This window comes from Dipodomys spectabilis, unplaced genomic scaffold (assembly GCF_019054845.1).
Source record: "Dipodomys spectabilis isolate Male_0828 unplaced genomic scaffold, ASM1905484v1 ptg000643l, whole genome shotgun sequence".
NCBI classification, from domain to species: domain Eukaryota; kingdom Metazoa; phylum Chordata; class Mammalia; order Rodentia; family Heteromyidae; genus Dipodomys; species Dipodomys spectabilis.
The window spans coordinates 220,880-292,968 of NW_024871320.1; positions in this window are offsets into that span (position 1 = coordinate 220,880).

The following is a 72,089-nucleotide window of genomic DNA, read 5'->3' on the forward strand; positions in this document are numbered from 1 at the left end:
GAAAAGGAATGGTCAAATTCGACTGAGAATGCACTGATCAGACAGAAGCACACTCAGTGGAAGTTAACACGAGGGTGAAGGTACCCCCCTCCCCCGACACGGGTGCCACTGAGAGTCCTAAGCCCCCACCTTATGCCTCTGAAATTGGGGAAGGGACAAGCCCTACGGAGGGACCTGTGAGACCGGGATCCCTATGACCTAACTTCCACAGAGGGGCCGAGGGCAAGGAAAGTAACCTATGTGGAGGCCTACCCTGTAAAGGAAGGGCCACTGGGGAGGCTGGATCCTGAGCCAGAGGATTTGCTTCCCAAAGAGTATTTGGTCAATCTGGTTCCAGGAGCTAACAGACTCTTGGAATTGTAATCCATGGGAAGCTAAGTATCTTAAAGAGCTCCACAAGGCAATGGTGGAGGATGCCCTGAACTCTCCTTGGGCCCAGACCCTATTACAGGACATTGCTTATCCCACATGTGTCCCTAAGGACTGGCTGGATGTGGCCAAATCTGTCCTCACCAGTTCTCAGTTTATCAAGTAGTGTGCCTTCTTTAAGGCAGAAAATAATCGGCAAGCTCAACCTGAAATACCTATTACTTACACCATGTTAACAGGAACAGGGGAAGGTACTCCACTGGTGTCCAAAAGGCTGCAGTACCTGGCATGTACTGTGACCAGGTGAGGCAGGCAGGACTTGCCACATGGTACAAACTAGATGAAGGGCCCACTGAATCCCCTTAGCAGGAGTGGGACAAATGCAGGGTGAGCCTCCATGTCATTTTATAGACCATGTCCAACAGAGTGTTCATCATAAGCTGCCAGCAAGGCACCTCCGGAATCAATTTGTAAAGCTAATGGTTTGGGAAGGGATGAATGCAGACCACAGCATGGCCTGCGATGGATTGAGAGAGAGTTCCCTGAGCAGATTGGAGGTGGCCTCACAAGATGTGGGAATGCAACAGTACCAGTCCCAATCACTAGCTTTAGTTTTACAGGCTCAGATATCTGTAATGACTGAGGCTATCACCGAGGTGCTGGCAGCCCAGGGCCAAGGAACCCAAAGACAATTGGGGAGAGGGACTTGTTTTAAATGTGGGCAAGAGGGGCACTTTAAGAGGGACTGTTCACAGCCATCCCCCGCCAACCAGCCCAGGGTTTCCAAACTGCCCCCTACACCCTGCCCCAGGTGCAGGAAGGGGTACCATGGGAAAAGGATTGTCGATCCAAATTTGATTTAGATGGGAAGCCTTTACACTAGAGGAGGGGCATCCTCCAGTCCCGTTAATTCAAAGAGGAACCCCTTCTGCTATAAGGCCCAGGCAGCCTCATGGCAACACAGCCTAGGCCCATTGGACTGTCCCCCTGGTAAAAAGACTCAGCCCTAAAATGAGTATTTTTATAGGCAAGAAGCGGTTTCACCTCCTAATTGACTTGGGGGTCAGACAGAACCATACTCAGGGAGGAGGAAGTGCCCTTAGACTGGAAGCTTGCACCCGGCTCCCAATATTGGGGGTAGGGGACAACTTCCAGTCCAAAGAGATGGTCGCCCTTATGAAATGGACTAGCCCAGATAGAGAGCAGGGAAAGATATACCCTTTAGTGGCAAAAAAACTCACCGCCAATTTACTAGGGCAAGTCATGCTAGGACAAATGGATGCTATGGTCACTACAGACCATCGAGCATTCTATGATGATATCCTGAATGGAGAAGAAGCACAAAATCTTAAATGGGATCTAGAGGGACTTAAGGAAAAAGATTTTTTAACTTTCATAATTATAGAGAGGAACATATGGTACCCACTCGGGAGCACCCCCAATCCTAAAGGCCACTGCCCCCCCCCAAGTACCTCCCATCAGGTGGAAGCCAGGAATCCCTATTTGGGTGGAGCAGTGGCCATTGACAAAACCTAAACTTGTGGTCCTCCACCTTTTGGTGGAGGAACAGATAAACCTTGGGCACATACACCCTTCTATGGGTCTTTGGAATACCCGTATTTGTTATCCAAAAAGAATCCAGGGCCTGGCACATGCTCCAAGATCTATGTAAGGTAAATGAAAAGATCGAACTTGTAAGAACGTCCCTATGAGCTATGCCCTGGACTCCTGCTATACCTTCAGAATATGTCTTGGTTGTGATTGATATTAAAGATTGTTTTTTTTTTCTATCCCACGGCAACTGGATGACTGCAAGAAGTTTGCCTTCTTCATCCCTTCTCTTAATTTTTCACAACCTGATTGGAGGTTCAAATGGATGGTGTTGCAACAGGGAATGGCCAATAGCCCGGCCTTTTGCCAACAATACTTGGCCACACTTTTAGGGCTTGTGCTGGGTTCAGATACATCCCTTGCCTATGCCTACATGGATGATATAATTCTGGGGCACCAAGTCCTTGGCTACCTGGAGGGCCTTCTGGCCCAGGCTCTTGTCATATTAAAACAAGGGAGGTTTTACTATAGCCCTCAATAAAATTCAAAAGTACCTCCTTTTAAAGTGCTCAGATGCCACCTTACCTTGTCTCAGGTAAGCCCCCATAAATCTTTGCTGGATATTCCAGCCTCTCTGACCGTAGCCCAACTTCAAAGTCTTTTAGGGGAAATCAATTAGCTGTTGCCATGGGTTCCCATCCCTAAAGATTGTCTTGTGTGCTTATTTGCCTTACTAAAACACATGACACCCCAAGAAGTTGTTACAATTACAAGCAGCTATTGGGCAATGTTTTTACAGTTCCAAAAAGCCCTGGATGAAGTTTCTCTGAAGAGATATTTTATTCTTGAGCCCATTTCTCTCTGGTTGTTTGTGGGTGAAACATTGATTTCTGCAGTTTTAACTCAAAGGGGGGAGCCATTAGAGTGGGTTCACACTCCCCTGGGGGGCACACTTCGGGTGTACTCTCAGGCAGAACAAATTGTCGATGCTATCATCAAGGGAAGGCCCCAAGCCCAAAAGAAATATAGCCTCGACCCTCACTCCATTGTTTTTCTTTTACGGATGGCAGACGTTTAGTGTCTCACTCAATGCTCATCTTGCTCTTTCCCTAGAGGGCTTTCTAAGCCATATTGACTGCCATTTCGGGCCATCCAAATGGACCGTCATGTTATGGTGACTTCCCCTCAAAATGCCTTCTCTATTTTCTCCTACACCTATTCCTGGCTCCCTCCATGTTTTTACTGACAGAAGTAAAGCAAGCTCTGCCTATGCAGCCTTTGATGAGCAACAAAAGACCCCGAGCCAACAAAGATTTCAACCTTGTCAAGGGTCGGCACAATATAAAGAAATGTTCACTGTAATAATGGTCCTTCAGGACATTCAAAAACCATTTAGTTTGTATTCTGATGGCGTATATGTAATAACTTTCTCCCTCATATTCCCTAGGTTACCTTTAAGGGCCTATTAGAAGGACAGGGAGACCCTATTCATACTCAACATTGAGAGGGCATGCAAAACTTCCTGGATTTTTATCCATGGGCAATAATTAGGTGGACCAGTTACCTACTGGCCCACAAGCATTAACTTTACAAGAGGCCATCCATTTACATGATAATCCACATCAGTGGGAGAGGTCTTCAACATAAATTCCCTCAGTTTCCTGTAAAGGACTTCAAATGATGGGACATACTTGCAAAACATGCCAGCCCTTCTTAAAAGTACTCCCTTTACAACCACCAGGGTTAAATCCCAGAGGTCTCAAACCCAACATCCTCTGGCAAACTGATGTTACTCATTTCCCAGCCTTTGGTAAGCTTAAATATATTTTTGTTTCAATAAATACCTATTCATGAACATGTTGGGCCACAGCACATAGAGGAGAAAAAAACTAGACATTCACAAACACATTTTCTTCAATGTTTTGCCACCTTGGGTCTACTACCACAAGTTTAAACCGATAATGAATCCTGTTTTGTTCGTATAGCAATGTCAGTTTTTTGACAGATGGCATATTAACCATACTACAGGAATTCCCTATAATCCCCAGACCAAGCAATTATAGAAAGAAATCACCAATGTCTTAAGGAACAATTATTAAAACAAAAAGGGAGAGTTAACCCCCATATACAGTTACACATAGCTTTATTTACCATTAACATTTTTAAATTTTTCAAAGATGCAACTGAATCCGGATTTCAGAAGCACTGGGGACAATTAAACCCTAAGCCCCAAGTGAAAGTCAGGTGGAAGGACCCTCTGATACAACAATGAAGAGGACCTGACCCCCTAGTTACCATGGGCAAGGGATTTGGATGCATTTTTCCCATAGAGGAGACAGCCCCCATTTGGATCTGGCCAGGAACCTTAAGTTTTTACCCATTACCTCTATACACGAGGATGCCCAAGGATAAACTAAACAGCAAGGAAAGAAAACGGCTCTGGTGGCCGTGGCTTGGGTTTAAAACAGGGAAAACTGAAAAGATAACTACTAACCATCCCTAAGGGCAGCCCTGGAGAAACTCTTATGCGCCCTAACAATTGCAGATGGTGACACTTCAGCTGTTGGCTGTCCTGACACTCCCAGTCCCCGCAATGGCCCTACGGAATCCACATCAACTTAAACAGGTAACCTGGGCAGTGATGAGCAATGGCAATGGAGAAATCATCAATAGCACCACGCATGTTAGGGTGACCTCTACAATGATTGGTTGGTTCCTTTTCCTCCCCTTCCATGCCGCATGTTTTTTTTTGCTTGCTGTGTGGTAATAAACAAGTTCCTACTTGATTTGACTCCCTGCTGTGTCTGTCTCCTAGGCTAAGGGAGGCTGGGGAACGGGCGAGCAGTGCACTTACCTTTCCTCGCAACCCGTCCGTCTTCTGCAGGATAGATGAAGACCCAACACTTTTACTTCTCTTGGAGGAGTATTCAACTTACATGCTACCTTTGAGATTCTGTTTCCATATGCAGTCACTTTCTAAGACAATGGGTTTTTGTTCTTTAGCATGATTTCAGTGGGACAGTAACCAACACATAATGTATTACTTAATGGATAGAAGAAAATCTCATAGGAAATTGTTTTGGACATGGAAGTTATGGTTATACTTTTAAAAAATAGCAAAAGAGGTAAAGGTTTCATTAGAGCTTGTAAAATGAGTACGAAGTCTTGACCTTAGATATGCCAAATTCTTACCCTGGCACACATTTAAATTCCTAGCGGTACTGGAGAATTGAACCCAAAACCCTGTACTTGTGAAAAAGCACCCCTACTACTACCAAACTTGCAGATTATAATTGGATTGATTATTTTGAGGTAGTATCACTATGCCTTGGCCTTCTTGAACTGTGGTCCTCCTAACACAAGCATAAAACATTGCACCCAGCAAATGGTTAGAGTTTCTGAAACTTCTTTTTGTGTCTGGGCTTGCCTGGAACTGGAATTCTCTAATCTCTGTTTTCCAAGTAGATATTATAGCTTTGAGCCACTTTATTCAGTAAAAGTATGAAATTTCAAAATATCTTGATATTACCTATATCTGTGCTTAACATATATAGCTAACCATAATTTTCTCCCTCTTTTGTTTAGTACTCTGAGTTGAAAATGTTGGCTTCCTTGATATACACGGTTTTGTTTTGGATGGAAACCCATCACAATCAAAAAAATCTCCCAAACATTTATGTCAAAAATCATGGAAGGCTTCAGGTTGGAAAAATAAACACTGATCCCTAAGTTATAAATGCAGTATATTAGCATATTTATAGAGTTAATCAATGCTTTCTTAAGTATGAGGAAGAAGGCAGAAATGTGTAAGATGTCAGGTCTCTGTAGAAATTCTGTAGTTGTCACTTCACGTTAGTTTCCGTCCTTCAGGCTTGCTTTTTTAAAACCCTCTGGGTGAATATTGATTGGACTGATTGATAATCTTCTCCTGGAAATGAAGGTGATTTTAGAAGGCTGATGGTGTGTGAAATAAAGGAATGATGAGAATGAGCACAGATATTGTCACAGAATGAGCCGACTACGTTAATTGCTGAACAACAAAACAAAGCAAATTTCAAGTCTGATGATCTACATTGGTACATACATAGATAGATACATATACATATACAGATAAATATACATATACATATACATACATACATGAAAAATTAAATCCACAGTAGAATATCGAAAAACGGCGTGACAAATATTAAAGTAAATCAAACTGTTTTTAGGAAAAGTACAGTAAAACCTCAATAGTTTAACATAGATTTTTGTAAAGGATGAAAATTCTTCCTTCATTATATACTTTACAAATATCCTTAGTATGTTTTAAGGTTTTTTTGTTAAAATACTGTACAGAGGGGGTACAATTACATGGATAAGGTAATGAGTACATTTCTTATCAAGCATTGTTACCTCCTCTTTTTTTCCACTTACTATCCTTTCCCATCTCTCCCTCCTCACCCTCCCCCCCACCGTGAGCCAAATTTGTAAATTTTGTTTTTCTACTTAACATCTTGTATATCCCATTGTTGCAATGGGTCCACCTGTCCTAGCTGCTGCAAATAGAATGATTAGGTATGTTTTGTCAAAAGGTTCATATTTGTGGAAACAAATATCAGCAGTGGTAACTTATTTTCCAGTCCTTGAACTCTGGTTCAGGGCCCTGAACCTGGTTATGCTGGTATCTTTAATGTGAGTTAGTTTTTTATTTACTGGATTACTGCCCATGAGGGTAATTACTGGGTGTTAGGGGAGATATATGTTTAGAATATTTAGGAATCTGCATACTGCATTCCAGAGGGGTTGAACATGTATAATTTCCCACTAACAGTGTAATAGAGTTCCCATTTGGCTACATCCACATCAGCATTTGCTATTGCTAATTTTCTTGATAATGGCCATTTAACTGGGACGAGATAGAATCTGTCTTGTTTACTTGTAGATGTATAGGCACCTTTGAGCTACCATAAATGAATGAATCTATGAAACCTATAACCTATATTGCTCTGAGTGTGCATTCCTTTCTCTTAGTATAATTTTCCCAAGCCTTTCATTGTCCTTAAGAATGGTGAAAATTCATCCTTTCTGATGGGTGAATAGAATTCCATTGTGTGTGTGTGTGTGTGTGTGTGTGTGTGTGTGTGTGTGTGTGTGTGTGTGTGTGTAACATGACTATATGCCCATGAGTTCATTTCTAAGCCTTCTGTTTCAAATGAAATTTTGTAATTCCATATTAAATTTGGATTACTTTCTCTACTGCATTGAAGAATATTGTTGGGATTTTGATAGGTATTGCATTGCCAATTGTTTGGGGGCAGTATTGCAGTTTTCACAATGTTAATTCTTCCAACCAAGAGCATTGAAATATTTTCCATTTCTTTGAATCTCCCTCAATTTTTCATTTTTATATTTTTAAAGTTTTCACAGTAGAGGTCCTTCAAATTTTTTAGTTAAATTAATTAATTCCTAGATTTGTTGTTGTTTTGTTTTGCTTAAATTTGATTTGATTTTGAGGCTAATACATATGTGGTTGTTTTTTGGATTTCAGCCTGGATCTTCCCATTGTTGGTAAAACAGAAAAACTACTGATTCTTGTGGATTTTATATCCTGCTTCATTGCTGAAGGTTAGCATCACCTTTACATACTTAACTGAGGAAGCTACAGGGTCCTTTAAATACAGGATCATTTCATCTGTGAAAAGGGATAGGTTTACTTCTTCCCTATTTGGATCCCCTTTTTGTTTTTCTCTTGCCTATTGCCCTTGCTAGAAAGTCCACTACTATATTGAAGAGTAGCAGTGACAATGGACATCTTTTTCTCATTCCTGATTTTAATGTCTTCATGCCTCCACTGTTAGGTACGTCCTTATTATCTCTTAGTCATATATATATATATATACTCTATTATACTGAGGAAAGTTCCACGTGTTCCTAGCTTCTCAGACCTTTTAATCATAAAGGGGTATTGGATCTTTTTAAAAGCTATTTCTACATCCATATAGAGGATCATGTCGTTCTTTTCCCTGCTTCTGCTGATGGTGTCTGCTATGTTTATTGAAAAGTATATTGAATTCAATTGTATCCTAGGATGTATACTGCTTGATCATGGCATACGATTTTTTTGTTAGTTGCTGAAATTGGTTGGTGAGAATTTTATTGAGAAGTTCTCTATCAATGTTTATGAAAGAGGGGTTCATAGTTCTCTTTCTTTGATGAGTCCCTATCTGATTTGGGGAAGAGTCTAATTCCAGCTTCATAGAATATGTTTGATAATTCCATTTCCCTTTCTATCCCATTGAAGAGATAGATCTGAGAATTGTAAGTTCTTTGCAGACATTAATTTCATGGTAAATCCATTGAGTCCTACATTTTTCTGTTATGGGAAATTGTTTATTGAAATTTCATTTTCATTACTTCTTATGTATCACTTCTTGGTTTAGTTAGAGTATAGGAAAGCATAAATTTCTCCAGGATTCTCCAACTGATTGGCATATGGTTTTCAACTACTCTCATAAAACAGTCTCAATTTTGCTAATTTATGTTGTGGTCTCATTTTTTTCTCTAATTTTATCTATTTGGGTGAGTCCTCTTAGGAGCTCTTAGGAGCTGTGAATCATCTACTCAATATATTTACCTTGTTCTCTAGTAGGGAACCTGTCATTTTAACCAGTTCCTGTTCTTGATCTTTTCTGTGGAGGATATCTTTGATTAACTTCCATCCTGCTGATTTGGTGGAGATACATTGTTTCAAGTTTTCTTTGTCATGAAATATTTTTATATATCCTTTAATTATAAAGGAATATTTGGCTTGGGACCATATTCATGGTTCGTAGTAATTTGCCCTTAATATTTGCTATATATCATGCTGGCCTCTTTTTTTTTTTTTACCGTATCAGCTAAGAAATCTGTAGTTATTCTGACTGTATATCCTTTATAAATAATCAATCTTTTCTCTATGGCAGCTTTAAGAATCCTTTCCTTGATTTTTAATGATCCTCTAATGGATTATGGTGTGGTGGTGGGTTGTTCTTTTCTAGAATTCTCTCCTTGGTGTTCTAAAGGCTTCACTTCTCTGAATGAACGTATCTCTTTGGATGTTTGGAATGTTCTTTGCTAGAATTATGTAATATGTTTCATGTTTCCCATCCATTTAGTGTCCTGCTCTTCTCCTTGATACCGAACTTCCCCATGTTTGATCTTCTCAGTCTTGAAGTTCTAGCAAGATCATTTCTTATTCTTTGGATTTGTTCTAAATGTTTGCTTCCTCTTTCCTATTATACCTATTTGGTCTTTGCCCCCTGAGATTATCTTCTATGTCATCTATTTGCTGTGGAAGCATTCTACTTTGTTTTTGATTTCCTTGTCTTCTAATTGGTCATTTTTATGGCTTCTATGTCTTTATTAAAGCTTTGTTTTAGGTCTGGTATGGACTTTCCTTACATATTTTCTTTGGGTGGTGAGGGGCAGTTGGAAGTTATTTTTTAGCTGTGTCTTCTTTCACATCTTTTAACTAGGCATCCATTTTTTCCTTGGACTCCCTTGCCTTTTCAGAATTTATTTCTCTGTTTGTAGTCTCCATGAGTTATTTTGCTAATCTATAGTTGGTCTTATCTTGTTCACAAATTTCCATGGAGAGGTTTTGTATCTCTTCATTAATCACATTTTTCAGCAGTATTTGTAATGAATTTTGAAAACTATCTTCTACGTCCTTAATTGTTTGTTCTAATGCGTGGTTATTTACTATTTGGTTATTATACGACTTTGACATCACTTTTCTTGTATTTTTCTGATTTGTTCTGTTCACTTGGGGGATTTCTTTTGGGACATCTATGATCTTAATAGGTGACTCTTTATGTTCTTGGTTGAATTGCCAGGTGTTGGTTTGATCTTCTGTTTTGATTTGATTTTCTGGAATTAGGTTTTTGTCTAGACCATTAAGTGTAGGAGTAGAAATCAATTATGGGAAGATGTTAAGACTTGTGGTTCCAGTGGCAGTTCGGGCTGTACAGTGGTATCTTGAATTGTCTCTGTGTATGTTTTTGGCTGTCTCCGCTGTACACTTCTGATCCTGCTTTTTCACCATGTGGACCTTTTATTTCCATACTGCAGCTGTACTTTTGAATATGTTGGCCACCACCTTCACAGCAGACACCTTCCTGGCTGAGCACCTTTTCAAAGATTTCTGTTTGCTTGGAAGTCATAAAATCTTCTTTTGAATTGTATATCTATATGTAATTATAGCTGACTTGGTGTGACCCACTAGAAGAGGAGTACCATCTAGGACTCTAAATATTTGTTTCATTAGAGAGAGTTGGGTAACTTTCTGTTGTTATTGTGCCATTGGTTTTCCACTTCCTCAGATTTATTTTATTTATTGTTGATTTTTTTCACATAATTTAGGATTTGTGATGGTGGTATCAGGTTATTTTTGTTTTTTGTTTATGTTAATTTGACATAGTGATTTCAGGGTTGTATGAAGAGACAGTAATAATATTAAATGTATGTTATTACATTGAAAAAAAGCAGACATTTTAACCTATTTAAGACAAGTAAATTAATATTAAGCAAAGCTAATTAAAATAATTACTTCTTTACTTTTCAGAGGATGAATATAGTACTTTTGGATATCTTGGAGGAAAAGACTTTAGACTCATTACAACTGATGACTTACATTGATATTACTGGCTAAACTTTCTTCTTCCAAAAGGCAAAAGCTCATTTCTTTCATATTAATATTATAAAATCATAATATCTGCATGTTGAATTGTTTTTCTCTGCTATTTTCAATTCCATTCTTCATCCATTAAGTTTCTAGGGCTTTGAATGACCAATTCCTTAAAATAACTATACTGCTTATGATGTGATATAAATCTCAGTAATATTTTTTACTTATAGATTGTTTTATTGTGAAAATACCATTTCCCTTATTGCAATAACTAGTATAGGTGTGAATCAAGCAGAAAAGTAATATTAATATGAATTTTCCTCTGAGTCTCATCTTAAGCTACATTCATATGAAATTTATGCAGTCTCAAACAAGAAACCTGACAATTTTACTCTTTTCTGTTTTAATCAATAAATCCATTCTCTTTAGAAATATGTTCTTATCTTTTATATTGCTCCAGTAAACATCATGTATTTCTAGGACTTTTACTGAAATAAATATAAAATATGGAACATGAAGACAAGCCCCCCCTTATCACTTTAAAGCAAATCCTTGGGGACTATTTTATATATAAAAATAAAACAGTGCAATGCACATGTTTATACATGAATCATCTAATGGTTGAGTCAATTAGAAACAAGAACTACCTTATCATATCAAGTCTCAATTTACTTAAAGGCACCAAAATATTAGTGTTCATGAATATCACTGATTTTTAAAAAATGACTAGTCATAACAAAGTTTATATTATATTTCAAATTTAAAAAGTGAAAATAACCACCAGATTTGCTGTCAATATCCTGTTTCCAGGAATACATTTATTCAGTAAAGAAACAAAAAATAACGGTTTGTTACATAGAAAGACAGATGTAGAAACAGACTGTTTTTCCTTAAGATGATAAATATTTGCAAGTCATATGATTTATTCGAAGATATTATAGCAATTCATAAGAGAATTTGTGATCAGACGTGACAGTTAAGCAAAGCAACTGGAAAACTGTATATGTAGATTGAAATTTCACTATAAGATCACAAGTTTACAATAAATGAGTCTACAGAAGATGATTTTGTATCTCTAACACACATCCAGTGTTCTACATTTTCCCACATACTCCTGTTCTCTTACCTCAGTTCCTGATCAATATTCTTATACTTTTATGATGTCAGTTCTTAATAATATAAATAGGTGGGTATATTTTGGTTTCTAGATCCAATACATTTTAGTATTTTGGAATAGTAGTATGAATTCATGGAGTTTGCCTTGAATGTCAAGTTTGAGGGTACTGTATTCAGAATACTGTTAATTGGCCTGAAGCAGCCAGGAACATACTATGAATATTTAGACACAGTATACTAAGAGCAAGGGACTTGATTTCAGAGAAACGTGTAGGTCCAGGCAAGATCTTCAAGAAAAGAAAAAGCAATGGAGCAAACATCAATCAACTATCATTACAAAGGAACTGAACTGATCTCTGATGTGTCTGGGTGGCAGCTGTGTGTGTGTGTGTGTGTGTGTGTGTGTGTGTGTCTGTGTGTGTCTGTGTGTGTGTGTCTGTGTCTGTGTCTGTGTGTGTGTGTCTGTGTCTGTGTGTGTCTGTTTCTGTGTCTTTGTCTGTGTGTGTAGAGAGAGAAAATTTTAGTGTGGCTTCCATATTTACAGCCCCTAGAGCATTACTTTTTAAGGAGAAGGTGCTCATATCAGAGCTCTGATACCACTCATCATTTTTACTGAGAAAAACACTTGCTTAATCTGTACTTAAAAAGAGAAAAATAAACTAACATCTTAAATGACTGTTTTGAGAATTAATTGTTATATTGAAAGCCAAAGGGAGGAATTGGAAATCAATAACTGTGATTTCAGGAGTCTCCTGCTATGTATTTACAGCTGAATTACTAATATGCTTAATAATATGAAATATATGATGGAGACTTAGATAAGCCAGCAAATATAAAGAACTAGTGAGGAGACCGAAATTTTGAGCAGGGTTGTCACATCTTTTAGGAATGTAATTCCTTCATATGAACTTCAAATTTTGTGGATTACCCTGTGTGACTAAAAGGTTAGAAGGTACTGTAGAAATGAGAATTCTTGTTAGCCAAGTAGAAAGAGCTCATGATCCCATCCTCACGTTAAAATTTCCCATTTTATAAAAAATCTCTTTTAGAATGCTTTTATTTAATATACTTCAACACCTCACCCTTCCCTTTTGGAGACAGGAAAAGATAATTTTTGAATATTATCTTACATAAGTTAGTGTGTACAGGCATGATTTGTATGCTTACAGAAGTTAGTATTAAGTGTAATTAGGAATCATGTCACAACTAAAAATATAATTAAAATCACGTAACAAGACTAGAAGTCACAAGATTTTGTTCATGAAAACATACATTAGATTAGTTGCAGAATTTCTATTGAGATAAATTTTATATTAAAGTATAATGCACTTTACCAAAGGATTAAACATTTTATTAAAAATATATTTTAATATATTTAATATATATATAATATACTTAATATATACTTAAGATATTTTAAGATATTTTTGTTGCATGATTTTAAGAAGAAAATGCTCCCAAAGTAATCATTTTTCTTATTTTCTTCTTTCCATGTGATTAACCTCCAAATTAGAAATCCAGATATATAGATTTGATTTAATTTAAACAAAAATATTATTGAGTATAAGGACCTTCTGCTCTCTACATTCTTCACACTAAGATCATCAAATACAGTGAGATTGAAATAGTTGGACTCTGTGTGAACTATTTTAATATTATTTACAATGTGAGTGAAATGTTTAAAAAATAGTATTTATTTTAGTTTAATTGCTTTGAAAAGACAATGAATGATACAATCAAAACCTAAGAAGGATTAGATTTAAAATTTAGAATTCAGGAAATATTTTTTACCACACTGTTTACTGGAGCCTTCACAACAACCTCATTAGATAAGTTATGTTACTGATGCTAAAATGCCAGAGGTTAGACATTTACCAATAGAAAAACCATGTCATTCTGAATATGTAGGGTTACATAACAAACAGAAAAATTTAGCTTTTAAATACCTGAATATAGTAATAGATTTAATTGCAGGGAGATAAAAGGAGATAAAATTGCATTTATTTTGAAAAGTAAACATAAGTATTCATTTAAATAAAAACATCACCCATTCAAGAAAGAAGATGTACATTTAGCTGTTTTTTATGCCAATCATTTTCTATAAACTTACTCAAATACTAGATTAGTAAACGTAAATTATTGCTTTGTAGGGAAATAGAAATTTAGTTTATTACAAGTCAGGACTACTTTTTCTCAATTACTAACTGATTTATATTTTTATCATGGAATTTTATTTGATATATTTTTATTGATTAAGTTAAATAATTGGCCAATAGCTATATGAATTATGCATGAACAAATTTTATCTAACATAAGTATTTTATTCACAAGACATATTGTGGCTCTCTTAAAGAACACTAGATGGCAGTGTGTTATTTACTTATTAATTTTTAGTTATTTTGTTAATGGTTATTAATTGTCAGAAGTGGCAGTTTCCTTATGCTCTTTCCAAAATATATTTAAAGCATTTGATTATAATCCCTCTATTTCCTTTTCATTACTCTTTCCTCCAAAGTTTTCTGTTTTTCACATAATATTACATTTTAAAATATGCACATATAATCTAAATTGGAAGATTTAAGGTGAACTGCAACTTAATTCAATATATCCAGTGGATTAACAGAATGAAAAAAAACTTGAATACTTTTTCTTATCTTCTGAATTGGGCTATTATTTTTATTATGGTTAGGGTTAGGATCACAGACACAATTAGAATTAGGGTTAAAGAAAAAGAAATTTAGGTTCAACACAAGATGACCCATTGCAACAATGATACTCACAACACACTATATTGAAAATGAACTTTACACCATGGTGACAGAGGAGTGAGAGAGGTGGGAGAGGGAAGGTATAGTGCTAGAACAACAAAGAAGAGGGTAACAATGTTCAACAAGAAGTGTACTCATTTCGTTACACATATAACTATAATCCCTCTGTAAGCCTCTTTACAATAACTAAAATTAGAAAAATATATATAAAAAAACACTGACAGGAAATAGAAAAATATTTTAAAAACTTTAGGTTGAAAATGCAGGTAAAATTTAGACCTACATGCCTAGCAAGAGTTTGGGCTAAATGTGAAATAGAGGCTTGCTAGTAACATTTTGGTTCAGTCATCAGTAGGTTTAGGATTCAGCAAGCTGTTTCAGGTAGAGCTGGGCTTAGGATGAGAAAAAGATGTAAGGTTTCGTGTAAAACTTCAATATATTTTAAGAAGAATGAATGATATCAAAGTTAGAATGAATGAAAACCAACATCTGTGTTGCTTTTAACATTCAGATATGATTTGGTTTAAATTGTGAATTGCTGTTTTAGTTCTTGTTAGGGTGAGCGAAAGATAAGCATTAGGGTAAAATTTAGTTTTCTACTAAGAAGCAGAAACAATACAATGTGTGATTGAATAGAATCCAGACAATTTTCCTTACATTAACCATTTGGTGTTAATTCAGATTGTGATTAGGATTAGGTTTCTGGTGAAAGGGGGTTGAGGAAAGAGTAAAGAATTTGGTTAAACTGGTGGCTTGCACCTATTATCACAGCTGCTCAGGAATCTGATTTCTGAGGACTGCAGTTCAAAGCCAGCCCTGGCAGGAAAGTCTGTGAGACTATTATGTGCAATTGATCACCAGAAAACCTGAAAGTGGTGCTGTGGATCAAGTGGTAAAGTGCACACCTTGAGCTAAAGAACTCAGGGATCTTGCCCATGCCTAGTGCTCAGGGATCGTGCCCAGGCCCAGAGACCAAACCACACACCCAACAAAAAGAAAAAAAAAAGGAATGAGTTAAATGTTAAGTAAATCTGAACTTATTTTAGGTTCTAGGAATTCATGAAAGCTGGGATAATCGAAGTACAATGTATTTCACAACATCAGGATTTGAGATAAATGGGTATAATGATTCCTCTTATGGAACAAGATAGGTTCAAAGTTAAGAGTGAGAAAATCTATAGGGTTTAGGAAAACCTACAATTTATTTCAAGAATTACAAGTGGAATTTCAGTTAGGATGACACAAAACAAGCATTTTTCATAAATTTTAGATTTGGGATACCATTGTTAAGGTTATGATTAGGATTCTAGCCATGGTTAAGGTTAGAGTATAGGAGAAAAAAAATGAGGGTCATATTGAAGGTAAATTTCAGATTAAGCCAGGTAAAAGTTAGAATGAATATGAGCTAGAGTATTGCTATTAATATTAGAATCTACTTACACTTAGGCTTATGGTTATTCTCAATGTTCCAGTTAAGATTAATTAATGGTTAGAAAATGACTAAGATATTGGGGGAAAAAATTGAAACCTATGTTTGCAAGGCTTATTTAAATCAAGTTAGGATGAGTGAAAACTAGTTTACTTGTGTTACTTGTGTTAATGTTAGTATGGATATTTAATTTGGATTAAAATTAGGGTCAGCACTTTGTTCAGATGATGATTAGTGTTATGAGTAGGAAAGTTTTTAGTATAAAATTCAGTTTTCAACCCAGGCGCCAGTGGCTCATACCTGTAATCCTAGCTACTCAGTAGGCTGAGATCTGAGGATCACGGTTCGAAGCCAGCCCGGGCAAGGAAAGTCTGTGAGATGCTTATCTACTATAAACCACTAGAAAACCGGAAGTGGCGCTGTGGCTCAAGCAGTGGAGCACTCACATTGAGCTGAAGAGCTGAGGGATAGAGCCCAAGCCCAGAGTTCAAGTCCCATGACCGACCAAAAAAAATTCAGTTTTTACTAACAAGTAGAAACAAAAAATGTGAGATTGAATAATAACTAGAGCATTAGCATTATATTTATTTCTCAGTGACCATTCTTGTAATGATTAATGAGAGTTTTCCAGCCAGGATTAGGTTCAGAATTAGCGTTAAGTAATGGACAAAATGGTAAGTAAATCTGAAACTGTTTTAGGGTACAGTGGTTCAGGAACAGGTAGGATCAATGTAAACTACAGTATCTTTCCGGATAAAAGAATCTGAGAACATAAAATTGGACATATAATAATATGTCCAATAATATCATGGTTCATGTTAGGGAACAAGATAACTTCAGAGATAGAGTCAGGAAATTTGTGGAAAATAGAACAAATTAAAACTCATTTCCAGAGGGCGAACAGGAGTATTCATTAGAATGAATAAAAACTAGAGAATTTTGCTTAAACATTAGAATTGGACTATCATTAGGGTGAAAGTTAGGTTTCAGTTCCAGCTGGGGTTAGTGTTAGTATTAGGGAAATGGAAAATTTAGGGTCAAACTTAAAGTAAATCTTCGAATAACAAGTCAAGTTAGAATTTGGATGAATGTGAAATAGGAAACTGCTAATAATATTAGGATTAGGGTATGATTAGTGTGAGGGTTAGCCTGAATATTCCAGTTAGGGTTCAGTTTAGAAAAATGGCTAGATATTGAGTAAAACTACAAACTATTTTAAGAAAGATGAGTTGAATCAAAGATAGGATGACTAAAACTAATGCATTTGTGTGCCTTTTAGAATCCAAAGGCAATTGGTTCTAGGGTTAGGGTTACTTTTCTAATTTATGAACTAATGAAGTAAAGGCACAATTCTTTCTTTCTTATAAACCAAGACCGTCATTATTTTGGGAACAAACACAATTTTCTACATGAAAATGTGTCTTAAAATATTTTCCAACCATGATTAAATAATAGTGAACATGGTGTCATTTATTACAATTAGGTAGGTTGATGATACAACTTTCAAATATATCCAAACACATAGGCTAGAAACTCAGACATGTTATTGGGAAAACAGATATTCTACTTGCTGCAGCTGGGAAATTGTCTGTGTGTGTGTGTGTGTGTGTGTGTGTGTGTGTGTGTGTGTGTGTTTGTGTGTGTGTGTGTGTGTGTGTTTTGTGTGTGTGTGTGTGTGTGTGTGTGTGTGTGTGTGGTCTTCAACTCAGGCATGGGTCCTGTCTTCAGCTTATTCTGTGCAAGGAAGGCACTAAACTACATAGTGACAGGTCTTCTTCTGGATTTTTAGTAGTTAATTTGAGGTATATATCTCATGGATTTTTCTGTCTGGACTTAATATTCTGATCCCCAGCGATCCTTGGGTTAGTGTTACTGTGGGTGCTACCACAAAGTGACAGTTCATTAAACTAGGAGCAATATGGACGTACATGTGCAAGTTACAAATTTATCAGTTCATTAATTTGGGAGTAACACAGGATTGCATTAGATTGCCTTCAAACACATTGTTTCTGATGAGTTTATCTAAAGCCCAAAGCATAATCAAAAGCTATTAGCCACACTGTATGAAGTAGCACATATTTATGGTGTAGAATATATACAATGAATTAAATCCTGAATCAAAAGTCTTTGCTGGGTTTGCTACTTAAAAACAAATCAGAAATAGAGTGTTATTGAAATGAAGTCCAGACTGGAAGACTGTAGTGAGCACCAGAGCATCTGCTTAGTGTAAGTCCAACCCACAGGACCATAAAAAAGAAGTAGAAGAAAGTGAAAGTGTAGGAGAAAGAGGAAAGGAAAGAAAGAGAAAGAGGTAAGATAGGAGGAAGGGCATAGCAGGAAGAAGAACAGGAGGGGACAGGGAGAAAGTAGAGAGGAGGAGGGAAGAAAGAGGGAAACAGGACCCTGGGGAAGAGGAGCAGGAGGGGAGACAGGGGGAAGGAGATAAATGCAATATAACCCCAAGAATTGTTGGGAAACATTTTTCATAAGTAATCAGCATGTGCATGGCAGGATTTTTTTTCTCATCAGAGATAGAGAGCTAGCACAGTAACAATACGCGTGATACCTGTTGCAGGGTCATTTTATTCTCCTTCTTCAGTGAGTTCAGAAAAAATCCTGAGTTTGGTGTTTTACAAATGCACTTCAAATTTTCTTTTTCATGGGGGCTGGTAAGATGGCTCAGTGGTAGAGCGCTTGCCTTGCATGCCTGAGGCCCTGGGTTCGATTCCTCAGCACCACATAAGCAGAAAGAAAAAAGCCTGAAGTGGCATTGTGGCTCAAGTGATAGAGTGCTAGCCTTGAGCTGAAGAGTGAGGGACAGCACCCAGGGCCAGAGTTCAGGTCCCACGACAAGACCCCCCCCCAAAAAATTCTTTCTTATGAATCTAATATGGGAAAGAACTAAATGCAACCTCCCTTAATTAAAAAGTAATAGGATCTATATTTATTTTTATTAGTGTGCATGAAGAAATCCTGGAGATTTCTATTTAATTCAGAGGGCCCCATGCAAAAATATAGGAAAAGAGGAAAGTAAAACTGTTTTTAAAGTATAATAGGGTATCATTGATTAAAAGTTTTAGTGGACCTATTCCTTTTCTTTTTTGACAGATGTTCAGTGCTTCAGCAAGGCTGTGTCCTAGGGCCCTTTCCAAGTCACCATGTGAACACCCATTTCTGTATTTCCTGTGGGTGTGGGTGCCTCCTAAGTTTACCCGTTGAAAAGGGGCCCCCTCCCTTGTGGTGAATGTGCAGTGAGGGGATGTTTGTGCATGCTACCCAGCATTTCCAGATGAGCACTTCCCAACTACCCAACTCTCTTCCCAGTCTCAGTTCCTCCATTTCTCCCAGGAGCTGGCAGCCATGGGGCTGGATTTGAGTCCACTGCTGCCCTCTCCTCCTGCAGCTTTGCTGGTTATGGTCTGAAGTGTTCCTGGGTGAGAGTGCCATGCCAGGGAGACTCTGTTCTAGGGTCAATGCTTGACCCCATTGGTGGGGGGGTGGGGAGACACCATGTTTGTACACTGCACAGCCCACGGGAGAAAGAAGGCTGGGCATGCAATCCTCCTGCATGGGACCAGGCAGCCAAGCCTTGGTTCACCTCATCAGTCTTTAAGGTGGTCTGGAGACTGGAGCCATGTGCTTGCTCCTCTGCCAGCAGGCTTGTGACAGCTGCCGAAGCTGAGCAGCCTGGAGCCCCTTCAGCATGCCCACGGACCTCCACTACCTGGTCCCTGTGGACTTGGATTCAGGGCCATCCCTGCATATGCCCATCAGTGACAGAGGAACCAGGACTTACAGAGCACCAGCTGCAAGACCGGGGACCCAAAGCGCCTTTAGATTTGCTTTGTAGCCTCCTCCATCATTCTTCTGGTCCACGTAGGCCCAGCTCTGGATGCCATTCTGAGGAAGCTCTGTTTGAAGGCAATGGGCTCACCCCCTACCCTTGTTGGGCTCCAAAGCAGGGCAATGGGTCTGGCCTTGGCAGTGTAGGCCGCACAGATGGAAAGCAGGACTTGGGGGCTGCCCTGCCTTCTCTTCTGGCTTTGGCACCTTAGACTGGGTTGCTTGGTTTGGACACTGATGGAACCTTGCTGGTTTCAGCCCACCACAAGTGCCACACCTGCTGCAGCAGTAATGTGGTGTCCCGGACTCCCTCAGGGTCACCACATGGACCACTGATGGGTCTACATGGACTGGGTGTGGGTGTCATCCCAGGACTCCAATTAGGAAGTGCCACTCCCCTTTGTAGTACTGAAAGCAAGAGGTGCCACATATAATTTCTACTTCCTAACATTTTCCATCACTGAGATAAACAGAACGTGGAGATAAAAATAAGTTTTATAAAAACAAAATATATAACTTATATCATTTCAACTTGTTAAACCATTGTAATATTTTTCATCCAGTAGGAATTCTTTCTGTAATTACTTATTTTAATTTTGAATGTAACTAATACATCTTGTTGTAATTTACTTTTCTAACATAACTTCATTTGCATTATGTATATACTTTTTTTTTCAAATTCTGAGATTTAATCATGTGTTTATTGGATAAGAATTTTGTTGTACTTTTGTTTCAGTTTGCCATAATGGACTTGTAAATACAAACAATAAAATCCATTCTTGCTATCATCAAGGTCAATGATTTTGGAGACTAGAGACTCAAGGATATAGCATTATACATCATACAGTAATGTGTATCACTTTGTTTAAAACTGCTCCATAAGATAATTAGTAATTTAGGTGGCAGCCATTTCATCTCGCATGCTGCTCCCTCTGGTGAAGTAGGATCCTAGTGGCAACTTGCCCAATTCGGGCCCTTGTGGGCACCTTGCCTGGGACTGTGGGAGAAAGATCAGTGTGTACCTGCTGTTGGGCTAGGGCAGCTACCCAGGGGCTGCTGCATGAATGACACACAGCCACTGACTCACATGTAGCACCAACCTGCCCCGTGGGCCTGGGCCCTGAGGATCAGCCCTTGGGAGCACACACACACAGTGGGGTGGGGGCTGCCCACCTAGGAAGAGTGCAGACCAAACAGAAGCCACTCTGCAGATCAGCTTGTACAGTATTTATTCTAGGTGGTGGGGGGGACAATTCTGCTCCACTGTGGGGAGAAAACAAGAAAGAGAGGCCCAAGTGAGGTGAAGCCAACTTTTTTACTCAGGCTCGAAAGAAAATTTCCTCCATGCATTCTCCAGCAGGTTCAGAAAGCCCTTCCATGCTCCTTGTCCATGGAGTAGCAGCCAAGGACACTCAGGTCTAGTACTCCTGGCTGCTTTTTGGGGTTTGTATGTTAATTTATACAGAGAATCCCTCCTCAGACAACAGAGTTATATTCTGGGTTTTGTAAAACATTCTGCATCTGAGCATTCCCAGTGTTTGGTTTTTGTACTGTTTCTTGGAAATGCATTGTGAAATTTGTGTTTTAGGTGTTGAGGTATGAGAGAAGGAGTCAGATTATGAACATAGTTTCCTACAAGCTTTTCATTTAAAAATGAAAACATATTCTCTCTAAAAATGCCTCTCACCAAATAAATTTGAGAGGAGGAAAAAGGCTGTTTGATCATGAGATCAAAATGTGCTAGTTTTATATGCATGTTTTATGCATTCAAAATACAATTAAGTAACTGAATATCTGGGAACAATTGTCCAGACCTAAGAGTTAAGTGTCTTGAGAGCTGGAAGCAGGATTTTGTGAGCTTTATCCAAAGGTAGCAAAGAAAGTTAAAATCCATAGATTACTTTGTAGAATCAAAGTGGTAATACAAAATGAGAATCACAATAAACTTCTTTGCTATTCAAGGTCTTTATTGTTCCATATGAATTTTTGGATTGCTTCTTCTATTTCACTGAAGAGTGACATTGGGATATTGGTAGGTATCACATTGAATTTGGATATAGCCTTTGGCAGTATTGCCATTTTCATGATGTTAATCCTCCAATTCTATGAGCATGGGAGGTTTCCAACTTCCTTAGTTCTGTTTTAATTTTCTTTTTCAAGTTTTTAAAGTGCCCATCATAGAGGTCCTTCACCTCTTAAGTTAACTCCTAGGTATTTTATTTTTTATGCGGCTATTAGAAAGAGGCTGGTTTCCTAATTTCAGCGGCACTCTTATCGTTATTGGAATACAGGAAAGCCATTGATTTCTGAGGATTAATTTTATACTCTGCTAATTTGCTGAAGTTTCTGATCAGCTCAAGTAACTTGGGAGAGGAGTCCATGGGGTTCATTAAATATAAGATCATGTCATCTGAAAAGAGGGAGAGTTTTACTTCATCTTTCGCTATTTGGATCCCCTTTAAGTTTGTATCTTGTCTTATTGCCCCCGTAGCATTCTAATACTAAGTTGAAGAGTAGTGGAGAGAGCAGGCATCCTTATGTCATTCCTGAATTTATAAGAAATGGCTTTAACTTTCCACCATTAAGTATAATACTAGCTGTAGGTTTGTCAATCCTTAACAGAAAGAACAGCAGTAGAACAATATCAGTTCCAAATTTCAAACTCTACAAAAAAAGCCATAGTAATAAGAACAGCTTGATTCTCGCACAAGAACAGACCCGAGGACCAATGGAATAGGACTGAAGATTCAGACATCAAACCACTGACCTATAGCCACCTAATCTTTGACAAGGGAGCCAAAAATAAAATGGAAGAAAGACAGCCCTTTCAGTTAATGGTGTGGGCAAAATTGGTTAAACACCTGTAGAAAGCTACATCCGTATATATATACCACCCTGCACCAGAATCAACTCCAAATGGATCAAAGACCTCAAAATAAAAGCAGACACCATGGAAACATAACATGAAGGAATTGGAGAAACTCTAGGGCTTTTTAGCACAGTCCAAAATTTCTTAACAGAGAACCAGAAACAAAACAAATCAAGAAAGATTGGACAAATAGGATTGCATGAAACAGCAGAGCTTCTGCAAGGCAAAGGTCATAGCTAGCAAGATCAATAGATAGACCACGTAATGGGAGAAAATCTTCATGAGTCATAAAATGGACAAAGTCTTATATCTAAAATATACTTAGGACTCAAAAACTTAAATCCTCCAAAAAAATCTTCAAAGGAACAACTGCCCGATAACTAAGTGGACTAAGGCTTAAAGAGAGACTTCTTTGAAGAGGAAATAAAAATGTCCATTAGACACATGAAGAAATGCTCAACTTTTCTAGTCATAAAATAAATGCAAATCAAAACATTGAGATTGCACCTCATTCCACTTAGAATGGCTATAATCAAGAAATGTAATAACAACAGATGCTGGAGGAAATGTGTCTAAAAGGAACCCTATTGCATTGTTGTTGGGAGTGTAAACTTGTTTAACCACTTTGGAAAGCAGTATTGAAGTTCTTTAAAAGACTCCACATAGAGCTCCCCATATGACATAGCAATCCCCCTTTTGGGCGTTTACCCAAATAATCACAAACAAGGTCATACCAAAGCTAACAGCACAACCATGTTTATTACAGCATTATTCACAGTAGCTATGATATGGAACCAACTCCTATGCCCCTCAGTAGATGAATGGATCAATAAAATGTGTTGCACGTGCACACACAAGCGCGAGCACACTCTCTCTCTCTCTCTCTCTCTCTCTCTCTCTCTCTCTCTTTCTCTCTCTCTCTCTCTCTCTCTCTCACACACACACACACACACACACTGGAATTGTATGCCTCCATCAGAAAGAATGGCATTGCCCCATTTGTTCAGAAATGGAAAGACTTGTTAAAAATTTTATTAAGTGAAGTATGCCAGACCCATAGAAACATAGGTCCCATAGTTTACCTTGTTTTCCCTTGTTTGCAAGGACTAATACATGTCTAGGACAAGCAGAGAAGATCAAAGGCTAGTTACTTATGACCATATAAGATAATGTTAAGCAAAATGTACCCCAAGTAAGAGACACAAGTGTGCTTTTTTTCTTTCTTGCTTTTGTTTTTAGTATACTTATAATGCACTATGTGATTCTTTTGTAGGTTCATCCCACCGTGTAACCTCTGTTTTCACTGTATTTGATTCCAGTGTTTTGCATCTTATATGCCTCGCCACCTCCTAAGTCTATATGAGAGATCATGCCAGACAAAGCATAAGCTTCAAGGAAGCATGCCTGTAGGAAGCAGGTGTTGGTTCAAGGCTTTCCATACACTTGGCTGCAAATTTATAGCCTCGACCTTTATTTTTATTATATTTTTCTTGGCTGTACATTCGTTGCCTTTATTCTCGTTTTGGCTATTTTTTAATTGATCCGCGAACAGAGCATGTTGTTTCTTTCCAGTCCAATAGAGATGGCTTCTCTGAATAATAAAGACTAGGAACAAATATTAAATATGGGTAATGCCCCAATCAATCTATCACCTGATGTGACACTGCCTCCAGAGACTCCTACAACTTCACAAGCAGCTTTGCCGCTCACTCATAGTAAATATAGAAATTAAAATTTCCATATATGTTACAACAGGCAGGATTAATGAATTAAACTAAGCTAGATGGAGTTATACCAGAAGTACAGAGAGTTCTAGAAAAAGGGACCCATGATAATAAAAGGGAAAAAAGATTCCCGCAACTGTTATGACTAAGCGTAGTCCCACTTACGTTATAGGGAATAGATGATGGTTTCCCACAAAATATAAAGTTAGTGACATCACATTTCTGAGCCGACTGATGAACCATTGCTTTACACAGGAGTTTATAAAGATGAAAATAAATGGATTAATGTAAAAGGAGAAAGGATATTTTGGAACTCATTAGATTTTATGCAAAGATTAGGTAGATCTAGATCATTATGGTGTTTATTATCAAAACAACAACAAGATAGATTAAAACAACAATTAGAAATTTATGTGAACAAATACTGGGATTAAAATTATAGAAAACGTAGAATGCCTGATTCAAGCTGGAAGTGGATTTTAGGATGGTTTCAGAGGAACTTGAAAATATATGGAAAAAATAAAAAGAGTACAATATATGTACAGCCCTGTCTTAGGTTTGTTAATCATTAAACATAAAAGATTGAATAATTGATGCATTCTATTAAACTATATCCTAGACTTGTTTCGCACCACTTAGCTCAAACAGTTGGTGGGATAGTCATCAATTTTCATGTAATCCATCAAAGCTTTGCTTTTCTTAAAAATTGATTACGTGCTTAAATAACAAAAGAATCTATGTCACAATCACACATTGTATAAAAATGTTAATTCTCTTCAATAAAGACAAACTCAGATGTAACTCTTTTGAGTCTGTGTCTGTTTGTCACTTTGCCAACTCCTTGCCCACGTATCCCAAGATCCCTGTCTCGCTGGTACCAGTGTTCCAGCCGAGCTGGTCCGTCGCAATTATATACACTTTTTTTTTGTAATTTGGGGAGTGGAAGGGATATAGTAGAATGCTTTAATGGGGATGCAGGTTGGCCCATTGTGACTATGAGATGTACAGGACAGTATGTTGAAAATGAATTTACAATGTCAGGCAGGGGTCGAGGAGGGAGGATTTGGAGATGTGGGGAAGGAAAATGTAATAGGGGAATAACAAAAGAGGAGGTAACAATGCTCGATAGGAAAATGTACTCATTACCTAGTCATGTAACTGTAAGCCTTCTGTACAGTATTTTTACAGTAAAAATATATTTTAAAAAATCTCTTCCTGGTATAGATTTCCAGAGCTGCCCTTGGCATTGCATTTTCTGCCTTTTCTCGCTGTGGTTAGTTCCACCTGTCCAGTGGATCAGTAGTCTTCAAGGCATCTTGGTCCTGAAGTAGGACTTGGATTATCCAGTGGTGGTTGGAACCAGGCCAAGGACAGGACAAAATCACTTCCAGGACATGGCTTCTTAATTCCCAATGCAACTAGGTTTACAAGCAAAATTTCTCTGAATTTGACTTTAGAAAACAATCAGTGAAACAAAAGGCAAGGCCAACAATCACATCTCTCTTCCCCCCATTTACTCCTTTCTCCACCCTTGGTAAAGTACAAAATAATTTTACAGGTTTTGGCAAACACACAAATAGCCCACCACCTCTCCTGGTAAACTGGGTTTCAAGTCACTAAGTCATATAAATAGATAATGCCTCACTCATTATTCTGGACAACATCTTCAGGTTGTTTGAAGCTTTAATTTTTGTTGTTGTTGTTGTTGTTAGTGGGGCCTGAACTCTGGGTGCTAGCTCAAGGCTAGCACACTACCACTTGAGCCACAGCGTCACTTCCAATTTGTTCTGCCTATGTGGTGCTGAGGAATTGAACCCAGTATCTCATGCATGCAAGACAAGCATTCTACTACTGAGTCTCCTTCCCAGCCCTAATGCTTTAATTTTTTAAAATTCCTTTCTTTGTCTGTCATGGGGATTGAGCTCAGCTCCTGGGTATTAACATATCCCAGAGTTCTTCAGCTCAAGGAGATCCCTCTCCCAATTGAGCCACAGTGCCACTTCCTGTTTAGAGATAAGTGTCTCACAGATTTTCCTGCCAGGGTTTGCTTTGAACGGTGAATTTTTAAATTATATTTCTTCTAGGTATTTATTGGTACATTACAGTTTTTCTGGAATTTAAAGGTTTCTGTAAACCTTTGTCTTCAAGTAATCCAACAGCATTAAATATTACATTTAGAAGCTATCCTATAGCACATCCATTTTGAAATTATTATATTAAGATGAAATTCGTATTCATTGTAGAAACAACCCATTAAATTCCAAATGGGAAATATACTAATTTCAGCAGCCTTGACTCTCCTTCCTCTTTTTTTTTTCTTCAGTATCTTTTCTTGTTTTTGAACAAGTGTCATGGACTGTCCAACCATTAAAGAGGAAGCTTATTCCATTAATTTAATAGAAAAGGAATCCAGCCTGCCTGCATCTCAAGAAAACTCTGAGTATAATGTTAATCTAATAATTCCCGTCAGTGAACTTGCAGTCATTTTGATAACTTTTTGTTAAGCCACTCATTAAAGAGGTTCCAAAAACCAAGAAGCAAAAATCATGTTCTGCTTTCTCAGGAGGTTTAAAAAGCTAGTAAATCAAAAAGACACATTCTGTTCTTCCAAGATTCCATGGTGAAGAATTTGTCTTTTACCATAGCCCTTACTACTGACCTTTTCCCTTCAAACTTGTAGCTTTATTCAGTTTTCTTATTTCAGCTTTCATTTTGGTACTAGCCTAAGTAATCTCATTATAGTACCTGACATGAAATTCCATTTGTTGTTAGAGAGCTCAATTCATATTGCCAAAGGCAGACTCATGAGCATTTCATAGAGCATAAAATATTGAATATCATTAACATGATCATATGTAACTATTACATAAATTAATAGAAGTACCACATAAATGTGCAACTTCATATACATTTTAAAATGCAAAGTAATTACATATCTATTTCATAAAATAATTCACATCACTAGAAGATACTAAGCTAAACCTTTTGCATCATCCCCAATATTCTTTCTAAAATTTTCTTTTCTCATTAACTTTCACCTTAGGGCCTTTTTTTCCTAGTAACGCGTTATAAGTTGATGTCCTTGGATTTTAGTCACCTCTGGGTAACCTCTTTCCTTTCCACCACCAGTTTGACCCTCATTTTAAAGACCTGAGAAAAACTTGTCCCAAAGTGCCTGCAAGAGGAGTACCCAAGTCGAGTGTCTGTGCCCACTCTTGTCTTGCTTTGTTTCAGAATGGGGATCAGAGACAGGGGTGTCAGGGATCAGGTGGCTGGAACCATGGTGTTAAGAATTATGGGTAGCAGAAAAGAGTAGCAGAGAGTAGGATACCAGGGAAACGGTAATTGTGACTGTAATTGCAGAGTTGCAGTGGCTGGAAATTGGGTAGAAGCAACATCTTTGCAGGGGTTGGGGTAGCTAATACAGGCATCCAGAAAAATTTAGCAGGGACAAAGAAGCATAAACAAAGTGAAAGATAAAAGTTGTGAGGGATTGTGGGACACAATTAGGGTAACAAGATCATGGGTGTTCAAACTGGGTAGACAATATTAGAGTAGAAGAAATTGGCATAGTGGACTGATGTGGTGCAGAGCTCTGGGTTTGACTGTCCAGTTTTGGCTGTTAGATCTTTAGGGAACTATCTCTAGCAGCTCATTATCAGCTTGTTGTGTTCATGCAGTGCCATCTATAAATGTCTAATGCAAGTAGATTGCATTCTTTGACACCAGCGATAGGATCTTTCCCTAAGCATCCTGAGAGACCACACTCCACAATGCTGCAGAACAGGCTCCATATATTGAGTTGCAATCACCTTATACACCTCTCGCTGCTCCTCTCCAGTGTCAATTATCATGGTATCAAGGGATCTGATAGGTGGTCAGCAGCAGTGATCTGGGAAGCTACCAATTTAACTTTGGCATTCTGGGAGCTCCCTAGAAATATGCAAGAGCACTTGCTTATGCTCTTCCAACTTTTCTCTGAGGGTCTGAATAGCCAGACTGTTGTACCTCAGAAGGGTTACTTTGATCTCCGGGTGGCCTCAAACTTTCTCTGTCTTCTCTCTCTAGGTGCTCATCAGCTTCAGCTGCCTCTCCCTTTCCCTCCAGGTAGCTTGCTTCATCTCCACATCCTTTGAATTGTGCTTCATATCAACCTGTGGCTTTCACACCAAACCCTTCTACTATCTTATCTGCCTCTCTAGCTGTGAATCTGGCACAACAAGCTTCATGTAAGTTCCGTATCTCTTTATCAAGATTTGAGCTGGAATCCAAGGTGGTACTAGCTAACTAAGAACATGGAGAGCATCTTAAACACTCCCCTGGCATTCACTGCTCATTGAGAAAGATGTAAATGTCTTGTGGTCAGTCTCTCCTCCATTTCTGGTTCAGCAGAATAAAGTGAAGTCACAATGGAGCTACCAGACAGCTGCTATGTCAGCAAGTGACCCAATCAAAAATAATTTAGTGAGGGGATACTTATCAAATGTAGTAGGGTAAATGCACATATTTGTAGGACACAACTAAGGGCTTTTATCAACCTAGTTATTTTATGTCCAAAATGGCAGACCAATCTTAGGCTCTCCCCTGGATCTTCCTGTTATGAAGTTCCTGAGGAATTTCTACATACAACTCAGACCTAATGACATGGGTGAATAGAAAAGTGAGTATGTATTAATCTTCTAATATACGCTAAGGTGTTATCTGTCATGACTACCATGAAATCAATGTACTTTCTCTGAACTTCACCATATCTTTTTAATTGGCATAAGTGGCAGATTTCTTAGTGTGTCTTTTTTTCCTGTTAGTTCATGCCCAACCATGGGTTTCCATTGTCGTAGTAGACGTTTTGCATCCCAGTGCCTTCCTTCCAGTTAAGTCTCTTCTTGGGCCCTCATGTGCATATGCTCACAGAAGTGAATGTCTCAAAACCATGGAATATAGTTGCTCAACGATGATTAACTCACAGAGAGACTCAAGCAGTTTGGGTCTGGAGCCTTTCTGAGAAGCCTTAGACTAGGTACTGTGGGCAACATTGACAGTAATTCCCCAGAGCAATACCACTGACAGCAAGTGAGCCCTGACTACTACTTAGCCCTTACTAGTCCTACCTAGTTTATGCACACATGAACAAACTCTGTTTAGCCTATTGCACAGTGTCCCCATCAATTAAATCATTTTGAGTCTAGGAGAAAATCTCCAGTTGTAAATCAGTACTCATAAGAAGCAGATGATGCCCCACACTCAAATGCTCAAGGAGAACAGAGTGTAAGGCTGAGGGGTGGGAAGGGATGATTTTAGATAACAAATTTAGAAGTGATTATGTTTATGAATACCTTACCTAACTTCCTTCTGCCCTTCAGATCCAATTCAGGAAGTGGTGGAATGTTTATGATCACAAAATGGAGTTTTTAATCCCAGGCCTAAACTATAGGTGTTCTTGGTACATCTTCCCGCCTGCTCCTGATGTACAGGGTCAGAAGGGCAAAGGGGAAGGGAGCCCCATGCTCAGGAATATAAATGCAGCTTAAAAGCCACTCCAGTCTCTGACTTTCTATGTTGAAGGTAAGATAAAAGGCGGCTTGAGTTTCTAAAACCTCAGTGTCTATATGGTTCCTTCAGAACTCCTTTTCCTCCTCCTGTGTTTTGAGATCAACACTTAGCAGAGTGCTTCTGTCTCTTTGGAACAATCTTTCTCTTCACACAATGCTTAAAGTAGATAATAGGTGGAAACTACCCTTAAATTAAAAAAATGAAATAGCACACAGTGAGTGCTTCCCCTGAATTCCTGGACCTAACAAGTTCCCAATTCTGAAGACAAAGTGATTATGGATGAGTACTAACTATCTCCACTGAATAATGAACTTAGAACTCTTTTCCCAAGGCAGGTTCTCTTCAGTACTGTAGTTGCAACCTATAATCCTGGTTATTAGTGTGGCTGAGATCTACTGGATCAATGAACTTACAAACCATGCAAGACAGAAAAGTCTAAGATTTTGAGTCCCAAAAGCAGAAACTGGGCCAAGAAGAGAAAACTTATCATTGCTGGAAAAGGAGGAAGTGTTAACTAGGAGAATGTTTCTCTGAATATAGATATGGAAATTATAACAAAGTTCTAAGTTGTGGATCATCAGTAGAAACTTTCAAGTCAAACTTCACTAAAGCTAAAAAATACAACTTATAAAAATAAAAAAAACTATTTGGATTTCAGTATTAACATCTTTTTAAAGGGGTGTGTGTGTGTGTGTGTGTGTGTGTGTGTGTGTGTGTGTGTGTGTGTGTGTGTGTGTGTGCTGTCTGAGATTCCATATGGGACAGCATTGGTTCTTAGCTCTATCACTTGAAACACTCAATTCTTGCTTTCCTCTGGTTAACTGGAGAGAAACATGTAATGGATATGTCAACCTAGGTTGGTTTCAAATTATGATCTTCAGATCTGAGCCACTATGCTCAGCCTAATATTTCCAGTAAGTTACTAAATCTTTCTGACTCTCAGCTTCTTCCTGTGTGGAAAGTGAAAAGAATTCCTTTGTGGACCTTAGAATCTAGTGGGTGTTATTACTTGGTGCAGGAAGTATAATTGTTCGTGATGTGTGGACAGACACTCTCATAAAACTACTGATGTTTATATTTGTTTATATTGAAATGAATTCCAGGAATTGGAAACAAGAGGGATTTTCCTCTTGTTGTTTATCCTTTTATGGGCTTTGAGGGAGCCACAGAAATTCAAGGAGAACAGGAAAACAAATGCAGCAGTTGTACTCTGCAGGTATGTTCGCAATGAGCTATACCTCTTGTGGACAGGGACAGGAGGGAAAAATCAGAGAGAGAGCAAAGGAAGTGATGAGATTGTCCAACAAGAAATGAACTCATTACCGACTTACAAAATGATGATCCGTATGTACACTACCTTAACCACAACAATTTTCAAAATCCGGGTGGATGATTCTCTCCTCCAGTTTTTGTAGGGGCCGTTAAGACTCAGGCCCACCTATGGAGTTTTTGAAGGTCACATTATATGATAATTAATGTAGATCCAGAATCTCTTAAGAAATGTAATAAAAAAGTATTTCATTTTTAGTACCTGTTTCTCTTTGAGTGGCAATTCTATATGTTGTTGGTAGAGTTAATCTTTTACTTTTTGTTTTTAGTACTTGTCAGGTTTTGAAATACTTCTTAAAGCTTTGCAATAAAGGTCTGCTATATCTTGGCATCCTGCCCATAACTAAAATGGTAATGAACCTTTGAGATTAATGTACTTGAGTAGGAGTTTTATTTATTGATTTAATTTGTCGGTGGTGGTGAACGCTGGGCTGATTGCCATCCCTCAAATCTGCAGCTCAAGACTAATGCTCTACAACTTGTGCCACAGTGCCACTTCTACGTTTTTCTGCTTAGGTGGTGCTGAGGAATCAAACCCAGGGTCTCGTGCAGTCAAGGTATGCTGTCAACCACTGATCCACCTTCTCAGCCCCTATGAGTGGTATTTTTGTGCATGGGTTTATCAAGCAAATCTATTGAGCAAATGTATTAATTTGTCAGTAGATATTCATAGTTATGAATTATCTGATATTTTAATGAATAAAACTGTTATCATTGTTACTAGGAACTGTTTGTCTCTCCATGCTAAAAACATGTAAGAGGGAATTTTAAACTAAAACTGCAAAAGAAATTTTAAGCTTTTGGTACTAACTAATCTGTCCAGGTGTTATTACATGAAACAGAAAATTCAAAATGGTTTTTCTTCATGAATACAGAGATAAAAGGTCTTATAATGCTTATTTCAAAATACAAATTAAAGGGGAAAATCAGACAGGAGATAAAATTTATATTGAATGTTAATATTTACAGAGGAAAATAAGATCCTAGACGAAAGACTAAAGACAAAGCAATATCAGAGTCCTATATGCTCAATAATAAATAAGAAGCTTTATTTGAAAAATTGAGCTGGAATGTGTACATCAGGAAAAGGCAAACAATCAGAGCCTACCACCAAGAAAGAAACACCATAATGTATGTCTCATAAAAAGGAAACAAGTTTCTTATCCTTGATTTCAATGATACATATAACCCCCCTATACACACACACACACACACACACACACACACACACACACACACACACACGACTGTATGCAACAGCTCAATCTACTCACATTCATTCAACATGAATCAAAGATCTTCCTGTAATATTTGAATCTTTAAAAGTTTCAAGTGTTGTAAATAATTTATAGTGGATGCATAAGCAAATATTTTCTGAAAAGCACTCTGCTATGGAAATGAGAGTTCATGATTGTTATGACTCCTTAAAACATCTCTTAATCTTGAAAGAATTAAACAAGAGACAATCCAACTTTTGGGACTATATTTCTACCAGCTATTCTACAAAGGCTTAATAAGAAGTTACAAGATACAATATTAAATATCAAATTAATACGATTAATACATGTGTAAGTGAATTGAAAGACAGTGATCAGAGACCTAGGCTGCCTCCAATTCTCAGCCTGCTGCACATTGTGACACCTTTGATTCTGCTGTGCCAGGTCCACAGTTGTTTTCCCCATAGCAGTGGCCCTACTGGGGTTGGGCATGGGGGCTGTGCATAGAGGGTGGAGGCCACAGGGCAGGTCGAGCTGGGGGCTGTGGAGAGAGGACCAGAGGCCCTGGCAGAGGCTGTGAAGAGAGGAAGGAGGGAGTAGGCCAGCATCTCAGGCAGCAGCAGCCCCAAAGGCAGCTGGGTTCTGCGGAGTGTCTGTGAGGTATAGAATATGAGGTGGATCCAATGGGGCCTGTTTTCTTGGTCAGGAGATAAAGGAGTCTCAAGTCCCACCCAAGCAGACAATGAGAAATGAGACGAGTGGTTGAAGAATTTCAAGAGCAAAGACAGGGACTTATAGGTCAACTCTGGTGGCAGGGAGGGCATCAGTGCTGGGGCTGTGGTTGTCATGCCCTTCTGGACACCCTTGGAAGTGAGTGAGGGCCAGCTCTGCTGTGGGTTAGACATCGCTCTAGCCTTGAAGCAGGCACCAGGAACATATGGCACAGCCTCGACCTGCCCATTGGAGCTGGCCTGTTGAGGGTGCTGCAGACCGGGCAGGTGCTAGGAAGCTATGTACAGCAGGGTTTTGTGGCATTGTAAACTAGTGCAACTCATATGGAGATCATAATGGAAGTTTACACATTACCAAAAAGACACATATATTGATGACCTTTATTGCAATGGGATACATATTGAAGGAATATGAATCAACATGAACATCCATGTTCATGGCAGCAATATTCATAGAAACCAAGCTGTGTAATCAATCTAGATGCACCAGAAAGAGGGCATAAAGAAAATGTGCTATTCATAGCTATAAACATGTTCTGGTATACAAGAGAAATATGTATCTACTGTATCATTGCTAAATATTTTTGGATATATACTTAATCCTAATTTTAATTGGTTTTGTGGCATTCTATTTTTGCTTTAATGAGGGACCTCCATATTGATTTTCAGAACACTTACAATATCCTATAATATGTGGATATTAGATCAAAATTTAAATATATCAATGAACACATAAAAGATCATCATATATAGTTTATAATTTTAAGCAATTTTAAGAAGGCAACAGTTGGTGAAAAAGATGATGTTAAAAGCTTAATAACAAATACACAGACATGGAAAATACAAAAAAAAGTGGAACTAATTAGTGCTAATAGTAACAAAACATTTGCCTCAAGTTTAAAAAATGAAACTATTAAAATAATACTTATTAACATCAAATAACTATGACATGGAAGAAAATATAACATAGACTATATTTCCCCATCATTTGTTTTATTTTATAACAGATAGATTAGAAGAAAATGTAATTACATGTCTGAAGATGATAACACTTTCAAGTGTCATTGAATGAATCCAGCAGAGGAAGGTAACAGAGAAGTAGAGAGTAAGAACAACCTGGGGTATAGATGAAGATACTCAGTAGAACTTTGTGAGGAAAGAATGTGCTCCATTTTCCTCATCAAAATAGACCTAGGACAGCTACCTTTTGGCAGAACACTTGTAACATAGAGTAGTGGAGTTACTAATTTAGGTAGAAATTTATTACTTTTATTCCCTAATTTTATGATGTTATTCCCAAATGATGTGAGTGATCCTAGATTTTCTGAGCCCTTTTTTTCACCCAAAGTTTCTAATTCCTCCCCCTAACAATGATTCTTCTGCTACTTTCATTTCTTCTTGTTTCTGAACTCAACTCCTGTGAGTTTTTTGTTCATGAGAAAGAGTTGGAGAATATGAGGATGGCCAGGAGTCTGAGCTAACATCCACTCCCACTTAGAGGATCTGGTGAAGGACTTCCAACTGGGCCTCAGAATCAGATATGAATTGACCTCTTTGGTAATGGAGAAACTCAGTCCCTCAGGCAGAATCTGTCATTCCTTGACTTCCTCTGAAGAGATTTGGTACTAGGGCACAATTCAGAGAATGAGCTTTCCCATTGTCAGAAAGAACAGGTTCAAAACTAAAAGAGGCTTCAGTTCCCATAGGGCCAGTCAGAGATCACATTTGATCCTCATCAGGGATCTTCTGGTAGGAATAGAGTCTGAGCAAAATCTAAGATGGAGATAAACTGAGAGTGGGCCTAAGAAGGACACAAAAGAATTATCCTCTTTGACTACAAGTGAGATGAGTAGTGAGACCTGACAACTTCATATATGAAAATTCACTAGGTGAGTTATCTCACTGCCAATTTGCAGGAGGTCAGTTTCTCCTTTGGGGAGAAGTGTTGTGACCTCCAACTTGCTCTCTAGGCTATTGTCTCTCTCAACCCTTCCCATGCAGGAATGCATTGCGTCTTTCACGCACACAACTATTTGTCCTGATTCCTAGACAGGAATACTGTAGGCTATTCTTTGGTTAACCTCTATTTGAGATAGAATGGACCCAGGCGCTGCTCATGCAAAGAGGTAGATGTAAGAGGTGAGTATAAGCTCAGATTTGTACTGAAGAACAATCATATTGAAAAAAATTAAATGAAATTAATAGTTGAGTGATTCAGGGTTTATAGCCACAAAATTTAGTTATTTATTAGTAACACATATGGAATGATGGATTAGGAAGAGAACAGTGAAGTAGGTTCAGGATACGATGGAAAAGTCACACCATAGCTATAACAGGAGATGAGAATGTGAAGGAACTATTGGCATAGGTCCTTTTACTATCTTAAGAGTGACCTTGGATTGGAGGCTTTTAGAACAATATCTAAAGGAGAACGACTTGCTGGGCACTGGTGGCTCACAACTGTAATCCTAGCTACCCAGGAGGCTGAGATCTGAGTATTATGATTCAAAGCAAGCCCAGGCATAAAAAGCCAGAAGTGGTTCTGTGGCTCAAGTGGTAGAGCACTACCCTTGAGCTCAGGGACACTGTCTAGGCCTTGAGTTCAAGGATCAGCAAAACAAAAGAAGGACTTAAGGATATGTGATGGAATGATGATCAAGTCTAACTATTTAGGAAACATAAAAGGAGGTAAAATTTGGAGCAAAATGATACTTATTCATTACTAATGAAGGATGCAAAATGAATGCCAAATTCCTCTTCTCAAAAACTTCCAAACTTGGGCTGGGAACGTGCCTCAATGGTAGAGTGCTTGCCTTGCATGCATGAGGCACTGGGTTCGATTCTTCAGCACCACATAAGCAGAAAAAGCCAGAAGTGGAGCTATGGCTGGATTGGTAGAGAACTAGCCTTGAGCTGAAGAGGTGAGGGACAGTGCCCAGGCCCAGAGTTCAGGCCCCTTGACCAACTAAAAACAAACAAACAAACAAACAAAGCAAAAGCTTCCAAACTTATTTCCTCATAATTGAGGAGAGGCTCCTTTTACCAGAATTTTCCTTATCTAGCTCAAGATCAACAGAATTTCAGTAGAGTTTTCTTGTTCAGATGTAATGCACCTAACTCTACTGAACCTAATCATGTCTAGGAAAGTATGGAATTGATATGTTTGTTGTATTTTTCCTTATAAATATATAATATTGTCAGGTATTATATATAATATATATTATAATATACAATACATTATATATTATATATTAACAGACTTCCTAATTTTAGATTTGGGAACAAGCAACATATAGAAAGAAAAATGCATGAGTCTCTGAGCAATTTCTTTTCCACAAGCAAATACCAGGTTCCATTCTTATTACCCAAACAGCAACATAGGAAAGCAATGCCCATGGAGGTGGTTCTTTGGATTTTGGAAACTATGGTCAGCATACATATATATATATATGTATATATATACATATATATGTATATACATATATATGTATATATATACATATATATATATGTATACACATACATATATATATGTATATGCATACATATATATGAAATATTACTTTATACTAGTGAATGTGTAAAATTATAGCAACAGATAAATAAGTGGACACCTATGTGTACACATACTCAAATGCTTTCAAGTATAATAATTTCTTTCTATGCTACCTATTCATCTACACAGAAAGTACATGAGTTGCCCTAGAATTTTCCTGGAAGTCCTTTATCTGGCTACTGTAGCTTCACATCCTTTGTTCTCTAAGTATCAGATGTTATGTATTGAACAACAATACTTGTTACAAGCAAAAGTATGCACCGCCACACAGAGGAACTTAGATTTCAGAAATGCCAGAAATAAGTGGGAGGTACAGCAGTACTTTTCAAAATTGAATAGATTACATACTTATTAGAAAGCTTGTAAGAAAAAAACTTCATTGTAGGATGAAACACTTGAAGAAAACTACAGTTTAAGTTACATATAGTCAGGTGCTACAATAGACAAAAAATAAAAATATAAATATAAATTACATATAATTTATTACCAAGTCTGTACAAGGAAAATAGGACACATGGCAATATATGATTTCAAGTTACGAAGTTCCAGGACATTTCCCCACTTTTGAGAACTAGGAGTAATCCATGTTAAAAAAAAATAAAAAGACGAATATTTTATATCAAATTTCAAAACATACTATATGTTACACAAAGGAAATACAATAAGCATGCATTTCTCTGTGTAGTAAAATCATATGGTATAAAGAATCTGACTAACTGATTCAGTAACTTCAATACAAAGCAGTTAAAACATCCAATACCTAAGTGTCAACTTAGCAGAATACTTTCAATCTATGATTTCTATTTTGTATATTATCCAGCCCTATCCATCGCACAATAGCAGAAAGCTCTTCCTGAGAAAGTCCAGAGACCTGTCTACTAAGAGTGCTCAATGTAGACCTGTTCCCATTCTCAATTATTTGGGCATGTGATAGACCGACTATCTGTAACTTGCCAAAGGCACAATTTGTGACTGGCTTGCAGTAATGATATTTTAGTTCTCAGAAAAAAAGGGAAATTGAAGACAGAGGGAATATCTATGAGATCCCTGAAAGATTTCTATCATTGTGCTAAAACTGTACCTTCTACTGACACTTGAACAAATTTCAGTAATTGTCACTCCATCCACATGTCCAAAAATGGCTTTCCAAATATTGTCCTGTTTTCACTTTGGTAAATCATGACACACTATTGTGTCCTCGTTTTACTTAAACTATCAGCTATAGTTGGCCCAAGGTATTGTTGACCTTACCAATTTTTTAAATTTTAGGTCATCACACAATCACTTCATGGCCCTTAAACATTAAAAATACCTATCTATACAAGTCTGCATTACATACTCATTACTGTTTTTCTTCATTTGCCATGTTTTACATATTTGTGCATCCTAGGGCTTAGTTCTGTAATATTCCTTCTCATGGTGGTTAGCACTGAGTATATGTAATTATTTCTGTTTTTTTTCTCCAGCTCTGTTCTTTCTTTAATTCAGGTCCTTAATAGCATCCTGTCTACTGACAAGTACTAGCTACTGATTTTAACAAACTCAACAGATCCCAAAGTGAGCTTTGATCTTTATCTACAAACCAATCCCTCATTGCTATATGATTAAGTGATAACACTTCCAGTTGTCTTGACAAAATACCTTTGAGTCATTTCAGACTTACATATTTTTATCACACCTCATATTTAATCTTTGACTAGGTTTCGAGAAATTAACTCACTGTATATTTTAGAAAAAAAATATATATGGTATATGCGTGGTAGTATTAGGACTTAAATTTGGGGCCTAAGTACTTTAATTTTCCTTTTTTGCTCAGGTTGGCAGTCTTCCATTTGAACCACAACTCCACTTTTAGCTTTTGGTTCTTAGTTGAAGATAAGTGACTTATGGTCCATTTACCTGGTCTAGCTTGAAACTATGATCCTCTGTTTTCAGCCTTATAACAACGCCCTTATTATATGTTAATTAAAAATAAATTTAAATTACGATAATTTGTAGTATTTTCATATCAGTGTGTTTTTATTTACACTAAAACACATTGCCTTAAATGTTTTTCATTATTCCAGCTCACTTACCAAGAAAGGAAAGGAAAAATTCACAACCAAAGAACCTCTGAATGTTTCAATGCTGAAGCCTACTAGCCACAATTTCTTTGATGGGAAATAACAAAGGAAGATATCATCTACAGGATAAGCAGGAGAAAATGCTCTGCACTGAAGATGCTGAAAGGTTGATAAGGATGAGGACAAGCAACCTTATCCAGAAAGTATCACGAAGTGTTTGTGGTGATAGGCTGACTCTAGTGAATAAATGTTGCCAATCTTAGAAGATGTTCATAGCGATGAAGATGAACATGTGATTTCAGAGGTATGTTTTCTTTTTTTCTTTTTTTTAATTTTTATTTTTTATTGTGAACATACTATACAGAGGGGTTACAATTACATGGGCAAGATAATGAGTCCATTTCTTATCAAGCATTGCAGTCTTCTCCTTTGATTACCTTTCACATCCCTTCCTAGTCTCCCCCACCCCCCACCCAATCCTTCCCCCGCCATCAAAGTTTGTAAAGTTCGTTTTGACATCACACCTTGTACTTCTCATTCTTGTAACGGGTCCACAGTTAATCTTAAACGACTTGTTTTCCCCCTTCTCCTCGACAAATTATACCGAAATCAAATATAGTGAAAGAAGGGATTATACAGTGAGGGAGGGACATACAAAGCAACAAAGAAATGATCTTATAAATGCATTAGAAACAAATTCATCAAAGAAAAAAAACATTTAAATACATATCTAAGGGTTCATTTTCCTAACATCACATTATCTGACCTTTTCTGCTTGACTCATACATATACTAGATATTGCAAATAAGGGAAACCATGGGACCTATGTTTCCTTGGGCTTGGCTTAATTCACTTAATATAATTTTTTTCAAGCCTTTCAATTTCCTAACAAATGGGGCAGTGTCATTCTTTCTGATGGAGGCATAGAATTCCATTATGTATATATACCACATTTTCTTGATCCATTCATCTACTGAGGGGCATCTGGGTTGGTTCCATATCTTATCTATGGTAAATAATGCTGCAATAAACATAGTTGTGCTGGTAGCTTTAGTGTGGTCTTGTTTGTAAAGATTTGGGTAAAAGCCGAAAAGTGGGATTGCTGGGTCATGGGGTAGCTCTATGTGAAGTCTTTTGAGGAACCTCCATACTGCTTTCCAAAGTGGTTGAACAAGTTTAGACTCCCACCAACAATGAAGTAAGGTTCCCTCCTATCCACATCCCCTCCAGCATCTGTGGTTATTAGAGTTATTGATTATAGCCATTCCAACTGGGGTGAGTTGTTATCCTAATGTTGTTTTGACTTGCATTTTTTTATGACTAGGGAGGTTGAGCATTTCTTCATGTGTCTATTGGCCATCATTCTTTCTGCTTCAGAGAAGTTTCTTTTTAAGTCTTAGGCCACTGATTTATTGGGCAGGTGTTTCTTTGAGTATTTGTTGTTGGGGGATTTAATTTTTTTAATTCCTAGTATATTTTAGATATGAGACCCTTGTCCGGTTTATGCTAGTGAATATCTTCTTCCAATCCGTTGGCTTTCTATTGATCTTGTTAGCTATGTCCTTTGCCAGGCAGAAGCTCTGCAAGTTCATGCAATCCCATTTGTCCAACCTTTTTTGATTTGTTTTGTTTCCCGGTCTCCATTAAGAAAATTTCGGCCTGCGCCAAGGAGACCTAGGATTTCTCCTATTCCATCCTGTAATGTTTTCAGAGTGTCTGCTTTGACTCAGAGGTCTTTGATCCATTTGGAGTTGATTCTGGAGCAGGGTGATATATAAGGATCTAGTTTTAGTTTTCTACAAGTAGTTAACCAATTTTGCCTGCAGCATTTACTGAATAGGCTGTCTTTCTTCCATTCTATTTTTTAGATCCCTTATCGAAGATTAGATGGCTATAGGTCTGTAGGTTCATTTCTGGGTTTCAATTCTATTCCATTGGTCCTGAGGTCTGTTCTTGTGCCAGTACCATGCTGTTTTGATTACTATGGCTTTATAGTAGAGTTTGAAATTTGGTATTCATATTCCTCCAGCAGTGTTCTTTCCATTGAGGAGCGTTTTAGCTATTCGGGTTCTTTTTTGTTCCATATGAATTTTTGAATTGCCTCTTCTATTTCCTTGAAGAATGTGGTTGGGATTTTGATAGGTATCGCATTGAATTTGTAGATAGCCTTGGGAAGTTTTGCCATTTTCATTATGTTAATCTTTCCAATCCAGGAGCATGGGAGGTTTTGCCATTTCTAAGTTCTGTTTTGATTTCCTTTTTCATGTTTTTAAAGTTTTCATCATAGATGTCCTTCACTTCTTTGGTTAAGTTAATTCCTAAGTATTTTATTATTTGTGGGGCTATTACAAATGGAGTTGCTTTCCTAATTTCAGCCACACTTTTCTCATTGTTGGCATACAGAAAAGCCATTGATTTTGGGGGGTTATTTTTATACCCTGCTACTTTGCCAAAGTTTTGAATCAGCTTGAGTAATTTGGGAGTGGAGTCTATAGGATTCTTAGAATACAAGATCATTTCATCTGCAAAGAGGGAGAGTTTCATTTCTTTTTTCCCTATTTGGACCCCCTTCATGTTTGCATATTGTCTTATTGCTGTAGCTAGGCATTCTAATACGAGATTGAAGTGAAGTGGAGAGAGTGGACATCCTTGTCTTGTTCCTGAGTTAAGAAGAAATGGCTTTAGTTTTTCACCATTAAGTATAATGCTGGCTGTAGATTTGTCATATATAGCCTTTATAGTATTGATGAATGTCCCATGGATTCCAATTTTTCCAAAACCTTCATCATAAATGGGTGTTGGATCTTGTCAAATGCTTTTGGTGCATCTATTGAAATAACCATGTGGTTCTTATCTTTGCTCCTGTTGATGTGATGAATAACATTGATTGATTTGCGTATATTGAACCAGCTTTGCATCCCTGCTTTGATCGTCGTGTATGATTTTTTGGATGAATTGTTGAAGTCGATTGGCAAAAATTTTGTTGAGAAGTTTTGCATCAATGTTCATCAAAGAAATGGGTCTACAGTTCTTTCTTTGATGAGTCCCTGCCTGGTTTTGGGATCAGGGTTATGATGGCTTCATAGAATGTGTTCGGTAGTGAATTTTCGCTCTCAATTTCATTGAAGAGTTGGAGTAGTATTGGTGTGAGCTCTGTTTGAAGGCCTTGTGGAATTCCACTGTAAAACCATCTGGTACTGGTCTTTTCTTAGCTGGTAGGTCTCTTATTGATATTTCTATTTCGATGTTTGATATGAGCCTGTTAAGATGGTTTAACTCATCTTGGTTTAGTTTTGGCATGTCAATATTTGCTAGGAAAAGGTCCATTTCTGCCAAACTTATTAGCATAATGTTTTGAGAAGTATTCCCTTATAATGTCTGAATCTTGGTTGTTTCCATGGTGATGTCTCCATTCTCTAGTAACAAAAGTTACTAGAAAACAATTTTTTTCAAAATAGGTAAAAATTAAAAAATTATAGAAAAGAAAAAAAAACATTATGAAAGATATATATATATATGAAGTAGGAAAGAAAAAGTTCTTTGGTTTTTTGGGGAGGGTTCAGAAAAATACTGTATCTCCCTTGTGTCCATAATCAGCCTCTTGTTGGAGTCTCTCGTCTGCTTGTGGTCCTGTGGCTTGGTTGGTTTCTTACGTCAGTTTGTTTGAACAGGCAGAAAAATGATCTGCTTTACCCAGGATTTTGCAATCCTCCACCCAGGTTAGTTCAATGGGAGGGGGTCTGCTTTGAGCATCACAAAAGAGGGAGATGGCTTTTTACTCAAGTTTGGAGATGCTGTCATGATACTAGGTTTTGGGTAGAGTTGAGGCCTTTCAGCAAACAGTAGCTTTTCCCCGGGGACTAGTTTGTGAGAAACTCACAGAGCCCAGCCTGGAGCCACTCTCTGGGTTTCTGTTTACTGAATTTCAATTGATTGTCAAGACTGCTAAAGGGTGGGGCAGCCTCTGGCTCTGATTACCCAGTGAAGAAAGCCACTGCTAGGGCTGGTGCCAGAGCTCGGTGACTTTTCCCTGGGTGGAGATGAGTCTGGCAGGTCAGGTTAAGTTCTTGTGACCTGCTAAATGACTCTAGTTTTATTCCCAGGCCTGAGTTGGAGCTAGCAGCTCCACCGAGCTTTGTCGGTATCCAAGATGGTAATCTCTGGTATGGGGGGCATGGAAGGGTGGCCTTCCCTCCTCTGCTCCCTGAGAAGGAGTGAAGACATCAGGCTTCTACTCACGCCGAGTCTTGGTTCCTGGGTCGTCTCTGGTCTGTGAACTGCAGGATGAAGATGTTTGCTCCTTGTCAATTCTTGCTGATGTTGAGTAGAATCTGCTCACCCACTGCATCTGGCTGCTTCTCCCTGACTCTCTGTGATTCAGGTATGGCGGGTTTGGCCACCGCCGCCACTGCTGCTGCGGCGGCGGCGAGGGCTGCTGGCAAGAGCTCAGATCTCTCTCCTTGCCTGGGTTTCCCCTCTCTGGCCTAACTCTCTGTCCTGTGATCGCACACTTGGTGTGATTCTCTGGCTTAGGGACTGTTCACTGGAACTCTAAACCTGCTTTCTATGCGAGAGCTTGTTTAGCCTCCAGCTTATCCTCCGCCATCTTCCCAGAACTCCAGAGGTGTGTTTTCTTGAAGCTATATGTTTATAGCATAGTTGTTCTGCTGTTGAAAATGAGAGAGTTAAGATAGGGATATTGTCATTCCTTGTATCATTCACAGTATAATATTGAAATCAGTTTTATAAATATATTATTCATAGTAATTATAGAATATAACTAATTATGCATGTATTATAAATATATCAGTCACATATTATGTAATATAACATGTTACATATATTATGAACACTTAATTTAATTTTTCTACTTGTCTGTCCAGGAATTAAACTACCAATATCTTTGAAAATTGATAGTAAAGTAGGTTCCTTACAATTTCTATTGCAACACATAGTTTTACCCAATAAGTAGTTATTTATTCTAAATTGGTTTAGAGATGGAATACCATAATATACTTGAACATTCAAAAATAATTATGTAAGAACATGCAAAGGATGGAATTTAAAAATATAATATGATGCATGTCTGTAATCCCAACTACTTAGGTGCTGAGATTTGAAGATAGATATATGAAGTCACTCTGAGTGAAATGGCTGAGGTACAACACCCAGACCATAGTTCAAGCCTGCCCTAGCACAACAATAAATTATGCAACTAAAACATACAAATATATTTATTTACATAAAGTTGTCATTCCTTTTATCCTTCACAGTATAATACCAAAACCAGTTTTACACATACTTTATTATAGTCCTTATAGAATATCAGTAGTTATACATATAAATACATCATTTATATGTTATGTAATATAATAGATTACAAATATGCATGCCTAATTTATACTAACAACACTAACATCCATTTAATTGATATATGTTTTAGAATAGGGAATAGATTTTTCTTTGGTACAATGAGGAAGTAACTAGTTACAAAATATTCCTTTTGGATGATCTATCCATAACAAACTATTTCCTGGGTATTCAAGATACTCAATGATAAAACCTGTGTTCATCAGCCCAGGTATATTTGACATGGATTTGTTCTCCTTAAGTAATTACTCCATGATACTAAACAGTGGAATTTGAATGATGTTCATTAATGTATTTCTTTAGAAATTAAACCGATGTATATTTGGTATAAAGATCACTTACAATGTCATTACCCACACCCTTTTCATTTCAAGATATTTATATTCTGTAGCAATGTTATTGCCGTTATAACCATATTTAGGAAGATAATGTGGGTTCATCTCCTCCATAGGTCTTGAAAGGTAATGAATGTGACACTTTAAAAATATCCTCAGATATGCCTGGTGGAAACATGGATTTGAATTATGGGTCTGCAGCTGGTCAATATTAGGTACTTGGGAAATTTGTTTGGACTTTTTGCCTACTTCTGTTATTACTAAAATACTTAATTCGTTTCCTAACTGGAAGAACTGTCATGAGCACTAAAATTACCCTAATGCAGGTGCAGTGCTTGGAATGGTGTCTGAACATGGTGTAGCACGTCCCAGAGAAGTCAACTTCTAACAACATGGTCACAGCATCCTTCCTGAAGACCTTAAGAAATATATACCCAATTGATGTTAATATCTGTGAAAATTTGTCTTTACTAAAAAAAAGTCTTTTCTTCATATGAAACAATGAAAGTAATGTTGAGGTTGTCCTGTGGCTTTTACTATGAAGTAGTTTTGCCTAAATTTCATTCTTACTCAGTGGTAGCACTGAGTGCTACCCTCTTTAGTGCTACCCTCCATGTTTCTATTTCTGTGTTCCATTTGGAATACTATGGTATCTTAGTTTATAATCTTTGTTATCAGAATAAACTACAACTGCTGAAGTTTTCAATAAATAGTCATTTTTAGGTATGCATTACATTTTATGTGCTTAATAGTTTACTGAAATTATTCCTTTTAGATTATATATCCCTAGCAAACTATTTTTTATGATTTCTTATGTGATTTATATAGATTTCTTATATTATTCTTATATGAATTCTTAGAGATCCATAAATAAAACTGCTTAGAACAGGAAAAGAGTAGGTAAGAAGTCATAAAAAATGCTATTATGGTGGTCTTAATGGCTAAGTGTAAAGAACATATAACAAAACTGTTGGAAGATTCATCTTCTTTTTTTGCTATTCTCTCGCCTTTCTTTGTAGAAAGGTTCTCGCTGTGAAGTGCCAAGTGGTCTGGACCTTTCAAGCCTTGTCTCACTGACAGAAGTGATGGGATTAGGGACATGTATTCCCATGATTGGCTTTTAGGAATTTCACAATAAAGCAATACCAGTACATATAAAGAAACATTTGAATGTTGTGTATTCACTTCTTCAATTGCCAAAATTAAATTCATTTGTCAAAACATCAAATTACTTACATTATAATGTATGCAGCGCAATTGGCATCACTAACACCTCCATAAATCCAATGCAAACTAAAGCTCTACTTCAAAAACCAACATCTAAGGCAGTTTTGGAAATACAAGAAGATACACAATAAATCTAAATCTTTAACACTGGCAATGAGCAATGATAGCTGAATTTTTAACCAGGCTTGAAAAGTTCAGGTGTCCACTAAGTATGTGATTAGGGTTGCAGAGCTGACCTTGGGATCAAGATTGGAGGTAAAATTGAAAGGCAGCTAAGGTTGCTGCAGTATTGTAGCACGATACAGTGTGACCCTCCCTGATAATGGTAAAGCATAGAGTAGAAGCTAAGTCAGTAAAATATATGGGAAGAATTCTCCACTGAGAATAATTGTAGGGGGTGATCATCACTCTTGCGTTGAAAATGTACAGCCCATCATTCTATTTTAAGCTCTAGCACATTTCTGATCTGAAGAAAATTATAACACACCAATATGCCATGAGTGCTAAGCAGTTCAGGTGTATAATACTGTAATATATGTAAAACCTTTAGAGGTATGGAATGGCAACAATGAGACGTACAAGTCGTTATGTGGAAAACGAACTTACAACTTTGGTGCGGGGAGGGGGGATCATTGGGTGGGGGGTGGTGGTGGATGGGAAGGGATGGGAAAAGGACACAAAGGAGGAGGCTACAATGCTTGATGAGAAATGTACTCATTATCTTGCCCATGTAATTGTAACACCTCTGTACAGTATTTACACAATAAAAAAGAAAAGAAAAAAAAATAAATAAGACAAAAATATCAGAAGTAAAAATACTCCTGAATTATACTTTCTTGCTAGAAGATCACAGGATGACTGCTGATGTGTGGTATCTTTCCAGGTGCTCCTATATGGTTGTGAATCTTCTCTGAGGAAGTGTTTTCCCATAGTTTATTTTGAGGTGTTCAGAATATCAGCAGTGTCACTAACCGCAACCATTGAACAGCAAAGATGATGGGATACATGGTCAAAAAATGAGAAACCACAGGAAGTTATAGGAAAGAAGACACCAGAGGACCCAAAGCCTCATTGCCAGCTTCTGGATCCCCAAATCCTGCTTAACATGCTTTATATACATTCCACTATAGGGGTGGGGGGGTGAGTGGCTACAGGTATGTCCACAAAATAAGGCATCAATCTAGCTTGTGGTTATAACTATTAAGATTAGGTATTGTTTGTATGTATAGTGATAATTGAATCCCTTATTTTTAGGGAACAGAAGGGACCATTACAACCGCAACACAGACATCCATCTTGTTTTCAAAATCTTAAACTTTTAGTGTCCAACAGCTCTAACTTAAATACTCTTGAGGTAATAACCCCTGTCTTCCCTTGATTGTTTGACCCTTCCAGAGCATAGCTCTGCTTTTCATTGCTAATTGTGATGGCTTTCTAATATATCCCTTTTAAGATCTAACAACTTGACTCTAGAATCCCTCACAAGTACTGTTACAGATGTATTATTTTGAAAAGGATATTTTTCTAGGGTAGGTTCACTTCTTTAAATTCTATTTTATTTAAAATTACTGTACAGAGTGGTTACTGTTACATGAGTAAGGTACATTAATTGTTGGATATTGTGACCCACTCCATTGTTTTTCTCCTATTCCTTCGATCCCTCCACACCTCCCACCACCCCAAAGTTGTAAATTCATTGCCGATATAGTTTCTTGTGAATATCATTGTTGCAATGGGTCACTCTTTGTACTTCATTCATCATTATGTTATTTCCCTTTCTTTCTCCAAATCAAATAATGTATATACAAGATGGAAGGTACCAGAATCAAGACAGAGATTGCCAGGGATAAACCAATGGAAAAAGACAAATAAAATAAAATAAGATCTAGATACACTACATCAAGGTTGACATCTGAAAAAGAAAAAAGTCTTGTTTCTATGTCTTGGAGTACATTTCAATTAGCATCATTTTTTATGATCAAATGTACATAGCTCTGTAGCGAGCAATTCCACTCCTGGGCATTTTTAGAAATGATCTCCAGCTAAAACGCACTAAATCTACCAGCACAACTCTTACTATAGCTAAGATATGGAACCAATCCAGATGCCCCTCGATAGATGAATTGATCAAGAAAATGTGGTATATAAGCACAATGGAACTTCATGTTTCTATCAGAAAGAATGACACAGCCCCTTTCTTAAGAAAATAGAAAGACTTGTAAAAAATCATATTAAGTGAACGAAGCCAGATTCAAAGAAACATAGGCTCTATGTTTTCCCTCATTTGTATTAAGTAATATATGCTTAGGATATTCCTGGCAGATAGGTTCACTTTTTAAACTCTTAATATTCCATTTTTTCTCTCCCTCTTCCTCTCTCATTCGATTTGTGTGTGTGTATGTGAGTGTGTGTGTGTGTGTGTGTGTGTGTGTGTGTGTGTGTGTGTGTGTGTGTGTGTGCAGTGATGAACTTGACTTGGAGCCTCAAAATCTTGCTTGTTTTTTTTCACTTATGACTGAGTCTGCACTATTTGAACCAAGGTTTCACTCTGTCTTGATTGAACAATTGAACATAAATGTCTCCTGGATTGCTACCCCAGCAATCTGTGAACCATGATCTTCCAATCTCAGCCTCGTGAGATGACATACTGGCATCCAGTTATATTGCCAAGTGTCATTTCCTTTGTTTTGTTTTGTTTTTGTACATCCAAAATTTGTAAGGAAAATAAATAGTTTATAATCAAGACTATTCACATAAAATATGTTGCTTAAAGATTACCTTAATAATTTTTTCCTTTTGCATCCACATTATGTAATTTGATTTTTTGAACTCTATTGTTGCAGTCAAGTCACTTATATATAATTAGAATCTTTTGTCTTGGTTTTATAATGTGTTAGGTATTTCAAAACAGAATTTATCAAGGTTTAACTGTGCACTACTCAAGCAGGACCTTTATGATTATTCAATGTCCTGTAAATCACAAGTTTATCACTTCCCGTGGCATTATTTGAGAACAATTAGTTTCCTATAATATCTCCACATATTTTAGACCTCAATGCCATGCACTCTTCTGCCAAATATGCAAGGGCATCCTTTGTAATTTTCCATGCATTTTCACTGTTCTTCTCTCTACTCTCCAGTGTTAAATCCTGTGATGGTCATGTTGATTTTCTCCCCTGTTATATTAATTATTGCATCTTGGGAACTACAGGTATGCACTAATGTACTTCTGTCCTTTCTCCTTGTGCTCTGGCTTGTAACCCTCTCATCTTGAAGGGCCAGAAATTGGGGATATGTTCTTCACTCTTATCTCAGACATCTATCTTTACTTTCTAGCCATACATTCATTGAATTCTTTGTGTAAAATATAATGCTTTGAAAATGATTATTGCATTTTCATGGCTTTATTATTTAGCATTAGGGAAGAACATAGGTCAGTAATTGTAACTTAGATAAAAGAAGATTGCAATCATGCCTCAAAAGATATTGTTCATTGGATAATTTTTACTTCAAGGTCTGCCTGCCTGCTTCCTTTTCGTTGTATTGTTTATTTTTCAATGCAGTCTTTTCTTCTGGAAAATATTTTTAGGCCTAGAGAGAATCAATTCCTACTGTAATTTGTCATTAATTATATTCCAACATCATTTCACAGATTGTTCTGAGTTTCTTCAGGGTCTCTATACAAGTGCTTTACATTCTTAGATATGTTTTAACAGCGATGCATCCAATGATAAATACACATTGTTTAAGTCACCATTATGATGACTGGAAAAAACCATGCTGCAATCTCACTATATGGCAGTTTTATTGTTTTAAATTCTTTTAGATTAAAGTTGATGCTGGAGAACGAACAAGCTGTGTACAATTTTATATTTTCCTAATTAATTTTAGTATACCTTCCAATATTATGAAAAGTTAAAACATTACTACTACTTACATAGTTTTAGGATTTCTAAAATGGTCAGAGTAAAAGTTTCATTCATTCACAATTTTAAGTCAATAGAGTGTCCATTATGACCAAGTGACTCATTTAAATTTTTTTATTTGTGGTTCTTAAAAGTTGTGCTGGGGAATCAAGTCCAGTACTTCATTTGTCTTAGTCTACTGTGTTCCTCTGAGCCTGATGTGAACTGTGGTTTTATTTTCACTCAACTGGAATAAAGAAAATTTTCACTAGGAAAGAATTATTACTTGGTTACTTTCTCCAATATCTCTCGCATACATAAAAGTAATATAATTCTATACTGACAGAAATTGGTGTTCCTATTTGGAGTAACTGTTTATTTTTTGTCGCCCCACTCTTCACTAAGTCTTGCCACTTTCCTATCCCCCGTCCCATAAAACATGACTGGATCCACTGGAAACAAACTTCCAGTCAGCCTCCTCATTCAAAAGTCCAAACTTAACTAACCTATCCACTGGTAGTCCTGCTGTAAACTTTCAAAGGCCTGACTGCAACCAGACTACTTCCTGAAAGCCCTCCTCTGCTACAGGGAAAGCCTTCTTCAACTCCACCCTTTCTGGGAATCCCTGCTCTGTACCACCAGAAACTAGGCCACATCCATATCTACTCCATGTCCCTCCTTGCTCCACCAAGAACCCAGCCTACATCGGGGTCCTCCCTCGAATCCTCACTTCATTCACCAGATACCCAGCCCCTAACTACTCTATTTCCTCATAAAACCATTGGTCCCATAACTTAGTACCTCCAAGCTCCCCCCTTCCCTTTCATACCCCACCTCCACCCAGACTTCTCCCTCCAGCCCCTTCTGGTTTCATCAGAAACTCTACCCCCCTCTGTCTGCTTCTAAGTGGCCTAACTTGTCAAACTCAGCCCCGAACCTACCTCTTCCCACAAACCCATCATGCTACACAAAAACCCTCCACCTCCGAATAACTGCCCTTGAAGCCCAGCCTTGGTTGGCCAGAAGCTTCTCACATAGCCCATCTCCTGCCTGGAAAACCAGCCCTGCTTCATCACAAGTCTCTCCACCTCCCATACCTACTCTCTCAATACCTTGCATTGCTCCCCAGGTAAATCTGACCCTATTGGATCCTCCCTCAGATCCACACACTACTCCAACAGATATCCTGACGCAATTATCCTACACCTTTGTAGACATTCCACTCCTTCTCAAAGCCCCTCCTCCAATTAGTCCCATAGCTCTAAGCCCTCACCTGCTCTAAAAAACCCCCACTAACAAACCGCCACCACACTATCCCATCTCATGACACCCACATTGCTCAACTGGAAACCACTGCACCAGTTGACCTCCCTCTGGAAGCCTCACCATGCTCAACTGTAAATCCCTGTCCCTCCATAGTCCCTTTTTGAAGGTTGCCTTGCACTACTGGAAACCCTGTCCAAAGTCCTTGTCCGGCCTTGTAACACTGAAATCCCCACCCAACCTTACTCCTCTTTTTGAAGTGGTGACTGGCTACACCAGAAACCCGTCTTAACTAGTCTAGTCCATTGGATCCTATCCCTGCTTTAATAAAGCCCTGGTCCTGAAAAGCTTCTCTATACATTGTGAATACATCCTGCTCTGCCAGAAACCCCACCTCCTTCCTAACACACTTCCCAAAGGCCTGCCATTCTCCACCAGAAACCATGCCCCTTACTAGCCCACTTCTTCCTAGCACTGCCCTGCTCTCTTAAAGCCAGACTCTGAAAAGCCTCTCCCTCATAGCTCCGTATTCTTGCACCAGAAACTCCACCTTCTGTCAGCCTCTTGCCTCCATTGTGTTCCCTGCCTTATGGGAAATCCCACCATACATATCCTACTAGGGCTCACAGTGCTTCACCAGAACCCCTCCTCTAAGTAACCTCCTCCTTTGTAGCCTTGTTCTTCCTTTTCAAAGCTCTTCCCCAAACAGCCTTCCCCAGTGACCCAGTCTTCTTCCACTGAAAACCCGTCTACCTGCCAGCCTCCATCCTAAAGTCCCACCTACTCAACAAATCTAGTCCTTCCTGTCCCCTCCCTACTATCTCAAAATCCTACACAGACTGGCCTTCATCCTCAAAGCCCCGCCCTGCTCCACCACAGGGACTGTGCCAATACCAACTCCTCCTTTGAACCAGACAGGGCTCCACCAGAAACCCCACACCACCTCATAAATTTTATTAGATACCTTAGTCTAGTTGGGGGATCTGTTACCAAGCAGATACACATTGTGTGAAAATGTATGAAGATGATTCCTCTAATTGGAAAACATTCTTTGAAGTATTAGTAACGTTTCATGAGTGATCATTTTATTTCTGGAAAATGCGTGCACATTTGTGCCCATTAACTGAAAAAATATTAGTTATTTTAAATCCTCTGGCTTTGTTGAGGAAAGAGTTAGTGTGTATAAAGATGACTTTCAACTCATCTCTCTAATGGATAATTTTGGAGTTGCTTCCCTTACTATATACTGGAGTTTATAGTAACAGAAATTGTCTACCAGAATCAATGATTTTCCTCCTTCCACTAAAGTGCCCTTTGGAAAAGATTGAAGTGAGATTACTCAGGTAAAATTCCAGAAATAAAGACGCATTTTGAGATCATAACAAAATTTTTATGAAGCCCCCAACCACTAGACATACATTCCTATTGGTCCAACAGTGTAAGCCAGACCAGTATTTTACAAAAGCTTTGTATGTGGTATGCTATGGCTTATTCAGGCTTGATACAAAATGTCTCTGCCCAGAATTAAATGATGACATTTATAGCTAAAATTAGTTAATGTCATTATTAACATCTAATGCATGGTGAAGTTTTTGTTTACACTTCTCTTTTTCCCTTTCTTCTCTTCTTCTCTCTCTTTCTTTCTTTCTTTCTTTCTTTCTTTCTTTCTTTCTTTCTTTCTTTCTTTCTTTCTTTCTTTCTTTCTTTCTTTCTTTCTTTCTTTCTTTCTTTCTTTCTTTCTTTCTTTCTTTCTTTCTTTCTTTCTTTCTTTCTTTCTTTCTTTCTTTCTTTCTTTCTTTCTTTCTTTCTTTCCTTCTTTCTTTCTTTCTTTTTTCCTTCCTTCCTTTCTTTCTTTCTTTCTTCCTTCCTTTTTCTTTCCTCTTTTAGGAAATGAGTATGAATTTAGATATTTTGTTTGCTGAACAAGTATTCTACAATTAGAACATTCTTTTTTGATTTAGTTACTTTGCTCATAGTTTATCAATTTTGCTGAGGGCAAAACAGAGGCTAAGTTCCTCATTTCTGTCTGCCAAGTAGCTGGGATCACAAATGCGTTCCAGCATGCCAGGATTTAGGATGATGACTCTTATTACTTTCCTTGCACACTGGTTCCGAATTGTGATGCTCTCAAGTTTTACCTCTTCAATTAGTGATGTGAGTTCCAGTAGCCTGCCTTCAGTATAGATGGTCTAAATGAATGATTATAGGCAATTTCACTTTCATCTCTTTTTCTTTGCCAGTCCAGGGACTGTTATAGTTTTATTTCTAGAAAATTTTTGTTTGTACATGCACATTAATTGTAAAATATTACTTTTTCCTCCTTTTTTCCTTTTTTATTTTTCTTGGTCATGCGGCTTGAATTCTGGGTTTGGGCGATGTCCCTGGACTCAGTGCCACTTCCGGTTTTCTGGTAGTTAATTGGAGGTAAGAGTGTCACAGATTTCCTGCCAGGGATAGCTTTGAACTACCATCCTCAAATCCCAGCTCCTGAGTAGCTAAGATTACAAGAATGAGCCACTGGCACACAGCTAAAATGGTACTTAAGTTCTATGATTTAGTTGAGGGAGTAGCATGAGTGTGTTGAAAGTTAACTTTCAAGTCATCTCTCTAAATATTTTTTTTCATTTTCATAATATTTATTTCAGTGATTAATAACCGAAGCTCCCAAAGTAACAGTATGATCCTTCATTTTCTCCTTCCCATAGATACTATTGGAAGAGAATGAGTGAAATTTAAGTCTAAGACAATATGTACTTGAAATTATAAAAAAATATTTTGATGATACACAAAGAGCCAGATAACACAACCTGCTTTTCATTTTCCAAAGAAAGGAAGGTCATACAAGTATATTTATTGGCAGGCTTTTTTCATCTGAAAAACAAAGAAAAAAACAATATCCTAAAAAAGCTGATAGCGATCAGCAACCATGTAAATGTGATATAGCATTGGAGACTTGAAGACATGAATTGGTTCAGGTAAAATATTCTTTGAGAAAGGTATCTGTTCAATTAATTTATTCATTGCAAATTTTTTATTTTTATTTACATGTTAATATATAAATACATACAAGTGTGCGTGTGTGTGTGTGTGTGTGTATGTGTGTGTGTGTGTGTGTGTGTGTGTGTGTGTGTGTCAGCAGTATCTGTCCAGTAAACTATCTGGTTATGTATGGTTAGGTAATTTCATCATGTCAAGTTCATCAAAAGGATGGACTTCCATAAACCTTAACAACCCTGCAACACCACTGCACATGCAAACTTAAGTGTTCATCATTGATCATTGTAAGCTAGACCTGTGTTTTACCAAAGCTTTGTTTTTGTTTTTTGTTTTTGTAGGTCGTGGGGCTTGAACTCTGGGCCTGGGCGCTGTCCCTCAGCTCTTCAGCTCAAGGCGAGCACTCTACCACTTGAGCTACAGCGCCACTTCCGGTTTTCTGGTGGTTTACTGGAGATAGGAGTTTCACGGTATTTCCTGCCTGGGCTGGCTTTGAACCACGATCCTCTGATCTCAGCCTCCTGAGTAGCTAGGATTACAGGCGTGAGCCACCAGTGCCCGGCTTTTACCAAAGCTTTATATATAGTGTGCTATTTTTTTTTGGGGGGGGGTCGTTCGTGGGGCCTGAACTCTGGGCCTGGGAGCTGTCCCTCAGCTCTTCAGCTCAAGGCGAGCGCTCTACCACTTGAGCTACAGCGCCATTTCTGGTTTTCTGGTGGTTTATTGGAGATAGGAGACTCACAGTCTTTCCTGCCCGAGCTGGCTTTGAACCGCGATCCTCAGATCTCAGCCTCCTCAGTAGCTAGGATTACAGGGGTGAGCCACCTGCGCCCGGCAAGTGTGCTATTTTTAATTTAGGCTTGACGCAAAATATGTTTGGCCCTAGAAATAAATGATGGCATTTATTACTATGATAATTTAGTGTAAATCTTTACATTGAACACATGGTCAGTATGTTGTTCTTTCTTTCCTTTTCTTATTTTATCTTTAGGAAGTTGATTTGAGTTTTGATGTTGTGTTTGCCAGACAGGTACTCCACGACTGGAGCCACTCCATCAATCCTTTCTCATTTAAGTTACTTTACTCTTAGAGTAGCAATTTTTGCACCCATCCCAGAAAGCAGGGATTATGATTGCATTCCAATATCCTTACCTAGTAGGTTGATATGAGTGTTTCTTTTCCATCGTAGACTGATTCAGAACTGTGATCCTCTCAAATTCTACCACTTTATTTTATGGTGTGAGCTCCAGTTCTGCCTACTTCTAAAAGATATGACAGAAATAAATGATTACAGGTAATTTGAGTTAGTCATTGATTAATATAGGTGATTTGATATAAACATGAAGGTAAGTTTGAAAGTATAATCACAGTAATCAGATATTTGGCTAAGTAATTTTGTTTCACATTAAAAACTCATCTCGACCAAAATTAAGGAATTACTTTTGCTGTCTGTCAACTTGTATGTCATTTTGGAAAATAAACTTCATGTCTTCCATGTGTGATAAATGACTTTGAGTGGTCTGATGTGTTAGTTCACATCTATAATCCTGGTTAGCAATCAGAAATAAATGGATCACAATTTGAACATAAGCTAACCAAAAAATTAGGAAGTCCCAGTCTCAACAAATTAGTGGATCATGTTGTAGCATGCCATTAATCTCAGCACAACAAGAGGCTAAGTCTCTGCCAAGTACCTGTGCCACTTAGGTAACTGGGTCAAATGGAGACAGTCACCTCTCCAGATGCAGAAAAGGGGCTGAGATTGCCCAAGAGGACGGAGGAGTCTGCCACACTTTCCCAGGTTGGACCTCACAGAATGCAGTGAGCATGCTTACTTTACTCCCCTAAATGCCTTAATATTCCATGCTGCTGAGTGTTCATTATTTGATTCCATTGATCTGTGGTAGAGGTATAAGGGAACATTAAATTAAAGTTCACATTCACTAATTGAGCTGCTCTTCCCCCTGTGAGCTCAACTCAGCAATTGTTCTTTATTTGAGAGTTGAGAATACTGAGGTAGGGGAGAGAGGGAGGGTGAGTGAAAGAAAGGAGAGAGATATATAAGGAAACATTAAATTAAAGTTCACATTCACTAATTGAGCTGCTCTTCCCAGCCTGTGAGTTCAACTCAGCAAGTGTTCTTTATTTGAGAGTTGAGAATACTGAGGTAGGGGAGAGAGGGAGGGTGAGTGAAAGAAAGGAGAGAGATAGAGAGAGACAGACAGAGAGAGAGAGAAGGAAGGAAGGAATGAAGGAAGGAAGGAAGGAAGGAAGGAAGGAAGGAAGGAAGGAAGGAAGGAAGGAAGGAAGGAAGGAAGGAAGGAAGGTAGGAAGGAAGGAAGGAAGGAAGGAAGGAAGGAAGGAAGGAAAAGAAAAAAGAAAGAAGAGAAAGAGAGAAAGAAAATGATTGAGAATGAATTTTTTAGAGTCTGGAGCCACATGGCAGAGGTCTTACCTGTATTTAATATTAGGTCTGCCCCAGGCCATGCAGACCCTATGCAGATGCATTTTCACTTCTTGGCTAAGTTTCCACCCTTTATGTGTTATCTAGTTATGTGGCACACCTGGAAGAAGCCACCTCCCCCTCCCGCTAAGTCACGACCTGGTCAGCCTCTCATCACACTTTCCATCTGACCGGAGGTGAGTCCCAAGCCCTGAAGTCACATCTAAATACAGTATGGCTAGTCTTTCCCCCCCCTGGCCACACCTCATCCGATCCTTTGCCTAGATACATCCTGGCCCGAGGTTGGGTCGCCCTATTTTTTGTACATATGATTCCACCATGTATGGCATGGACAGCAGTTCAGTAAATAAACTACTTTATCTGGCTTAATACCGTGTGGTGCTCTCGTCATTGGCTACCTAATGAAATTCAACAAATTAGTATGCTTTACACTTCAGAATTTCTAGTTATGAATCCATGGATATTTTTGTGACATATGTGAGTTCAGTACTTAGAAAACACGTGCATTAACTCATCATTTAAGAGTATAATTCTGTCGGGAATATTTAATAACAGCTTAATTAACCATAAAGTCTATTTTGTTTGCTTTCCTTTATTTTGCTTTTTGCTTAAAGTAATAAAAGAGTTGTCAGGACAATCTGAAAGGATCTCTGGTTTTATATTTTCTAATCACCCTGGGCTACAACCAGTGTGCTGCCAGCTCAGATAATGGTGCTTGGAAATCCTGGAAAGTAGGTGCACATCATAAGGGCCAATGGCTACGGGATTTCTCAGATTGTTTTTAAATTTTATTATTTGTGAACATACTGTACAGAGGGGTTAAAATTACATGGGCAAGATAAGGAGTACATTTGTTATCAAGCATTGCAGCCTCCTCCTATGTTTATCCTTCACATCCCTTCCGAGCCTCCACTTGTGCCACCCCACCGAATATCCTCCCGCCCTCCGCACCAAAGTTGTAAAGTTCGTTTTCTACAAGACAACTTGTATTTCTCATTGTTCCAACGGGTCCACCTGTATCCTTAAACGACTTGTTTTTCCCCACCTCCACAACAAATTATACCGACATCAAATATAGTGAAAGAAGGGTTATACTATGGGGGAGGGACAAACAAAGCAACTAAGAAATAATCTTATAAATGCATTAGAAACAAATGAATGAAATAAAAATACCTTTAAATACATATCTAAGGGTTCAATTTCCAAACATCACATTATCTGACCTTTTCTGTTTGACTTATACATATACTAGATATTGCAAATAAGGGAAGCCATGGGACCTATGTTTCTTTGGGCTTGGCTTAATTCACTTAATATAAATTTTTTCCAAGCCTTTCCATTTCCTAACAAATGGGGCAATGTCATTCTTTCTGATGGAGGCATACGATTCCATTGTGTATATATACCACATTTTCTTGATCCATTCATCTACTGAGGGGCATCTGGGTTGGTTCCATAGCTTAGCTATGGTAAATAATGCTGCAATAAACATAGTTGTGCTGGTAGCTTTAGTGTGGTCTTGTTTGTAAACATTTGTGTAAATGCCCAAAAGTGGGATTGCTGGGTCATAGAGGGGAGCTCTATGTGAAGTCTTTTGAGGAACCTCCATACTGCTTTCCAAAGTGGATGAACAAGTTTACACTCCCACCAACAATGAAGTAAAGTTCTCTTCTGTCCACATCCCCTTCAGGATCTGTTGTTGTTAGAGTTCTGGATTTTTGCTATTCTAACTGGAGTGAGGTAGTATCTCAATGTTGTTTTGATTTGCATTTCTTTTATGGCTAAGGAAGTTAAGCTTGTCTTCATGTGTCTATTGTCCATCGTTCTTTCTTCTTCAGAGAAGTCTCTATGTATGTTTTTAGCCCACTTATTTATTGGGCAGTTGTTTCTTTGAGGATTGGTTGTTGGGGGATTTAATTTTTTGAGTTCCAAGTATATTTTAGATATGAGAACATTGTCCATTGTATGGCTAGTGAAGCTATTCTCCCAATCCGTGGACTTTCTATTGATCTTGCTATCTATGTCATTATCCTTGCAGAAGCTCTGCAACTTCATGTAATCCCATTTGTCCAACCTTTCTTTGATTTGTTGTGTTTCCGGGTCTCTATTCAGAAAATTTTGGCCTGAGCAAAGGAGACCTATGGTTTCTCCTATTCCATCCTGTAATGTTTTCAGAGTGTCTGCTTTGACTTTGAGGTCTTTGATCAATTTGGAGTTGATTCTGGTGCAGGGTGATATATAAGGATCTAGCTTTAGTTTTCTACAAGTAGTTAACCAATTTTGCCAGCACCATTTACTGAAGAGGCTGTCTTTCTTCCATTCTATTGTTTTTAGCTCCCGTATCGAAGATTAGATGGCTATAGGACTGGGGGTTCATTTCTGGGTTTTCAATTCTATTCCATTTGTCCTGAGGTCTGTTCTTATGCCAGTTCCAAGCTGTTTTGATTACTATGCCTTTGTAGTAGAGTTTGAAATTTGGTACTGATATTCCTCCAGCAGTGTTCTTTCCGTTGAGGAGCATTTTACGTATTCGGGGTCTTTTATTGTTCCATATAAATTTTTGGATTGCCTCTTCTATTTCCTTGAAGAATGAGGTTGGAATTTTGATAGGTATCACATTGAATTTGTAGATAATTTTGGGAAGTATTGCCATTTTCACGATGTTAATCTTTCCAATCCAGGAGCATGGGAGGTTTTGCCATTTTTTAAGTTCTGTTTTGATTTCCTTTTTCAATATTATAATGTTTTCGTCATAGAGGTACTTCACTTCTTTGGTTAAGTTAATTCTTAGGTATTTTATTTTTTGTGGGGCTGTTACAAATGGAGTTGCTTTCCTAATTTCAGCCACTCTTTTCTCATTGTTGGCACACAGAAAAGCCATTGATTTTTGGGGATTAATTTTATATCCTGATACATTGCCAAAGTTTTGAATCAGCCTGAGTAATTTGGGAGTGGAGTCTATGAGATTCTTTAAATTCAAGATCATGTCATCTGTAAAGAGGGAGAGTTTTATTGCTTCTTTCCCTATTTGGATCCCCTTTATGTTTGCATCTTTTCTTATTGCTGTAGCTAGGCATTCTAATACTAGGTTGAAGAGAAGTGGAGAGAGTGGACATCCTTTCCTGTTCCTGAGTTAAGAGGAAATGGCTTTAATTTTTCACGATTAAGTATAATGCTGGCTGTCGGTTTGTCATATACAGCTTTTATTGTATTGAGGAATGTCCCATGGGTTCCTAATTTTTCCAAAACCTTCATCATAAAGGGGTGTTGGATCTTGTCGAGCGCTTTTTCTGCATCTAATGAGATAACCATGTATTTCTTATCCTTGCTCTCTTGATGTGATGAATAATATTAATTGATTTGTGTATAATGAACCAGCTTTGCATCCGTGAAATGAAACTTGTTTGATCGTGGTGTATGATTTTTTGGATGAATTCTGGAAGTCGATTGGCCAAAATTTTGTTGAGAAGTTTTGCATCAATGTTCATCAAAGAAATGGGTCTATAGTTCTCTTTCTTTGATGAGTCCCTGCCTGGTTTTGGGATGAGGATTATGATGGCTTCATAGAATGTGTTCAGTAGTGAACTTTCTCTTTCAATTACATTGAAGAGTTGGAAGAATATTGGTGTGAGTTCTGCTTTGAAGCCCTTGTAAAATTCCTCTGTAAAACCATCTGGTCCTGGACTTTTCTTAGCTGCGATGTCTCTTATTGCTTTTTCTATTTCAATGCTTGATATGAGCCTCTTAAGATGGTTGAATTCATCTTGGTTTAGTTTTGGCATGTCAATATTTGCTAGGAAAAGGTCCATTTCTGTCAAGATCTCAAACTTATTAGCATAAAGTTTTGAGAAGTATTCCCTTATAATGTTCTGAATCTTGGTTTTTTTCTGTGGTGATGTTTACATTCTCATCTCTGAGTTTATTTATTTGGGTGTGGTCTCTTCTTTTTTGATAAGATTTGCTAAGGATCTGTCAGTTTTGTTAATTTTTTCGAATAACAAACTCTTTGGATTTTTTTGGGGGGAGAGAATTTCTTTTATATCATTTTTTTGTGAACATACTGTACATAGGGGTTACAATTACATGGGCAGGATAATGCATACATTTCTTATCAAGCATTGCAGCCTACTCCTTTGTTTATCCTTCACATCCCTTCCTAGCCTCCCCCCCACCCCTCCACCCAATCCTTCCCCCCCCACCGCAACCAACGTTGTAAAGCTCGTTTTTGACATGACAACTTGATCTTGTTTGAATTATAATGTGATGGTGGGATGTCCTATTCTGGTCTGGTCTATTTGGTGTTCTAAAAACTTCTTGTATCTGAATAGGCCTATCTTTTTGCATGTTTGGGAAGTTCTCTGCTAGGATGCTGTTAAACAAATTTCCTAGACCATTAACTTCTCTTTCTAGGTGCTCCTCTACACCCATTATCTTTAGATTAGGCCTTCTGATGGTGCCTTGCAAGTGTTGGATAGATCTATCATATTTCTTGGACTTGTCTTCGATGGTTGTATGTTCTTTCTCTATAATATCTAGGCTGTCTTCAATCCCCGAGATTCGATCTTCTGCATGGTCTAACCTGCTGTCAAGGATTTCTACTTTTCTTTTTTATTTTTTTTCCTTCTAATGGTCAGCTTTGATGGCTTCAAATTCTTTGTTGAAGCTCTGTTTTAGATCTTGTATGAACTTCTTTTCTTCCTTAATTTGGTATTCAGTGTTTATTCTCAAATCACATAGTTGATTGGTTATGGTTTCCTTGGACTCCCATTCCTTCTGTTGAGTTCCATTCAGCAATTCCTTTTTGGTCTCCCTGACTTCCTTCAGCTCTTTGTTAATATATCCCATGAATGCCTTTAGTGATCTTTGTGTATTCTCATCTTGCTCTCTCAATTCCTGTATTACTCTTTGCTTAGCTAGCTCCCGCTCCAGTTCATGCCATTTCTGTAGTTCTCTTTGAGTGTTCTAAGCCTGTTCACGCCATTCCTATCTTTCTCTTCGAGTATTCTCAAGCTGCTTACGAAAACCCTGTATCAGTTTTTGAGTAGCTTCGTCACACTCATGATATTCCTGTATAAAACTTTGGATTGCCTCCTCTCTCTCCCTTTCATGCTCATAATGAGTCCTTTGTAGGTTTTCAATCTTTTCCTGCATTGACATTTTGTTTTCCTCCTCTCTTTCCCTATCACGTTCATACAGAGTCCTTTGTATGTTTGCAATATTTTCATTTATTATGTTTTCCAGCAGTGTTTGTAGAGCTATTTGGGAACTCTCCTCTGGATTATTCATTATCTGTTCTGTCCACTGATTATCATGAGTGGGAGTAGAGATACCCAGACTTGCCATTTTTCTTCTGTTTTTTCCAGCTTACTCTGCCCATTTAGGATGAAAATTACACCAGTATTGTGCTAGAATACTAACTGAAGGCAAACATCATCCAAAATCTGAATTTGCACAGTCATTAGTCTGCAGATACAATCTAGTTCAACAGATACATCTATTCAACATCAAACAACTATATATTAATGGGCTACGAACAGCAAAGAAGAATTTTGAAAACCAGAAATTATTAGGGTTAGGGAGAGATGTGTGTAAAAAATAGGAATAGAGTGATGTGGGAAGGCACAGGGAGAGTTAAATTAACTAAGTCCTATTCTCAAAGCAGGAAATAGGTTGGATAGGCTAAAGTAGAGAGAGAGAAAAAAAGAAGAATAAGAATGGGAAAAGAAAAGAGACCAGAAAAAATGGAAAAATAAAAATTAATAATATTATTCAAATATGAAAACAAGCTATTCAGAGAAGAACATGAATATAATGAGAGAAGGGGAGGGATATAAAGGAGATGTGAAAAATTTAAAAATAAAAATACTTAAAATGGTATATAGGTATAAAGAGGTAGTACTGCTATTAAGGAATTTAAGTCTCAGAGGTTTTGAACTGAGTAATAAATTTGTGAATTAATTGTGTACGCAATGAGGGATAGGGTCTAATAGTCAAACATGGGTTTATCTGAGGATGTGCAGGACAACTATTAAGTCGCATAAAGAAGAACGAAAAGAAGAAAAGGTGAAAAGGATAAGAAAGGAAGAAAAAAAGATCAGAAGTTCAGTAGAGCTACACAAAAAACAAAAAGAAAATTTTTAAAAAGAAAGAAAAAAGAAAGAAAAATGCACACACAGATATATCCCCAAAATAAAAATTATAAGAGGAAAAAAAAGTTACTAGAAAACAATTTATTTTATTTTTTTTCGTGAGCATACTGTACAGAGGGGTTACAATTACATGGGAAGGATAATGCGTACATTTCTTATCAAGCATTGCAGCCTCCGCCTTTGTTTACCTTTCACATCCCTTCCCAGCTTCCCCCCCACCCCCCACTCAATCCTACCCCCCCACTCCCGCACCAATGTTGTAAAACTCCTTTTCTTTTTTTTATTAATATTTTCATTTTTATTGTAAAGATACTCTACAGAAGGATTACAGTTTCTTTTTTTTTATTTTTTATGAACACACTGTACAGAGAGGTTACAATTATATGTGCAGGTTAATGCGTACATTTCTTTTCAAACATTGCAGCCTCCTCCTTTGTTTACCCTTCACATCCCTTCCCAGCCAGCCTTCCCCCCTATTCCCCACTCAATCCTACTGCCTTCTCGCCCCCTCCCCCCGCACCAATATTGTAAAGCTCCTTTTCGACATGACTACTTGTACTTCTCATCGTTGCAACAGGCTAACCTGTATCCTTTAACGACTTGTTTTTCCCCATCTCCTCCACAAGTTATACTGACATCAAATATAGTGAAAATAGATGTTATACTGTGGAGGAGGGACATACAAAGCAACAAAGAGCTAATCTTATAAATGCGTTTGAAACAAATGCATGAAAGAAAAAACATTAAAATACATATCTAAGGGTTCATTTTCCTAACATCACATTATCTGACCTTTTCCGCTTGACTCATACATATACTAGATATTGCAAATAAGGGAAACCATGGGGCCTATGTTTCTTTGGGCCTGGCTTACTTCACTTAATATAATTTTTTCCAAGTTTTTCCATTTCCTAACAAATGGGGCAATGTCATTCTTCCTGATGGAGGCATGGAATAGAAAACAATTTTTTTCAAAAAAGGTAAAAATTAAAAAATGTTTTAGAGAAGAAAAAACTTTTTTAAATAAAAGGTACCAAGAAAACAAAAAACAAAACAAAAAAATGAAGAAGAAAAAAAAAAGTTGTTTAATTTTTTTGGGAGGGGTGGGAAACATCCTGTATCTCCCTTGTGTCTGTAACCAGCCTCTTGTTGGAATCTCTCGTCTGCTTGTGGTCCTGTGGCTTGGTTGATTTCTTAAGTCATTTTTTTTCGAACAGGCAGAAAAATGCTCTGCTTTACCCAGGATTTTGCAATCCTCCACCCAGGTTAGTTCAATGGGAGGGAGGTCTGCTTTTGAGTATCACAAAAGAGGGAGATGGCTTTTTACTCAAGTTTGGAGATGCTGTAATGAGGCTAGGTTCTGGGTAGAGTTGAGGCCTTTCATCAAACAGTAGCTTTTCCCGGGGGCTAGTTTGTGAGAAACTCACAGATCCCAGGCTGGAGCCACTCTCAGGGTTTCTGTTTACTGAATTTCAATTGATTGTCAAGACTGCTAAAGGGAGGGGCAGCCTCTGGCTCTGATTATCCAGTGAAGAAAGCCACTGCTAGGGCTGGCGCCAGAGCTGGGTGACTTTTCCCTGAGTGTAGCTGAGTCTGGCAGGTCATTTTAGGCTCTTGTGGCCTGCTAAATGACTCTAGTTTTATTCCCAGGCCTGAGTTGGAGCTAGCAGCTCCGCCGAGCTTTGTCGGTATCCAAGATGGTAATCTCTGGTACGGGGGCGGGGGGGGGGGTGTGGAGGGGTGGCCTTCCCTCTTCTGCTCCCTGAGAAGGAGTGAGGACATCAGGCTTCTACTGACGCCGAGTCTTGGTTCCTGGGTCGTCTCTGGTCTGTGAACTTCAGGATGAAGATGTTTGCTCCTTGTTGGTTTTTGCTGGTGTTGTGTAGAATCCACTTGCCCGCTGTTTCTGGCTCCTTTGGCCCAGGCTCTCTCTGTTTCAGGTATGGAGGTACGGCCACTGTTGCCACCATTCACGCTGCTGCGGCAGCTGATGGCAAGAGCTCAGATCTGTCTCCTTGCCTGGATTTTCCCTCTCTGGCCTAAGTCTCTGTTCTGTGATGGCACACTTTGTGTGATTCTCTGGCTTAGGACTGTTCACTGGAACTCTAAACCTGCTTTCTATGCGAGAGCTTGTTTAGCCTCTAGCTTCTCCTTTGCCATCTTCCCAGAACCTTGAGTCTCTCGGACTTTTAAAAATGTAATTGTTACTAATTATACAGTGAGGTTACCATTTCACAATTCATGTAATGTGTATATTTGTCTTGTAGACAACTCCATACTTTCCTGAGCTTTCTCCTAGTTTCTGCTTTTTGTTGTTGTTGATTGTTTTTGTTTTTGACCTTCTACTTGAACTCAGGATTGGGTGCTGCCCTTGATGTTTTTTTTTGGGGGGGGGGCTAGTCATGGGGCTTGAACTCTGGGCCTGGGCACTCTCCCTCACTCTTCAGCTCAAGGCTAGTGCTCTACCACTTGAGACACAGCACCACTTCTTGTTTTTTTCTTTTTGCTTATGAGGTGCTGATGAATCTAATCCAGATCCTCATGCATGCAAGACAAGCGCTCTACCAATGAGCTACCTTCCCAGCCCCCACCTCTGACTTTTTGTAAGCAAGGCTACTCTACCTCTGGAGCCCCAGCCCCATTTATTGCTTTTTGGTTGTTAATTGGAGAGAAGAGTCTCAGAGATTTTCTCACTCCAGCTGGCTTTGAACTGTGATCATCAGCCTCCAGAGTAGCTAGGATTAGGCGTGACTCCCCAGTGTCCAGCTGGTTTCGTGCTTTCCTGGTTGTGTTACAATTTTCCTCACCTCTTGGCACTACTACTACATATTGCCTGGCTCAAATCTAAATTGGTGGAACATGCTTGTATTTGAGGAAGGCAGGAATAGGAAACTATAGGCCATAGGGACATATAAGCTAAACAAATAATTTGGAATATCGCATAAAGACAAATAAGTTTACTGCAAGTTGACTGTGTCCTGTCTTTACTGTTAATTCTGCATGACCTGTGAATGATGTCATACATATCCAAATAGCCATTGGCAGAAATAAGGTTTCTCATCCTATCTTAAAAACAAAACAAAAACCAACCAAAAATATTATGTATGAGTCCAGCAATTTCCTCTAATTAGGGACCAATCTGCCCTAGTTTATGAAAAAATGTCCTTTATTCAATTGCTGCTTCTTTTTCTAACCACAAATATAATGAAATCTGTAGTAGACTGTAGAATTGTATACCAGAGCTGTCATTTTAATTCACAAGAAATTCAAACATTTATATGTTTATTATTTTGTCAGTTGTGGAGCTTGAATTCAGGGCCTGGGCACTGACTCTGAGACTCTGTGCTCATGTTAGTTAGCACTTGGTCAATTGAGCCATGGAGCCACTTCAAGTTTTTGAGTTGTTAATTGGGGATAAGAGTCTTATGGGAACTTTTCTTCCTGGGCTGGCTTTGACCTGCAATTCTCAGGTCTTAGCCTTGTGAGTAGCCAGGATTACACGCATGAGCCACTGGCACCTGGTTTCACATAGACTTTTTTTTATTTTGAAGATAATATACAGAGAATTAACAATTATATAGACAAGGTAGTGAATACATTTCTTATCAAGCATTGCTGTCCCATCCTTTGTTTCCCCTTCCAATACTTTGTTATCTCCATCACACACCTCCCCACTCCCCACCACCACTCTCCACCCCTCCTGGCCAAAGTTGTAAAGTTCGTTTTTCGACATAATGACTTGTACATCTCATTGTTGCAATGGGTCCACCTGTATCCTTATTTAAAAATGTGTTTTTTCATTCCCTTCCACAAATTATATCAACATCAAATACAGTGAAAGCAGGGGTTATACTGTGGGGGAGGGACATACAAAACAACAAATAAATCATCTTATGAATATGTTTGAAACAATCGCAAGAAAGAAAAAAAATATTAGAATTCTTCTCTTAGGGTTTATTTCATCCAACATCAACTTATCTGATCTTTTCTGCATGTCCCAGACATATACCAGTTATTTCAAATAAGGGAAACCATGGGACTTATGTTTCTTTGGGCCTGGATTATTTCACTTAATATAATTTTTTCCAAGGTTTTCCATTTCCTAACAAATGGGGCAATGCAATTCTTTCTGATGGAGGCATAGAATTCCATTGTGTATAGAGACCACATTTTCTTGATTCATTCATCTCTGAGGGGCATCTGGGTTCGTTTCAGATCTGAGCTATGGTAAATTATGTTGTAATAAACATAGTTGTGCTGGTAGCTTTAGTATGGTTTTGTTTGTGATCATTTGGTTAAATGCCCAAAAGTGGGATTGCTGGGTCATAGGAAGCTCTATGTGGACTCTTTTAATGAACCTCCATACTATTTTCCAAAGTGGTTGAACAAGTTTACACTCCCACCAACAATGAAGTAAGGTTCCCTTCTGTCCACATCCCCTCCAGCATCTGTTGTTATTAGAGTTCTTGATTATAGCCATTCTGTCTGGGAAGAGGTGGCACCTAAATTTTGTTTTGATTTGCATTTCTTTCATGGCCAGGGAGGTTGAGCATTTCTTCATGTGTTTACTGGCCATCCTTCTTTCCTCTTCAGAGAAGTTTGTCTTTAAGGCTTTAGCCCACTTATTTATTGGGCAGTTGTTTCTTTAAGGATTTGTTGTTGGGGGATTTAATTTTTTGAGTTTCGGGCATATTTTAGATATGTGACCCTTGTCCGTTGTATGGCTAGTGAAGATCTTCTCCTAATCTGTGGTTGATCTATTGATCTTGCTAGCTATGTCCTATGCCATGCAGAAGCTCTGCAATTTCATGCAATCCTATTTGTCTAACCTTTCTTTGATTCGTTGTGTTTCTGGGTGTCTTTTGAGAAAGTTTCGTCCTGTTCCAAGGAGACATATGTAGTCTCTTATTCACGGACTCCACTCCCAAATTACTCATGGTGATTCAAACCTTTGGCAAAGCAGCAGGGTATAAAATTAACCCTCAAAAATCAATGGCTTTTCTGTATGCCAGCAATGAGAAAAGTGTGGCTGAAATTAGGATAGCAACTCCATTCATAATAGCCCCACAAAAAATAAAATACCTAGGAATTAACCTAACCAAAGAAGTAAAGAACCTCTATGATGAAAACTTTAAAAAACCTGTTAATGGAATTCAAAACAGAACGTAGAAACTGGAAAAACCTCCCATTCTCCTGAATTGGAAGGATCAACATCATGAAAATGGGAATACTTCCCAAGGCTATCTACAAGTTCAATGCGGTACCAATCAATATTCCAACTTCATTCTTCAAGGAAATAGAAGAAATAATCTAAAAATTCATATGGAACAATAGAAGACCCCAAATAGCAAAAATTATCCTTAACAGAAAGAACAGTGCTGGAGGAATATCAATACCAAATTTCAAACTCTACTACAAAGCCATAGTAATCCAAACAGCTTGGTACTGGCAAAATAACAGACTGCAGGACAAATGGAATAAAACTGAAATCCCAGAAATGAACTACAGACATATAGCCATCTAAACTTCAATAAGGTAGCTAAAAAAATGAATGGAAGAAAGACAGCCTCTTCAGTAAATGGTTCTGGCAAAATTGGGTAACTACTTGTAGAAAACTAAAGCTAGATCCTTATATATCACCCTGCACCACAATCAACTCCAAATGGACCAAAGACCTTGGAGTCAAAGCAGACACTCAAATAGTCATTTTATAATGATGAACTGCTTAGTGCCTCTGGCTCACATATATAATCCAAACTATAGTTAGGAATAAAGGTATAAGAAACAAACACTGAGTGTTTATTGTTCATGATGCTTTGCATTGGCATGTTTTAATATTGTTTTTTTCTTATAATACAATGCTCTTATTTTTATTTTTACCTAGGTGGGGGAGATAGGTGCTAGCCAGTGTTGAACCTTCTTTGGTTGAGAGGGAGCCATGTGGAAATTCTTGCCTTGTATGTCATGTAATTGAAATCCTCCTACTTTCACGTCCCCATGGACCTGGGTGATAGAAGTATTCCATCACACACAGCCAGTGGTTGGGGATCATTGCAGGTAAAACTTCACTGGTCTTGAAATGATGTCCCAAATAGCTAGCTTTATTGGCATATGCCTTCAAAACCTTTTTGTATTCCGTTTCACTTTGAAGTAGTGTTTGTACATACTTAGAGATAAGATGATAACACACTACATCTTTAATATATAGAATAGTCAATATAATTAGCAAGTTTATCTCCTAAAACATTGCAGCTAATATATTTTGGTAACCTCCTGACTCTGCTAATCATTTTTTTGAATATACCATAAACATGAATACATTGATAATGTGCACTGGAAGATTGGATGTTGATAGATATAGACAAGTTAGACTATGTTTAGTAAATATATATATTTATCTATTGCTGCTCTGAAGAAAATTGTCATATATTCATCATAACAATACCACCATATATTCACCATGACAATAATTTTCCTGCAGCGTAGAATTTTCCATTTCATAATCTGCCATCTTTTTATCTTTTTACATTCTCATAAGTATGAATTTTTTCTTGTTTCTTATAATGTTTTGAAATTATTAAGATGGAATTAACAAATTCGTAGAGTCTCCTAAAATTAGCTCATTTTGTTTGGTTATGTGTTGCTAAATCTTTAAAACTAAGGTTTCCAGAAAGTTATGCTAGCAGACTATATCACTAAATTGTATTGTAATTACAACTTATTATTGTATTTTGATATAGGGCTTTGCTGTTGCTGTATTATGATATAGAGTGTTGTGAAGCCGGACTGAAACTTGGAACCCCACTGCCTCCAGTAACAATGCTTTATCACCAGGTTCTGGAGGCTCATAATTATAACTCTAGCTAATCAGGAGGTTGATACCTGATATGTAGTTCAGACAGCCTGAGCAGGAAATTTTATGAGCCTCTCCTCTCCAGTTCACTAAAAAAAGCTTGCAGTTAAACTGTAGTACAATTGGTAGAGCACTAAGGTCAAGGGAAAGATGCTTGGGATTGTCATATAGCCCCTGAGTTCAAGCCCTAAGACACAAATATGCACAGACACACTTTCATACACACACACACACACACACACACACACACACACACACACACACACACAAACAAACATGTACACGCACAAAGTCCCAGGCAATGTTTTATCTTAAATTCTTATCCAGAGATTGGACAACAGCCTACTTATTTGTAAAGGTTTTTCCTTGATTATTTTGATGGAGGAGGATAGTTCATGGGACACAGACGACAAGACTTTAGTGAGGAATAGTTTATAAACGACTAGCTTATAAAAAGTGCAGGAGCACAGTTTTTATCTTTAACTCTTACATTCCTTCAACTATAATATTTTTAAAAAAAATAATCATTGAATTAAAAAAATGCAGCATCTCTTTCCTTTTCCCCTTCCCCTCTGTCATAAAATGTGACAAAAGATTCAAAAATACTTTTTTTTCTTACAAGAAAATACACCTGTAAAAATGTCTGACTATATGTGTAATGTTTGTTTTCCAATACTTGTTTGATTTTCCCACCGCTAAGAACTTGTCTTTTTTCCAGATGACAGCACACTGGGGCTTCAAGGGCAAATAAGATTAGGAAACAAAAACCTAACATTGTCTTAGGAAGTAGCTGTCAAAAATAGATGCAATAAGCACATGGCAGACCGAGGGGGCCCTGAGAGGAAAATGATTTGTGCAGGATGAGAGGAATAGTGACAAATAAGGCCTGGATCTGACCTAGGAAGTATTCCATGAGGCGGAAACATGCCTGTATCTAGGCCTAGCTGAGGATATTGGGATTTGACAATGTCCACATGTGTATAAAGTGATGTGGGAGGGGAGATTTCAGCCTCCAGTTTGTCTTTGGCATGGTCATATGTGAGCAAGCAGTTTAGATCATTGGGCTCTGAGAGATGATACTACCTCCCTCACAATAGAATAGAATATAGAAGTCTGAGAGCCACGCAACTGTAAACTACAGTCAGCTCAAGCCAGCTCACTTGGCCTGTGGCTCAGGAACAAGAAAGATGTTCCTGTGTTGTTTCAAGTCAAGAGACTCAGGTCTCAGGCATGAGAAATGTGAGTGCCTCACTCGATGATGCAGACATTGGATCAGTGTCAAACCACGAATCCAATGTCTCAGGACTTTTTAATAAGAAGAAACTAAGGAAATCACAAGGCAATTCAGGCCAGGAATAACTATGACAGAAAACATATTTAATCTCATCCTAGCCCACACTAGAAACTTCTTCTTATGTGCTTTTATATGTGTATCCAGAAAATATTTGCTGTGCACTTTTCAATCCACTCTATTACAATTACTCAGTTTGAAGTGTACTCCCATTTCCATGTTTCATAGATCCATTCTTTTTTACCACCTCAGTGTGACAATGAGTCAGCCCAAACCCTGAATGTGCCTTATAATATATGGAGCCTGGACTCAGGCTTTCTGGAAATTCTGGTAATGGACCTGGTCCCTGCCTACCAGAAAGGTGATCCCTTCTATGTTGGAAACTTCCTCCACCACTACACAGATAGGAGGACAATGGAGCAGTTGCTGGATATTCTGTTTAAAAAGTGATTGTTCCTGGGCTGGGAAGATGGCTCAGTGGTAGAGAGCTTGCCTTGCATGCATGAGGCCCTGGGTTCGATTCCTGAGCACCACATAAGCAGAAAACAAGCCGGAATTGTGCTGTGGCTTAAGTTGTAGAGTGCTAGCATTGAGCTCAAGAGCTGAGGGACAGGGTCCAGGCTCAGAGTTCAAGCCCCATGACCGGACACACACACAAAAAGTGAGTGTTCCTAAGCCAGGCACCAGTAAATTACGCCTGTAATTCTAGATACTCAGGAGGCAAAGATCTGAGGTTCACGGTTCAAAGCCAGCCCTGGCAGAGCTATGATACAGGGCTATGATACTCTTATCTCCAATAAACCACTAGAAAACCAGAAGTGGTGCTGTGGTTCAAGCAGTAGAGTGCTCGCCTTGAGCTGAAGGGCTGAGGGATAGTACCCAAGCCCAGAGTTCAAGCCCCATGACCAACAAATAAAGTGAGTGTTCCTCCTTCAAACCCAGGGCTGATGAGACCCCCTGGCAGAGTATTGGAATACTCAGTACATCTCTGAGACAGTTTCACTTGGGTCTTATCAAAGGAGCTTGGCTTGAGACAAAGAAGTTCAGTCCTTGGCTAATTCCTTAGGACTTGGCTGCCAGAACATTTCATTTGCCTCATAAGCTAGTGGAGCCTTAACAATTTGCTTGCTGAGAGACTAAGATTTAAGGAAGGAGCCAGTGGCACCCAATGTTCATGCTCACCTAGGAAATCACTATCTTGGAGGCCTTTGAAGGAATATAGACAGAAGAAAGGAGGCAACTTTGACTTTAATTGGGGGCTTGAGTGCTGTCCTATTTCTAGCACACTACCAATTGAGCCCCAGGTCCAATTCTGGCCTTTGGCTGGTTAATTGAAGGTAAGTATATTTAGGTTTTTACAAACTAGACTGGATTCAAACTGTGATCATCAGATCTCACCCTCCTGATTAGTAGGATTAGAGGCATGAGCCATTGGGCATTTATTTGGACAGATGCACATAAGAATCTTCACAG